Source organism: Neoarius graeffei, chromosome 9, assembly GCF_027579695.1.
Source record: "Neoarius graeffei isolate fNeoGra1 chromosome 9, fNeoGra1.pri, whole genome shotgun sequence".
NCBI classification, from domain to species: domain Eukaryota; kingdom Metazoa; phylum Chordata; class Actinopteri; order Siluriformes; family Ariidae; genus Neoarius; species Neoarius graeffei.
This window is the reverse complement of record NC_083577.1, coordinates 45,294,651-45,355,598: the sequence shown is the minus strand read 5'-3', so window position 1 is coordinate 45,355,598 and position 60,948 is coordinate 45,294,651. Positions and strand designations below refer to the sequence as shown.

The 60,948-nt window shown below is 41.1% G+C and overlaps 1 protein-coding gene across 1 annotated transcript; it reads left to right on the top strand.

Moving 5' to 3' along the window:
- The first annotated feature begins 1,641 nt into the window (after positions 1-1,641).
- On the top strand, positions 1,642-21,280 carry tbx15 (T-box transcription factor 15). The gene is made up of 8 exons (XM_060929587.1): positions 1,642-2,164; positions 6,965-7,151; positions 9,651-9,752; positions 13,043-13,214; positions 15,222-15,389; positions 15,595-15,659; positions 16,993-17,090; positions 18,821-21,280. Exons 1-8 carry the CDS (start codon positions 1,963-1,965, stop codon positions 19,654-19,656), a joined length of 1,830 nt encoding a protein of 609 aa, XP_060785570.1. The 5' UTR covers positions 1,642-1,962; the 3' UTR covers positions 19,657-21,280.
- The last annotated feature ends 39,668 nt before the right edge of the window (positions 21,281-60,948 follow it).

The following is a 60,948-nucleotide window of genomic DNA, read 5'->3' as shown; positions in this document are numbered from 1 at the left end:
TTGCTTTAAATCGATATTTCACTTTAAACTCGACAGAAGTGAGCTGTTTTCCAGGAGCAGTGATGCTAAAGCAGCGCGCTTTTCACCGCATCACACATTTTATTACATGGACTCGAGGCGCTTTGCTGAGAAATCAAATAAAACACGGTTTCAGGCTTTTGATTGGTTTGTTTCAGTAATTATAAAATTTCAGCATGACATCACTGTTTAAATGATATGTACGGCTGCTCGGATTAATCGACGGGATCTATATTAATCTATAGACTCTCTTAGCTGAGGTTTATAACGAACACAAAGACTCGTTTCTTATTACAAAAAGTTATTTGGACATCTAAAGGACATATTTAATAGGTAACACTTCACGCTGAATGTTTTATTTACACCATTGTTTTTCGTACAGTTAATTAGTCCTAAACTGGGAGATTTGTTCCCGCTGGTACGCATACAGTTCACTACAGTTCACTACAGTGCACAGGTTTTAGGCACATGCAAAGAAATGCTGTAGAGCACAGATGCCTTCAGAAATAATTAAATAACCCTTTGCTTTCAAAAATAGTACTCTCAGGTAGAATTAATGCAGTTTTATAAGGAAATGAGCTGTAGGTTTTACTGAGCATCTTACAGAACCAGCCACAGTTCTTCTGGACACTTTGCCACACTCGCTTCTTAATTTTGCAGCAAAACTCAGCAGCTGTCGTTATGTTTTCTTTGTCTGAAAAGTGATATCCTTTTTCTCCCCCCAACATTTAATTTTGTGCTGGAAAGCTTGGAAATCTAGAATGTTTTTGTACTGCCTCAGTGATGTAGAAGTCATAAAATAATAAAACTACAACAACGTTTATATGAACTGACAAAACAGGGTTCCTAATATTTTTGCACAGTACTGTATACTGGAGTTCAGTATTTAGATTGATTAGGTTTTTTTTAAAATCAATAAGACATTTATTATACCAACAGTTCATTCGATAAATCGGACTGAAGCACACATTTTACTGCGTAAATATTCGCTCAGATTAATGCCGTCGTTTACTTGTAAGAATTAGAAGGAAATGATCAGTGACCGTCGATCTGCACTGGTTTGGAGAAGTCAGTCTGCTGATATTAAACGAGTAAAATCACTCAGTACAAGCGTAGTGGATAAACCAATCCTAAATCAATATCTGCATAAATTATTAGTCAGATTGTACCCTTGAATATCCTATACATTAATACTCATTAATCGGTTTATACATTGCTAAAGCTGATTGTTTTCTCGCTCATAAGTATAAGCTGGGGAATAGAACCTGGTTATAGAGAAGAAATGCAGCGCAACATTCAAAATGTTCTGAGACCCATCCTGCAGAACAGTCGGCATTATTTTAATGCAACTTTACCTACTTTACGCACTCGACAATAGCGTTTTAAAAACAATTCCTTATTTTTCCAGGTTTTTGCACGATTAAACGTTTTGTTTTGAACGGCGGCCCACTGAAATCTACTACTCCAGGACGACGTGTTTTTGCCCTCTTTTCTTATTGGACACCGCGTTTTGGCTCGTGGCGCTTCGGTGTGTCTGATTGGCTGAGCAGAGTTTGACAGGGACTTAGAGGCTTGCCCTGGACACTTGGAAAAAAAAGTTCTCCAGAAGCGAGTATCAATCAGAGAGGAGAAAGAAAGACACAGAGACAGAGGGAATAGAAAGTGGAGCCCAACAAAACTAGAAGATATATGAGTAGAATACAGCACCGAGCGAGATGATAAGCACTTTAGGAATGGCCTCGCACGTGTCCAGGATCTTTAAACGTGCGAAATAATTGTTCATTTGGATTATTATTATTATTATTATTATTAGTCATTGGAGAACATTTTGAACTTGTACAGCCATTGTGTGTGTGTGTGTGCGCGCCCTAACCGTGCGCTTGGCGCTTGTGGAAGGCGGTGTTGAGGTTCACTCCACTCTCGGCTGGATTTGCCGTGGGAGAGATGAGCGAGAGGAGGCGATCGGCCGCCGCGCTGAGCTCCAGAGCGCACGCCTTCTCGGTGGAGGCCCTCATCGGGTCCAACAAAAAGCGGAAGCTCCGAGGCTGGGAGGAGAAAGCGCTCGAGCTCTCTATGGAAAACCTCGCAAGCAACGGACAGCTGGGAGACGGAGAAGACACCGGTCAGTGCCTGGATATCGACCCGGGTTAGTGCGCAATCACGCCTTCACCACAACCGCTTATCTGCTCATCCTGCGCTGCGCACAGCTTTCCTGTGTGACATCGCTGTCCATGGACACTTTGTCTACACAGTTTAGAAACAGTTCTTACAAAGCAGTTCAAAGATGAGTTATAATAACTTGTATTATTAGTCCTCATGATTAGCCTGAATATTTTTTTTCTTGATTATTAAATTAACTACATAAAAGTAATTAACGAAGTGAGAAAAATAAATCCACTATCATAAGTAGAAAAAAAAGTATAGTGGAATATAAAAATCTCTGCTGAATATTTATAGAATGGTTGCAGTATAACTACAGAATGTCTGATTTCTCATTACGAATGATCTGAGAGATCAAATGGAGATACTGTACCTGCAGGCCTACTTTGATTTTATAAATATAGTATATATGAGTATATATCTTTATCAACAATATAAGCTGAATATCTTCAAAATGAATGATTTTTTTTTTTTAATTAAAGCCCATGCCTTGCCACTTTTACTGACTCAGGATGAAAGTCGAGGTGTGATGTTTTTGAGGAAATTAGTTTCGGGCCTCAGTGAAGGCTAATGGGACTTTATTATTATTATTATTATTGTTGTTGTTTGGTTTGAAACTGGTGTGCACTTTGATTACATACTTCACTCGAAAGACCCGTGTTAAATGTTTAGCCCAGACCACATAGACTAAAAAAAGTTTGCATTTCCGCCCGACTTGCAGGGACAGCAAGAGGAGCCTCTGTGCTTAGTAGTAGTAGGTATATTCGAATCCGATCTAACAAAGTTAATCACCTTAGTTGTTTATCCGAGTGAGGAAGCTGTCTGTCTGGAGATCTGTTTTCGGACTAAATTGATAGGTTGATCAGCTGCAGTGCCAGTCATCACTTCATTAGCCTCGCCACTGAGGTGGACCAACACAGCACCTCGAACAAGAGCTTTTTCATTATAAAATGTCAGACTAAACCTGGATTTAAACCACAGTGAAGATTTCGGATTTTTCAGTGAGCGTTGTTTCAGTAGGATATTATGTGTAATAATTTCAAGCGTCAATTTTAAAACAGTGAATATAATAAGCCTTGAATGTACTTAGAAAAACAATAAAGGACAAAATCCCCTCTTGTGGTTAAGGGAAAGGTTTTTTTTTTAAATTCAGACAAGTATAAGCTATTTAAAATAATCTACATGCCGTAGGCTATATAACTGACACAAAGACGCTCCAGCAGTCTGTATTTATCAGATGCATTACATTTAATATCACTCATAAACGTAACCTGTAAATGAGGTCGAACAAAAATAATCAGACTTCGTTGTCTAATAATCAGACGGTCCATAACACTTCAGTTCACATTTGATCTTGACTGTAAATGGATGCGTTTTGATGGATTATGTGTAGTAAGATTTAATGTGTTGCATCTATTATTGCTTTTAAATGCTCTGTGATACTGAGTGTTTTGATGGAGCCTGGTTGCAGTGTTCCTGTGAACATTGAGAGATCATGAAGCTCCAGGAAACTCTGAAGAAAGCATTTTTTGCATTGATCGTACAGAAATGCTATAATATTTTTTGATAAATATTAAGCAGGTGATTTGGGGCTCGGTGTGTTTGTGTGGCGCTCTGGAGAAACATTTCTCCAGCCGGAGCGCGCGGAAGTGAGGAGCAGCAGCTCACACCAAAACCTTCAGAACCTTTCAGCTGCTCAGGTTCCACGGCAAAAGAAACACTGGTGGAAATCTTGTGTTCAGTGGTGTAATTCCCTTCACACTGTCCATACACTTCATATAGGCAGTCCTGCGGCATCGCTTTTGTATTGGTGAATGAAGTCAGCAGGTATTATGGTGTTTATATGTTGACAAATGTATGTGCCAAGTGTATGTTATGCTTTATTTCATCATTAGGATTATTCGGATTTTCTTGTAGTTGATGCCATTTTTTAATATTACCTCTCTCTCTCTCTCTCTCTCTCTCTCTCTCTTAAAGCAAACATGTATTTGATATCCAAACTATATATTAGTTCTCCAACTATTTAAATTCGATAGTATTGCACCGGCTTTAACAGCCCTTTACTGTCCTGATGTAAATTGTGTGCTGTTCTTTGAAATGTAAAATTCCGCTCGTTTTCCATGCATTTATTTACATTTAAAAATATTTACAAAATCCGCGTCGAGGCTGTTTTGTTATTTATAATGTATTATTTATATTTAACTTAATTAACATTATATATTATTTAATATTGGAAATCTTGATCGCATGAGTATGTGCCAAGAGCCTGAATAATAGATGAGCCAAAATTTACCTTTTTATTCTAATGTACATTGTTTTCAGCCCTTTTATTTCTGTTCCAAATGACCTACACTTGATCTCTCTAATATGAACAGAACTTAAATTAGTTTTCCTGTTTATTCCAGAAATTATACAATTAACGGTTCTTGGAAAAATAGACCTACGTGATGTTATTTCTTTCAGCTTCACGAGAAAAATGTTAATAAGTCAGTTTGAGAGAACATAATGTGTTGTTTGGAAAAAAAATGTTTGCGCTCCTTGGTGTGCGAGGTTTTATCCATAAATAATCCGATCTCTATTGCTCCTTTGAGTCTTATTGAGAGAAGCTTATAACGAAAGACGACAGATGTGTGTGCTTAAAAAAAGGAGTTTTAATCTTTAACTTTATTACCTCTCTTTCACGTGGGATTGAATTAAATTCAGCGGAAACAGGTGCCTCTGTTCCTGCTGCATTGGGTTACTCTAACATTTCATGCTTAGTGAGTGGCCTCGTACCCAAGTTAAAGTCCTTCTTCACTGCATTAAAGGTTCAGTTTCAGATCGATTTCATACCGAGAAATTATTCGTTGTTGAAAACACAACTTTTAAGTGAAATGTAGCCGACCTGCCATCCTCCTTTGAACTCTAACTTAACATTATGTCACGTAATTACTGTCCACGTGACTGTTCAAAACTTTTTATTCATGGGCCAGAACTGAGCTCTGTATGGATTAAAATATCCAATCAAGCTACAAGCACAGTTATCAATAAACTCTTCATTAAAGCACGTTTACAACGTTTTCAGTTGGTCGTATTGGTATAGTGATCTGTTGTACTGTTGTACTGTTTCTGGTCTGGAGTTTGAGCGATGATATTGAGACAGGCGAGCTGGTGTTGAGGAAACGAGGAGCTGATGACAGCAGCAGTATATGATTGGTTTGGCTGGAGGTGAGAGCTCTGGGACTCGTGGACATTCATGGACAGTCCTTTCTTGTGTGAAAGGGAGAGACATCAAGACGCTGATAAGGAAAATGGTTTCAGGAAGGCAATAAAAATGTTTCTCTCTAAGTCAAGGCCACGGTCATGGAGCTTTAGGAGTCTGTCCTGTGTATGCAGTGAGTTCTAAAGCCAGTGTAGTTGGCCAGTGTCCAGTCTTTCTGCAGCTCTGCGGCCGTGTTGCCTTATTTGCATTGCGGATGCTGCCAAAGCAATCTCACTCGTGTGAATAGTCTCTGTGCATGGTGTCTTTCGTAATAAAACACACCAAATAAACAAACAAGCTAATATAACCAATAGTGAAATTCTGCTCTTCCTGGTTTTAGGCACCTTATTGATAACATTTTAGCACAAACTTTGTTAGACTTTCATTTTATGACTTCTATCGAGTATATTTTAGATTTCCAAACATTAGTTTTCCAGCACAAAAATGAACGTGTTTGTCAAAATGTCAGTCAAGAAAGCAGAATATTATGACCCCTTTTCAGACAAAAACATAATGAAGGCTACTAGGTTTTGCTGCAAAATTAAGAAGCAAGTGTGACAAAGTGTCCAGAAGAACTGAGGCTGCTTCTGCAACATGCTCAGAAAAACCTACAGCTCATTTCCTTATAAAACTGCACACATTGTATCTGAGACTGCTAGATTTTAAGCAAAGGGTTAATACACCACATACTGACTTTGTTTCAGTCATTAATTACTGTGTGTTGCTCTTGAGGCGATATTATTTTAAACAATTATTATTTAGAAATATTGAATTTCACAATCTCTCTCATATATATATATATATATATATAACTGTGCAAACATTGACGTAGTTTTTGTGTGTGTAGGGAATTAAATATAGTGGTAAGTAAATAAAAATATAGTGTCTATATTTTCTATAGATATTTAGATAGATATAGATATTTTCTATAGTGTTTATACGGTAGCTCTAACACCTGTTAACTTTGAACACTGTATAATATGGTTGGCCTGTTGTGTTAACGCATATAATTATATTCTCGATGATTGTTCTGATTATTTATTATAAATCTAGTCCACCAGTTAGTACATTAATAGCTTAGGATGTTGGATGAAATGAAATAAGTGTCAGGATCTTTCCCTACACGATTTCTCATATAATTCCGTTCCTTTGATTACACATCACCTTAATTTTTTTTAATAGGATAATTTTAATCATAAATACATCGAGGGATGTGACATTGTCATTGATATTTTATCATCCTAAAACATTTAAATAGTCTATTTTATCCAGTGTTCCATTAATTATTTGTCTGCTTTCTTTGAGTTGTCTTTGATCCATTAAGCCACTAATTTATTTTATCTTTAAACGCACAACAGAAATTCGTTGCCTGTTTAGTGCACACATGTAGCTACAGTTTGAGTTCACCACATGACGTTTCATTTTCATTTCATTCTGCTTGGAGCAGGTGAGTGGGCATTGCACGGCGAGTGTTTTCCTCAAGCCGTGTTCTTTGTGTCTCTAGCTTTGATGAGCATGCTGATGTTGTTGTGTTATGGTGGGCAGATTGCGAGGCCAGTCCAGGCTCGGACGGAGAGGTGCTGGCGGAGAGATCTTCGTGCTCGCTCGGGAGCCCCGCGGATCTGAACCCCGCCGCCTCCATGGATGAGATCCAGGTGGAGCTGCAGTGCGCGGACCTGTGGAAGCGCTTCCACGACATCGGCACAGAAATGATCATCACCAAGGCGGGAAGGTACAGCAGCAGGTCAAAACCGCCCAGCATAGTTAATGCTACTTCAAAAAAAAAAAAAAAAAATGGGATTAGGTCTATTACAAGATTATTTATGCAAGGAAAAACGACTTAAAAGCTTTCCTCTTCCCAAAAAAAAAGTATTGTGGGAAGGTCATCGTTTATACTTTGTATTATTAAAGACATATTTCTTCACCACAGCAGGGTGGCATAAGTGCACGAAGATCAGTCACTCTCGCATACACACACACACACACACACACCATAATTTCGCAAGGGGACGAACTCGATGCCGTGATATTTTTCTTGGTGTTAATGTGTTGCACATGGGGGCCGAGGGCTCCGGACACGCGCGAGGAGAGCCGTCATCATCCTGCGCCTGTTACTCCACTGCAACGAGAACTGCTTTTAATTAATATCCCGCAAATATGTTTTTAGTTTTCTTGCTCTTTTGAGGCGTAGTTCCAGCTCAAACTGAGCATCAAACTTCGCCTGGTTTGTTCTGGTGAATGGTGTTGCTCTGGCCAGCTTTTCTGATCCATCTTGTGCAAAGGACTGTCTGAGTCCTGATCAGACAAAGTAGATGAAAACATGTCTGATGAATTACACAAATCCAGTGCGTTGTTAAGAGCTAACCATCTTTCTGTGCTTTATAATTGTATGGAAGTTGTATGGAACTGAGCCTCTGATCGCAGCAGGGGTGCTGCTGGGGGGGGGAGGATGATTCTAAGGGCCCAGCATTGACAGAGGGCCCTCAGAGGACAGTATTAATATTATTACCATGTGTAAGTTAATTTAATAAAACATGTTTTTAATAATTTTGTCTCTTAAAACGATCAAATACAACAACCTTCTGGTTTGGGTTTCCATTTTCTGCAAAATCATTAGAATAGGTGGTCTTTATATTTCACTTATTCATTACATGGTACAGTCTTGTATAGGCGGAACCAGAGCGTGACACCATGTTAGGCTTGTTGCTTTCCAATCCAGGTAGAAACAGAACTGACACCATTGTGAAGAAGTCGGGTGGGGGTTGAGGGGTAGGGGCCCAGAAATTTCAAGCAGCGTCCCTGGATCGCAGTTCATTCCAGTCGAAATGACTGTTGAACCGTCAGATAGGTTTTATTCATTTTACTGTGAAAAGGCACTTCTTATGATTTTATATAGTGCCTTTTCCTGACATGGTCCTGAAACCATAAAACACACATGGCTGCTAATGTAAACTGCCAAATAACAAAGCTGAAAAATATTTTTTTATTGCCTATTTTATGTTTGCTCCTCCACCCCCCACAAATAATTTTTTAATTATATGCCTCGATTCATTAACCCAGATTAACCATATTTTACAGAATTAGGTTAGCTTATATTTGCTAAGTGAATTAAGTTTAAATAACTTTAAACTGAAGTGTAATTTAATAGTCTAATTGGTCGTGTATTGCTGGCGGAAAATAAATGGAGAAAGTTATAACAGTGATCTGATTCAGTAAAGAGAGAGATAAATATCGATGCGCTCTTTCTTGCAGACTACGACAGTTTAAACACACACACACACACACACACACACACACACACACACACACACACACACACACACACACACACACACACACACACACACAGAGAAATAAAGCTCCCTGTACTGTTCCTTGTCACTGGGTCTGTACCATCATGTGTGTGCATGTTTCGTTCATTTAATATGTAAAGTGTGTAGGATATGGAGTGATAGCTTTTATCTAGGAAAGTGTTTTCCTGCTAAAGGAACAGAACTTAATGATATCACTCCAGCCACAAGGAAGAATACAGTTTGGTTGCTTTATTTCTGTCTCATTTTGGGTGTAATGTTCTTCATGCTTAGTTTATTTCTAATTTGTAGCCCAATGTATGCTGAAATGCATTCAAGCATCCTGTTTCAGTCTAAAGTGAGCTTTAACTCGCAGGAGGAGCTCTGTGTGTGTGTGTGTGTGTGTGTGTGTGTGTGTGTGTGTGTGTGTGTGTGTCCGTTCGCTACAGGGTGGAAAAGCAGTATTATATTTTTCTCATTATAACATCGAGATTTATGGCGTTTAAATGAAAAGAAAAGGCGCAGCTTTGAAGTGTAAAGTAAAGGGTTAGATCGCTTTCGGTTCTCTGCTCAACTTACTTTCCACTTTTGCAGCAATTTAACCCACATTTCTGACAATGACAGCTAATAGTGGCGATGGCTGCCAGTGTCAGAGCTGCTCTGTTTATTACTTTCACTTGTTCAGCTGAATCATATTTTGTAGTGTGTGTGTGTGTGTGTGTGTGTGTGTGTGTGTGTGTGTGTGTGTGTGTGTGTGTTACAACCCAACTGATTGTTATTATTATGATATGAGTGTCATTACGTCTGATGATGGACTGGCTTTATAGGCTATTTAAAAAAAATAATCATAAAAATTATTATTACATTTAAATATTTATCTTCCATAACTCTTTAAATAATTTTCAAAGCATTTCTTTGATACTTATTTTGGTGTGTTACAGGAGAATGTTTCCCGCCATGAGAGTTAAAATTGTGGGACTGGATCCACATCAGCAGTATTATATAGCCATGGACATAGTACCTGTGGACAACAAGAGATACAGGTGTGTTTATCAGAGTATGTACCTTTTATTATTTTAACCTCATATGGTTAAACATTTGGTTTACTTTACTGGCTGCTTGAGCAATAATTATATTACTTTTAATAATAATAATAATAATAATAATAATAATAATAATAATAATAATAATAATAATTCAAAGATATGAAGAAGTAGAGGCACAGGGCTGCTATTGCTAAGTGGCTGTATGAGCACTGACTGTGGTTTAGTGTTTCTCTGTGATTACAGCTGCACTGTGACAGCATTCCCTTACCCTCACAACACATTTCTTTCATTTGAACACAATCAGAATTAATCACAGTGTTGGTACACTTTTCTTAAACATATACATGGAATATATACAGTACCAGTCAAAAATTTGGATACACTTACTCATTCATAGGTTTTTCTGCATTTTGACTATTTACTACATTGTAGAACAATACTGAAAGTATCAAAACGATTAAATGACATATAGAACATATATGGAATTATGTAGTGAACAAAAAAAAGCATTAAGAAGACAAAACATGTTTGATATTTTAGATTCTTCAAAATGGCCAGCGTTCACCTTGATGACACTTTGTATACTATTGGCATTATCTTAACCAGCCTCATGAGGTAGTCACCTGGAATGCTTTTCAATTAACAGGTGCCTTGTCAAAAGGTAATTAATGCAATTTCTTGCCTTCTGAATGCGTTTGAGATGAAACAGTAAATAGTCAATAATAATAATACAGTAAACAGCCCTATTCCACAACTGTAGTAATCCATATTATGTCAATAACCGCTCAGCTAAGTAAAAAGAAATGGCATCCATCACTCCTTTAAAACATGAAGTGTCTTTTAATTAATAATAATTTTAAAAAAAGAAAGAAAAATCACTGAATTAGAAGGTGTGTCCAAACTTTTGGCTGGTGCTGTATATAAATGTAGGTTAATAAAGACATGTATAGCATGCCTTATGTGTAGCATAATTCATTTTGAGGGATTGGTGGTTTGGTTGATTTACATGGACTTCTAATTTAGTGGTCATAGAGAAAAATGAACATGACATGATCTTTGCATTTCTTTCTATGTTACTTTTTGACCAAGCTCGTCATAGTCCATGGGTATATTGTTGAAACAATTTCATGTGGATTAACATCTGGAAAATCTGAAACCACTGTGAATGTCTTGGGAGAAAAGCGAGAAGAATTAGACATTTATAACATTAAACTGAAGCTTTTTAGCCAAAAATGTTGAAATCTTGCCCTGTATTTCAAGGCTCTCAAACTGGTGTAAAATGTCTACATTTTTTTTAAATCCTCTTGTGCCAAATATAAATTAGAAGAAGTGGGATACCTTTATTGATGCTCCATTAATATTATATTATTTTAAGTTGTTTCAGCTTAATATAAAGTTCTAACAGAGACAGTAGAAAATATTTAATGTGCTGTGTTATTAAAACTGGTGTCACACATGTAATATTTGGTTTAGTAATAATGATGTGACAAGAATAAATGTGTGTGATACCATGCTACTAGAAGTGGTATTGTACCTTAAAACTAAAGGCATCCTGACATGTCATTAGAATCATGGAGTCTTTGATACTTGTCTTTATTCAAATTTCAATTATGTTTAAATTAATGTTGCATGTGTCCTCAAAATAGACCCGCAGTCATTCAAAGGCCGTGGAACAGCACATGAAGAGAATCATTTAGGGTCCTCAAATATCATGGAGTCAAAAGATCTTGTAAAATTAAATGGGATTTTCTTTCTGGCTGGGGAATTTACCACAAGGCTTTGCAAATAGAGCGCAAATCTGTCACTGGAATGCTTTATCCGTCTCGAGGTCTGGAGTCTGGAAACACAGTCTTTATTGGACTTTACACACTTTACTTAGGCACACTGCCTTTTCTAAGGAAGGTTGAGATTATACTATATTTGTTAAGTCTTCCTTTATATATTACTTGGTTTACTTTTTCTCTTTAATGTGGCAGACAGCTGAAAAAAAAATAGAAAATAACCTGTTACATGTGTGTATAGCTGTACATGTACATTTGGGCTCTCTGTCACTGTACAAAGAAAAAAGCGCTGTACATTTTTCCCCTTTCTTTCTCTATTTTGTAACTTGCCTCACTCTGTGTGTGTGTGTGTGTGTGTGTGTGTGTGTGTGTGTGTGTGTGTGTGTGTGTGTGTGTGTGTGTGTGTATTTTCACTTTATGATAATGCAGGAGAGCCGGCTATTTTATTTCCTTTTATTGTTGTTTATACACGACTCCATATGGACTTTCAGTTTAAATATGAATGTCCTCAAAAACTCTCCAAAGGGTGTCACATAAAGTCTGATCTTTATTGATTGTGTTGGTGCCAGATGGCAGATTTATGTGAGATGAAAGAAGACTAATCAAATTTCCAGTCCTGTTTGGGGCTAAGGTTTCTCCCTTCTTTAACACTTTCCCTGCTACATAGAGCATAACCCTAAACAGGACTCCAAACAGGAAATTACAGAAACGCCTGGTATTTTGTGTGTGTGTGTGTGTGTGTGTGTGTGTGTGTGTGTGTGTGTGTGTGTGTGTGTGTGTGTGTGTGTGTGTGTGTGCACGCGTGTGCATATGGGTTGTTCTTTTCTGTGTTTATGTCAGTATTCTTTAGTGTTGCATTCCCTTTATGTGTTCATGTATCCACATATCCATGCGTATCATTTCTCATGTGGTTGCATTCAATATGTGTGAAGTATGTCCGTGTCGGTGCACATACATGCGTGTGTGTGTGTGTGTGTGTGTGTGTGTGTGTGTGTGTGTGTGTGTGTGTGTGCTTGCTTGCTAAAGCCTGAAGGCTGAAATGAAAAGGATGCAAGGAGGCAACAGATGATGTTTAATGATGCCAAGCAAATAATACTTGGGTAAAATTGAGAGTTATATCCATGTTTTAGGGCTGACTGATAACTTTGGCAAAGGCGCTGCAGCTAAATACTTTCAGAAGTAAAAATCCAGAACTAAAGACAACCAGCTGTGCATTAGACAGCAGTGTGTAGAGTCTAAATTGTCAGCAGTGTCAAGAACAAACCAAGAACAACTAAATCGAGAGGGCTGGGATTTGACCCAAAGGTTGCACATCAGATCTGATAGTTTAACAGGATTAATCAAGTAAACTGATGGAAATATATCTTTATTTTGAAGCAGCAAAATTTTTGCTATTATGTTATTGGGTCATAAATTCAGACCTCAGTTATGAATATGTAAATCAATCCAATGGGTAACAGTGTTGCTTGGATTAGGGTGTTTCATATCACTTCACTGTATTTGCAGGTATGTTTATCACAGTTCAAAGTGGATGGTGGCTGGAAATGCAGACTCTCCTGTACCCCCACGTGTATATATCCATCCCGATTCACTGGCCTCTGGGGACACATGGATGAGACAGGTGGTCAGCTTTGACAAACTGAAACTCACCAACAATGAGCTGGATGACCAAGGACATGTGAGTTTAGCTTATTACCAGAGAATCGCCATCATTTGGAATGTTTACCAGGCACTGGGATTAGTGGTGTTAAAACACTTCACTATTATGACTGCTTTTGATGTGTGTATATATTACACGACTCTCCAACTGACCAACATTTAAACTAACCATACTTTATTAGGCTATACGATAACTCTTGATAAAGCTTACCTGGATAATATACACTCATATCTCACTAAGCGACTTCACATGTTTAAGGCTATTCATCTGTTCTTTCACACACTTCCATATAATAAAATTCATAACTGCAAGATGCTAACTGATGGATCACACACTTTATGGCCTCTCCTGTCATCTGTAGCCTCTCTCTATAATAAAATGTTTTCCAGCTTATTCCCAGGTCAAAACTCACTTGCTCCTTATATTTCACAACTGAACAGCGACTGGTTTTACAAATGGGATACATGAAGGCTATATTGTGCAGGAAGATATTCACATTTTTATCAGGTGTGATTGTTCCTGATGTAAAGTGTGGTCTAAGGATCTTGTTTCTGTGCTCTACAAATTTCTTGATATACTTCTTTGTTGTTCTCTGTGCACTCACTGCAAGGAAGGTGGTTTTATTAAAAGAGCTTTAAACGACTCTTGGTGACATTTAACATGTTCTGTCATGTCGTTATGGTTATGAGTAACACAGTAAGCAAAGTAGAATAAAGGGAGTGATGCATCAGCATCCTAATGTGCTAAATATTGTTTCATAAGATTTTTAGCATTTGTTTCTGAACAGTTTAACTAGTGCTAAATATGAACACCTTTGATACGCTATAGGAAAAAGATTTTTTTCTTTCTATTCTGAATCAAACGTCCCTTATGCAGATTTTAGATGTAAAGTCTGTGCGCTCAAAATGGGCATTTTATACCAAGTTTATGTCAAGTAGTGCTTTGCTGGCATCGTCTGTGCATTTGGAGATGTTTTTGTTTGAATCATGATGCTATCACTCTACCATTCTGACAAATGTAATAACATATGGGTGTTAAGAACTACAGTGTGCTGGTGTTTTTCTGGAAAATGGAGAAGGGCCCTTTTTTCTTTTACCACAGCCTTATAAAAAGAGACTTTTATTTTTTTTTTTGTTCGCCTGGAGCCAGAGTGGAAGTTAACAGTGGAACGTCCTGTGTAAGATGTCTTGCTATGATGGACAATTCAACCCTTTTATTACCTTCCGTTTTCTCTCTCATGCTCACATATCATTGAAAAATATATTTATATTATATATAACTTTTAAACGTGCAAAATTTAAACACGTGACCATACTTTCAAAGCAGGGTTAACACCCTGAATTCTGTGTAGTTAGTTTCAAAGCAACAATTTTTTTTTTTTTTGTAATTTATTGGTTATGACATTGGCTATACCGTAACATGACCGTCCCTGGAAATCATAATCAGTCAGTTTAGTTTTTATTTGTATATTGCTTTTAACAGTGGACAGATAATTGATGCACATAATCAGTGCACATTGTCACTTGCTGTCACTGTAATTTTCTTTGTTGAATCATGTTTTATACACAAATAGTTGAACTCTTAGCATAACTCTCAAAATGATTCAAGTAGGTGTTTTGGCTGCTGTGGGATTTGGGTCATGTTTGCTCTGGTTCTCTGATATTAGATCCTTGTGAGGTTAGCTGGTACAGTCTTTCCCTAAGCTCTCCTGGGCCATTCAGTTATATAAGGTCAAGAAGATAAGGCATAGGAATATTACATTTGCTGTCACAAAATTGTTTTGAAATTCTCTGTTCTCTCTATTTTGACCTTTCTGGCTCGGGGAGTCCGTCTGACCCCTGGATTAATGAATTAATGAAAGCCAAACCGAGGCTGGAAGAGAGGCTTTATCTATAGCTCTGATGCAGCACAGTGGTAGTGAATGTTCACCATGAGCTCACTCCTAGTTCTGTATTTTTGCCTTATATGACACAGGCATAAATACTTTTAATGAAATAGACAAATACCACAATGTTCCTCCTTCAGATCATCCTACACTCCATGCACAAGTATCAACCACGTGTTCATGTGATCCGGAAAGACTTCAGCAGTGAGCTCTCTCCTACTAAGCCAGTGCCCACTGGGGAGGGAGTGAAGACTTTCAGCTTCCCTGAAACTGTTTTCACCACAGTCACAGCGTATCAAAACCAACAGGTCTGTATTACAGTGCAGCACCTTTGAGCATGCAAAATTTTCCAGTGTGGCCAACATTGCAATAACTAGCAAAAACTAAAGCTTTCCAGAACAAGACTTTACAAGGAATCAAAGGCTTTTGTGACAGTATATGTTGTCTAATTATTATTTTGCACTAAATATTACTTCTCTGACTTATTTTGATTTCCTTTTTCTTGTCTTGCAGATCACCCGACTCAAGATTGACCGCAACCCGTTTGCTAAAGGTTTCCGGGACTCGGGGAGAAACAGGTACATTTTCATGAGAACTAATGTAACCAATCCTTTCACTGTACTCTCCATACTGCTTGACCAAACAAACATATTTCTCAAATGTTACTTTGAATATGAAAATAATCCTCTGGAGATGAATTTCTGCTATGTGCTGTCTCAAAAAAAAAAAAAATCACCTGCTGCTTCGCCTGCCAAGAAATCCTTGTTGATCTGTGATAAAGGTATCCAGGGTGAAGCAATGTCTTCCTTTCACTTTCATAATACCCATCTCTGTTTGTGCTATATCCTCATTCACTCTGTCTTCATTCTCTTAATTGTTCCATCTTCAACACAATACTTTTCACTTTGCTCTTCAGTGTACTCCATCACTATAAGATGTGAGTCTGAATTAACATACAACAAGAGAAAGGCTGGAACAGACCCTCGGCACATGAAAGCCTGCTGCCATCTGGAGTGCATTATCAGCACAGATATTTGAGACATCTTTTTTCATTTTTCAAACAATAGAAGGCCTGATTTATGAACTAGCATGTTCATTGCAGCAAAAATACAGATGAAAACATTATTCGAGAGTATGATATTTATAGACAGAAAATATAATTACTCACACATCTATCCTTATATAACTCAGATTATGGTTTTTAAAAAGATAACCCTTCTTGAGTAATAAAGCTGTATATTCACCACTAAGTAACCACAGTTCCATTTATCCATTGAAGATCATGAATACTGCAGAACAGCTTATAATATAGGCTCAAACCCCATGCATTTGTCTAACATCTGTTATGAAATCGATATATTTGCAGAAATTTACAGTCAGTACCATCATTGCGATACCAGGATGGCATTCCTAGCTGTGCATTTAGCCATTTAATTTATATTCATCCTGACACACTGGTTTTGAGGGATTACTCTGTGATGGAGTGCAGTTCTGGCCAAAGTCTGTATTATTAGCGTGTGTGCCTAATGAGCAAACGTAAGTGGAGACTTACAGCCCCTAAAGGAAGCTGTGTTGTGCAGGCTGAGCTGAGCCCAAGGCTGAGCTGCCTCTCCCAGTACAGGGGAGTAAATCACACAGGAAAGAGATTCGTGTATGGGGCTGAGATGAAACATCACCCAGATTTATGTGCACAGTAAAAAGCTGCTCCTTTTTACAGGCTTTGGTTTCCTCCAGCTCCCTCTCTTGACTTCTCTTTGCATCTCTTTGCCCTTTTTCATGCAAATGATCTGACACTGTTCTCATATCTCCTTCCTCTGTTCCGACATTTTTTATTTCTTTCCGTGCTTCCCTATTATCATCATTCCTGTGTCCTCAGTTCTGATCTCGACCCTTTTCCGTTTTCTTCTACAGGACAGGTCTGGAGGCGATCATGGAAACATATGCCTTTTGGAGACCACCTGTGAGGACTCTTACATTTGAGGATTTCACTAACATGCAGAAACAGCAAGGTGTGTGGACAGAACATCAAAATAGTATTAAAGGTGCATCAAAAAAAAAATTAAAATTAGCCTATCTTATATCACCACAATAAGGATACTACCCAAGTAAAAGACTAATGTCTTGAGCTTTGTGATGGACTAGAGAGCAGGCACTATAGACCTGTACATGTAACAAAAATAATGCCTGCGCAAAACAAATCAAAATGCAATTACCTATGTCCTGGATAGTCGTAACTGTCACCCTTTTTAAAAAATATATATATATAGCCATGGCTAATATCAATGGCCTGGAAAATCAACCATTACAGCAAAATCTCCTCTCTCAAACCGTAACTGTGAATTAAAGCCAATACTTATCATGAACAGACATCTGTTTAGCATCATGAACCCTAATAGATTAAATATTAATTAAAGTCCCACACCACTGATGAACTTTTGGTACTCTGTGCAGACGTTCTTCCTCTCCAGGATTTCATCTCTCCAGCGGTGCAGCCAGCTCTCTCTGAGTAATCAGTTTATTCCCTCAGCACCACTGTAGGCCCTCTCACCCCTGCCCGACAATAGGGGGAAAAACATGACATCACCCTAAGATCTCCTCTCGCTCAGCCAGCAGAGCAGTACCACGCAGAGTAGAGCTCAGCTGTATTATCGAAGGCATATGGAGCTGGCCCAAACTTCAGCCAAGACTCAGAGTCCTGAATTGTTTTGGACTGACTGCACGATATTTTCCTTCCTTACCATGTGCTCAGTCTAAATTTTCGAAACAATGAAATGACCACTAGCCAGATTCTCATTAATAAAGAAATATGTGATTATAGATATCCCACAGCCATCATTCAGTTCCAAGACTTTGATATATATGCTTTGCATGTGCCAAGTGTCTTTTTCTTCCTATGTTATGAATGATGATTTTTATATGATGGAAAGGAAGGCAAGATCTCTTGTGAAATATATATATATATATATATATATATATATATATATATATATATATATATATATATACACAGTATATACAATAGATATTGCCTTCCTTATATATATATATATATATATATATATATATATATATATATATATATATATATATATATATATATATATATATATATATATATATATATGCCACATTTCAAATGACGACATTTACCTCACATTATTTCTGGGATAATTTCAGCTTTTAGATACTAGCTGAACTTTAAAGAGAATTTGTCACTATTTATGAGTGTGGGGATTTTGCTGATTATTGCTCTAGAGAGATATTATCCATTATATGCCTCCAAGTGGCACTTGTTGCCAAACTTGAACAGGGCTCTCTTGTTCCATGAAGAGGTTTAGGATGCATTGCTTGTCCTTAGGAGCCTCTGTGACTGCACGTTGTTCCCGGACTGAAACGAGAGATCACTCTTGGTATGATTGTTGGCTAGTGATTCTGTTTTTAGAACTGGCCCTGTCTTACTATTTCACTGTTCTTGTGTATATATTCAAGTGCTCTTTATATAATGCATGTACAGTATGTCTTTGTATTTGGTGTTATTTTTGTCTCTGTATATGGACTTGTCTATGTAGATTTCCACTCATCCTGGTCATTTTGAATGCTGAGTAGCAATAGAATCTTAGTAGATGCTTTATCACTTTTAATTTACACATGTTCATGTTTGTCTGGTTTTATTACAGCGAGACAGTATGGGCTTTTTAAAAAAAAAAATCTCTTACTGTTTGTTAACTGTGCTTTGCAGGAGGGAGCACTGGCACATCTCCTACTACCTCGAGCACTGGTACACCATCTCCTTCAAGTGCGACTCACCTTCTCTCTCCCTCCTGCTCTCCACCCACCTTCCATCTTGCACCTAACACCTTCAATGTGGGCTGCAGGGAAAGCCAGCTGTGTAACCTGGGGCTGTCTGAGTATCCTGCTTGTGCCCGAAGCAATATGCCAACCTTGCAGGGTTATGGAGGATTGGCCGACGGATCCTACGGCCGTCTCCAGTCAGCAGGTGGCAGCATGGCCTCCGCCCAGCCTTCAGACTCTTTCCTGCCCCAGAGGACTTCCTCTTTAATTGCAGCAGGAATGCAGGGCAGCACTCACACCTCATTGCCCACCAGTAGTAATGGCGGTGGCAACAGCGGTGGCAAAATGGATGGTTATGGAAGTCAGCTGTCATCTTTCCCCACCTCCCAGCTCCAGTATGTGATGCAGGCAGGGGCAGGTACCGCGTCTGGCTCGTCCTCTTCTCCAGGGACCTCCCCTTCCTCGGCACACATGTTTACCGGGAGTCATCACCACATGCAGCAGGGCTCATATAATGCCTTTTCCTTGCACAATCCCTACAACCTCTATGGATACAACTTCCCAGCTTCCCCACGCTTGGCCACCAACTCTGAGAAATCTCAGGCCAGCCTGCTGTGTTCATCCTCTTCTGCTGGGGCCTTTGCTGAGCGTCAGTACCTATCCAGTGGCAGCATGGACAGCATGCACATGATAGGAAATCCCAGCAGTAGCCAGCAGGTGTCCACAGCCTGTGATGGTCGCCAGTATAGCTCCTCCTCTCAAATGTCTATGCACATGGTTTGAAAGAATGAAAAACAAGGTGAAACTGCCATCAGAGCAAGAAGTCATATCAAACTGTTTCTCAGTCTGTTTTCCTGCCATCATTGAATTTTAGCATTTTTTTTTTAAATCAGATCTTTGGTGTGTACTTCATATGTTGCTGATGGACAAAGGTACAGAGCAAATCTTGAATCCTTTTAAAAAGGAGCTAATCATCTCATGTACAGACTTTGAATCACTAATCAGACGTACATGGACAACATAAATGTGTTATTTATGTCATTTTTCTTGATGTTACATGCCAAAAATAGGCAAATACATATAAGATCATATGAACCTGCCTTCTTTACTTTCCAACCTCAGTCCAATGCAGTTTTGAAGCAAATGAAGGTGCTCTTGAAGGTTTCTAGTGAGATTTGGTGCAATAATGAACTCATTTAAATAATTTCTTGTCACATACATCCTTTATCTAAATAATGGACACTCAGAGCTGACCTAGGTGTTGTTTTTGTTAAACAATAAAAGCACATCACACATCAATCTGCTTCACAACAACGTCATTTCAGAGAAATGGAAACATTACGCAGTGGTCTTTTTTCTTTCTTTTTCTTTTTTTTTAGTGAAAACTGTTCACCTGAAAAAGTGAGAAAGGTTCACCTGAAGGACACTGATGGGCAGGAACTGGATTTGGAGAACTGTTACTTTTGGTAAATTTGTCCTTGCCGATTTTCTTAGAACTTTAATTTAGAATTTAACCAAATTTGGAGTGTATCACCTTTTTAGACACTAAGCTTTAATGTTGATGTGTGGAAAACATAGACTACCAGAGTAATAAATGTATGTTTTGGAGTGCTGTAGAAGTGTAAATTATTTAAGTGCTATATGACAAAAAACAAATGTGCAGTAAATATAGGTGCCAAGCACAAAACCTCAGCAATGCAATTCAGTTCCTACAATACAGTATACACTATTTGGCAGCCTGTGTAAGAATGAGTAAGATTTATTCTTTGAACTGATTGTGAAATAAGTGTATAAACATGGTAAAGCAAGTACAATCCTTTGCTTCCCAAATAGGTAGGAAATGTAAATAGTGGGTCACAAGCTTGTTACCAAAATCAATTTTTTGTCAACATTTTCTGAAATATAGAACATATTTGTCAGGACGCGAAAGACACAAACCAAAGCCCATGTCTTGACATTTTAAAAATGCTGTACAAGCTACTTTTACAACAACTGTTGAAAGATCAAACTTTTTTCAAGCATGAAAGTGAGAAGACAGGCCAGTACACTTCTCATACAGTATGACTGAGCGCTTGGTTTTCTGGACTGGACAGTGAATGTAAATCTGTGTCTCCTTTAAACACATGTCCCTGTTGTTGCCATGTGCACGAGACAGAGTAAGTTCATGAAGAGCTGAAAATGAATATTATAAATAAAGAAAGAATAAAGGATTAATGCTGCTGTTTGTTTGATAAAAATCTCATGTACATGATGCATTAACCCTTGCTGTTTGTGATGCATGTTGATATATACTACCACTCCAGGAGAAAGGCAGAGAGTGACTTACTGGTTTGGTTAGATGTGGATCTTTTTTTTTTTTACATTTCACAATTTATCATGTCTGTTTTTAATACAGTAATAATACATATTCTTGGTCACTGTTCTTTTCTTGGTTACCCTTCTCATTATCCAGGCACAGAATCCAGTGATTTAAAAGCACAATCAGCATCTATTACATGGAAGTCAGAAGTGTCTTTTTTTCCTTTCTCTCTCTCTCTCTCTCTCTCTCTCTCTCTCTCTCACTCACTCAAATTATCTCCCATCAGTGCTCAGGTTCACCCCTGAAATATCAGATCTGAATCATCTAGATCAGATCTGACCATGAAGACATCCCTATATATTAGAAACACCTGTTTCCTAAACTCTGCTCTAGTAATGATTGGATATTCCTTGAGTGCATGATTTCATAATTTGGAGTATTTCCATCAAATCTGGATATGATTTCCAATAATCATTCACATTTATTTGTATAGCATATAGATGGTAGCGTTGCCAATGGCCCCATTACTGTGGTGAAGAGGATGTGCCGGTACATACAAGCAGATGGTAATGTTACACACCAAACACTGGTGATGTGCTAAGGTGATATCATTCTGTATATGGACAGCATTATTCTGGATCAGAGAATGTCTGAAGTGAATCAGGACATGAAAAAGTTGGTAGATGGTTTAATGTGTTTAATGGCATACAACGCTTTTAGACAGATTCCTGGTAAAGTGTTGCCCTCTTGTGTTTATCTTATTGTCTGTTGTGGATTCATTATTGTGTGTGTGTGTGTGTGTGTGTGTGTGTGTGTGTGTGTGTGTGTGTGTGTGTAGAATAAACAATCATTACTCATCTCATTATCTCTTGCCGCTTTATCCTTCTACAGGGTCGCAGGCAAGCTGGAGCCTATCCCAGCTGACTACGGGCGAAAGGCGGGGTACACCCTGGACAAGTCGCCAGGTCATCACAGGGCTGACACATAGACACAGACAACCATTCACACCTACGGTCAATTTAGAGTCACCAGTTAACCTAACCTGCATGTCTTTGGACTGTGGGGGAAACCGGAGCACCCGGAGGAAACCCACGCGGACACGGGGAGAACATGCAAACTCCACACAGAAAGGCCCTCGCCGGCCACGGGGCTCGAACCCGGACCTTCTTGCTGTGAGGCGACAGCGCTAACCACTACACCACCGTGCCGCCCACAATAATTACTGTAGGTAGGTATATGAGTAAATGTATAATTTTTATGATGATAAACTTTGTTACAATGCCAGAAAGAAAGAAAGAAAGAAAGAAAGAAAGAAAGAAAGCATGGGGCAGTTGTAGAGCGGCACGGTGGTGTAGTGGTTAGCACTGTCGCCTCACATCAAGAAGGTCCGGGTTCGAGCCCTGTGGCTGGCGAGGGCCTTTCTGTGCGGAGTTTGCATGTTCTCCCCGTGTCCGCGTGGGTTTCCTCCGGGTGCTCCGGTTTCCCCCACAGTCCAAAGACATGCAGGTTAGGTTAACTGGTGACTCTAAATTGACCGTAGGTGTGAATGTGAGTGTGAATGGTTGTCTGTGTCTATGTGTCAGCCCTGTGATGACCTGGCGACTTGTCCAGGGTGTATCCCGCCTCTCGCCCGTAGTCAGCTGGGATAGGCTCCAGCTTGCCTGCGACCCTGTAGAACAGGATAAAGTGGCTAGAGATAATGAGATGAGCGATGAGATGGTGCAGTTGTGATATTCCATTAATAAGTTTCCAGTTAAATCAATAAAAACGTGTCTTCCACATACATTTATGAAGTTTTATTCCGAACTTTCGGACCTACAGTCCATCATCAGGGACAGAATGGAAAGTGTATTTGCAAACATCAACAAACTAGTGTAATTGAAAATAGTATATTTAATCGGGCCCAGAGAAGGTGGCAGTGTTTCTGGATATTGTTTATATTATCTGGATTTAACTTGCATTTGTGGATGCAGTAATGAACTGTTTTCACAGATGATGTTTTTTTGAAGTGTTCCCGAGCCCATACAGTGATTTCCACTACAGACACGTGTTTGCATATTTAATTGAAACTAGTTTGTTGATGTTTGTAAATACACTTTCCATTCTGCCCCTGATGGTGGATCGTAAGTCCGAAAGCTTGGAATAAAACTTCATAAATTTATGTGGAGGACACATTGTTATTGACTTAATATGATTCCCACATACTGTACATACAAACAAACTTTAAATATCCAGTTGTTGCATAGCGACAAAAGTCAGGCCTCTAAATACGGTGCTTTTATCATATTATCAGATTATATAGTTTGATCAAATTGGAATAAATTCAGCATGGATTCATTTCTACTTAATACTTTATAGTAGTTACATAATATACTTCTACAAGCATTTTTGTGGTCATGAGTAAACTGAAATCCCACCCACATTCAGTTTGGTGAGACAATATATTTCCTTCCATTCTTTTTTTCTCTGACTTGTTGCAGCTCTGTAACAACTTCTTCCATGCTTTTTATTTGTCTCTGGACTTTTTTTTTCTTTTTTGTCCACAGGGAAGCCATGAGGGAGAGAACGAACAGGACATGGAGAACAGAGGTTGAAGTAGGGTCTTCCACCAAATAAAAACATGTTCAAAGCATTAACAATTACATTTTGACTCGGTGAGAAATCTATTAGGCACAAACACATCTGCACTTATGTGTAATACAGCCTTAGCTACACTTCAAAAATACTGATCTTATCTTAAAAATTCTTGAAGGTATGGCGGAGACAAAAGTGTCAGAGAGGAAAAGAGATGTTTGCAATAGTCATGCCCTTAAGCAGAGTGGCTCTGATAAAGTGATAAAAACAGATGGAAAATGTTCAGCTCTGGCTTAGACCTCTGTCTCTTGTGGATCAGAACCTGCTGAGTATAGAGGAGTCCCGTGGAGACACTTCCTCCTATAATGAGAGAAGTCCGGCCTGGAGAGATTCTGTAGATCATGTGAGAGACCCTGCTGATGAACTGAACACTGGATCAGACCTTCCATTTCATACAGAGCCTGGGACACATCTGAAAATGAGAAGAGTGGAGTTGTAGTGTGGATTGTGGGTTCTGGTATGAGGGGGCTGAGGCCTGGCAGTGAGGTCTCAGATTGCTTCCTGACCTTATGAAGCCATGGCTGGGGAGAGCTGGTCTTCAGAGGGGTGTATGGAGTTGGGGGGTGAATGGTGAACAGATGTATAGTAGTCTGTTAGGTGGTATACGGTGTTTGCTGCACTCTAATAAAGGGAAGTAAATGTCTTTTACAGCCACTAGAACAAGAACAAGAACTTACTCCTTTGTTTTGGATAAAGTATATAACTGCCAAGCATTTGTTAAAATGTTCATTTGCAGGAGAAAATAGTCTGGTGGTATAAAATAAATTTGACATTTAAACCGGAATAGCTATTAATATGAAAAATAATACTCAAATAATTAGCAAATAAAATTTTTCTGAAATAAACCATAAGTACAACAAGCACATTTAGAATACATGCACCTATAAGTGAAGAGTTTGGTTCCAAAACGCGATAAATGGCAAATTTGAAAAATTTTAACTCCCGCCACCAAACCATCAGCAATTATCATATCTTACTTGTACCATATTCAGTTTTCGCCAAAACATGGTATGTGCCATTGATTTACACACTGCATTACAGCCTTTCATTCCAAATGCAACAAGCGCCATCACTGATTTTTCTCAAAACCAGACATATCCATTTGACCAATCAGAGACCACCATTGGCGTGAAGTCTTTTAAGATGGCTGTGCCCATGAAGTAGGAAATTGCTTTGTCACTTCTCACATTTATTGGACAATTTCACGCTGAATTATGAATTATTTCGATAAAATAATCTAAAAAAATAAAATGATCTATAAAATAAAATAAATGTGAGTGTGATCATCATCATCATCATCGTGTTTTCCCGTTTTGCTGCTTGGCAGCCTTAGGGCGCTCTTCCTTGAATCGTAGTTCGAGGAATTGCTTGAAGTCATTCTTCGTCATCATCATACGTCTAACTTGGGCCCTGTCAATGTCAAGGGCCCGCTCGACTTTGCTCCACAGGTGACCGTTTGGTTGTGCAAATAACACTTGCTTCTGCAGGGAGTCGTTGTTCATCCTGCATACATGAGCTAAGTATTGTAGATGTTGCTTGACACAAAAATTGCGGATGGGTAGTGTTCCTGTAATATCACGGAGTTGTTGGTTCGATATTTCAAAACTCCAGTCAGCTGGCTCAGATGGTGCTTGGCCGTCTGTTTTACGCAGATTTCTGTCTGGAGTATTCTTCCGTTGATATCCTCGTTTGACCATTTTCCATAGTAATCCATGCCATACAACTTCAACCTTTCTTATTTCCTCTTCAGATAGTTCCCAAGCTTGGATACTGTATAGTAATCGAGATCTTACACAAGCAGTCAGGAATTTGATTCTGGTTGCAAGTTGAATGCGTCTGTCAGTCAGGACGTGTTTCAGTTCTTCCCATTTCTGGAAGGCAGACCCTATTCAGTGACTGAGAGGTGTTATTAGTATTGCTTATCATGTATCCTAGATATTTGAACCTTCTGATGTTTTTCAGCTTCTTTGAACCAATAGTGACTAGGTTTTCCTTTTCCATCAACATTTCCTCTGTATTGAATACCATGGTCTCGGTCTTCTCATATGACATTTGTAGACCAAATCGACCAAACGTACTATCATAGATGGACATTGTTTGAAGCTCTTCCAGTGAGTTAGCAAATATCACTTGATCATCCGCATATAGAAGTTCAGTAACCTGATTGTAACCAGTTGCCGGGGCCTTCTTACGGTATTCCCTTGGAGACACTTCGTTGGGGATGGCATAGTTCACATTAAAGCCTGCTTTGGGGTTCTCCTTCAGAATCTTATCTCGTGCCACTCTAACCACAAAGTCCATGTACACATTAAAGATGGGTGGGGACTCCAAGGCACCTTGACGACACCCAACCAACATATCAAAGAAAGCCTTCGAACTTTTAATACAGGCCTTTGTGCCGGTGTACAACACCCGTAAGATTTTTATAAGGCGTGGGCATTTGAGTTGTATTTCCAAGCATCGAAATAATGTATCTCTAGGGATCCAGTCATATGCGGCCTTTAAGTCTATAAAGGCTACAAATAATGGTGTTTTGGACTTTCTTGATGACTGTAGAATGTGGCGTAGGATAAATATGGCATCACACGTGGATCTGTTTGCACGGAATCCAAATTGAGATGGTAGTAAAATCAGCTCATATGTATTTCTAATCCTTTCAACAATGATTCCTGATAGCACTTTAGAAATTGTTGCTATGATGCTTAGACCTCTGTAGTTTTCCGGAAGTGACTTCAAGCCTCTTTTGTACAGGCAGGTTATCGATGCTGCGAGCCATGTCACAGGGACCTGGGCATGAGACCATATTAATCCCATCAGCAGGAGAATATATTCTAGCAGTCTTACCGACGTGGAGTACTTCAGCTGTTCGGAGTATATCTTATCGGTGCCTTGACATTTCCCGTTTTTCAGTCTTTTGATGGTATTTTCAACCTCCTTACGACTGGGCGTGGATTCATCGATCACAGGGAGGTCTTCTGGTGGTAATAAATGCGGGAAATTCTGGGGATTCTCTAGTTCCGGTTGTGGTATATACGGGCGCTCAGCAAAATGGTTAGAAAAATGGGCCTCAAGTTTTTCTGGGTTAATCAATGGCCTGGTTTCCTTTGAGAGTGATGCATAGTTCTTCATCAGGCGGAATTCTTCTTCTATATTGCATTGTTCTCCGGCTATATTGAGCTGGTTTGCTTTGTTTAGGAAGAATTCATTCTTCAGTTTGGTGTGGCATTTTCTTACAGTTTTGCTTAGAGTTTTCTTTCTTGATGGATTTTTCTGAATGGTTGTTTGTCTCTGTGTCAGCCCTGTGATAACCTGGTGACTTGTCCAGGGTGTATCCCACCTCTCACCCATAGTCAGCTGGGATAGGCTCCAGCTTGCCTGCGACCCTGTAGAACAGGATAAGTGGCTACAGATGATGGATGGATGGATGGATGTAGCATTTTGGGGAAAAATGCTGTGGTGTGGATATGTAGCGACTTGACAAAAAAATAATTACTTGGTTCAGTTAAAAGCTGTTAATTAGTTCTGGATTTCATTTCTGAAGTTTATTATCATTAAGGAGTTATTCAATAAATTTTAAAACAGGATACAGTGGTTTTCCTTTTATCACTTCCTGTAATCAGAAAAAGTGATTTTCTCGAAGCAATGGAATTGGATATATAGCATTTTGGAACCAAACTCTTCAAGTATACAATGAATGTGTACCTTTGCTAGTTTTCTACTTAAATATACTTAAATAGTCTCATCCTAAATATGAATTCCTAAATATGAGTTCTTGACTTAGATTGTTCTTGGGTCAAAAGCATTCAACAAGAATCTATGTTTCTGATAATTTCAAACAAATGTCTCAAAATGTGGAATATGAAGCTACATTAGCTGCAGCTTACTATACTCATCTCATCTCATCTCATCTCATCTCATCTCATCTCATCTCATCTCATCTCATCTCATCTCATTTTCTTCCGCTTATCCGGGGCTGGGTCATGGAGGCAGCAGTCTGAGCATGGAAGCCCAAACTTCCCTCTCCCCAGACACCTCGGCCAGCTCCTCAGGAAGAACACCAAGGCATTCCCAGGCCAGCCAAGAGACATAGTCCCTCCAGCGTGTCCTGGGTCTTCCCCGGGGCCTCCTCCCGGGGGGACATGCCTGGAACACCTCCCCAGGGAGGCGTCCAGGAGGCATCCAAAAGAGATGCCCGAGCCACCTCAGCTGATTCCTCTTGATGTGGAGGAGCAGTGGCTCTACTCTGAGCTCCTCCCAAGTGACTGTGCTTCTCACCCTATCTCTAAGGGAGCGCCCAGCCATCCTGTGAAGGAAACTCATTTCGGCCGCTTGTATCCGCGATCTTGTTCTTTCAGTCATTACCCAAAGCTCATGACCATAGGTGAGAGTTGGAACGTAGATTGACTGGTAAATCAAGAGCTTCGCCTTTTGGCTCAGCTCCTTCTTCACCACGACGGACCAGTAAAGCGACCGCATCACTGTGGAGGCTGCACTGATCTGTCTGTCGATCTCACACTCCATCCTTCCCTCACTCGTGAACAAGATCCTGAGATACTTAAACTCCTCCACTTGAGGCAGGACTTCTCCACCAACCTGAAGAGGGCAAGCCACCCTTTTCCGGTCGAGAACCATGGCCTCGGACTTGGAGGTGCTGATTCTCATCCCAGCCACTTCACACTCAACTGCAAACTGCCCCAGTGCATGCTGAAGGTCCTGGTTTGAAGAAGCCAACAGGACAGCATCATCCGCAAAAAGCAGAGATGAAATCCTGTGGTTCCCAAACAGGATTCCCTCCGGCCCCTGGCGGCACCTAGGAATTCTGTCCATAAAAATTATGAACAGAACCGGTGACAAAAGGCAGCCCTGCCAGAGTCCAACATGCATTGGGAACAGGTCTGACTTACTGCCGGCAATGCGAACCAGACTCCTGCTCCATTTGTACAAGAACCAGACAGCCCTTAGCAAAGAGCCCCGAACCCCATACTCCTGAAGCACCCCCCACAGGATACCACGAGGGACACAGTCGAATGCCTTCTCCAGATCCACAAAGCACATGTGGACTCATTGGGCAAACTCCCATGAACCCTTGAGCACCCTATGAAGGGTACAGAGCTGGTCCAGTGTTCCATGACCAGGACGAAAACCGCATTGTTCCTCCTGGATCTGAGGTTCGACTATTGGCCGAATTCTCCTCTCCAGTACCCTGGAGTAAACCTTCCCGGGGAGGCTGAGAAGTGTGATTCCCCTATAATTGGAGCACACTCTCTGGTCCCCTTTATTAAAAAGAGGGACCACCACCCCAGTCTGCCACTCCAGAGGCACTGTCCCCAACCACCACGTGATGTTGCAGAGGAGTGTCAGCCAAGACAGCCCCACAACATCCAGAGACTTGAGATACTCAGGGTGGATTTCATCCACCCCCAGTGCCTTGCCACCAAGGAGCTTGCAAACCACCTCAGTGACTTCGGCTTGTCTAATGGACGAGTCCACCTCTGAGTCATCAGCCTCTGTTTCCTCAATGAAAGATGTGACGGTGGGATTGAGGAGATCCTCGAAGTATTCCTTCCACCGCCCGACAATATCCCCAGTTGAGGTCAACAGCTCCCCACCCGCTCTGTAAACAGTGTTGGCAGAGTACTGCTTCCCCCTCCTGAGGTGCCGGATGGTTTGCCAGAATTTCCTCGAGGCCGACCGATAGTCCTCCTCCATGGCCTCACTGAACTCCTCCCAGTTCTGAGTTTTTGCCTCCGCAACTGCCCGAGCTGTGGCACACCTGGCCTGCTGATACCCATCAGCTGCCTCAGGAGTCCTGGAGGCCAACATGGCCTGATAGGACTCCTTATTCAGCTTGACAGCATCCCTTACTTCCGGTGTCCACCACCGGATTTGGGGATTGCCGCCATGACAGGCACCGGAGACCTTGCAGCCACAGCTCCAAACAGCCACGTCGATAATGGAGGCAGAGAACATGGTCCACTCAGACTCAATGTCCCCTGCCTCCCTCGGAAGCTGGGAGAAGCTCTCCTGGAGGTGGGAGTTAAAGACCTCCCCAACAGAGTGCTCGGCCAGACATTCCCAGCAGACCCTCACCATACGTTTGGGCCTGCCAGGTCTGTCCGGCTTCCTCCTCCGCCACTGGATCCAACACACCACCTGGTGGTGATCAGTTGACAGCTCAGCCCTTCTCTTCACCCAAGTGTCCAAGACATAGGGCCGGAGATCAGATGAAACGACAACAAAGTCGATCATCGACCTCCAACCTAAGGTGTCCTGGTGCCACGTGCACTTATGGACACCCCTATGCTCGAACATGGTGTTTGTTATGGACAAACCATGACTAGCACAGAAGTCCAATAACAAAGCACCACTCGGGTTCAGATCGGGGAGGCTGTTCCTCCCAATCACGCCCCTCCAGGTGTCACTGTCATTGCCCATGTGAGCATTGAAGTCTCCCAGTAGAACAATGGAGTCCTCAGTCTGAGCACCTCTCAGTACCTCTCCCAGGGACTCCAAGAAGGCTGGATACTCTATACTGCTATTCAGCCCGTAGGCACAAACAACAGCAAGAGCCCTTTCCCCGACCCGAAGGTGCAGAGAGGCGACCCTCTCGTTCACTGGAGTAAACTCCAACACATGGCAGCTGAGCTGGGGAGCTATAAGTAAGCCCACACCAGCCCGCCGCCGCTCACCATGGGTGACTCCAGAGAAGTGGAGAGTCCAGCCCCTCTCGAGGAGCTGGGTTCCAGAGCCCAAGCTGTGCGTGGAGGTGAGCCAGACTATCTCTAGCCGGTACCTCTCAACCTCCCACACAAGCTCAGGCTCTTCCCCACCAGCGAAGTAACATTCCATGTCCCAACAGCTAGCCATTGTGTTCGGGGATCAGGTCGTCGAGGCCCCTGCCTTCAACTGCTGCCCAATCCACATTGCACCGGCCCCCTACGGCTACCTCTGTAGGTGGTGAACCCACAGGAGGTCTGGCCCACGTCACCGCTTCGGGCTGAGCCTGGCCAGGCCCCATGGGCAAAGGCCCGACCACTAGGCGCTCACATACGAGCCCCAACACCGGGCCTGGCTCCAGGGTGGGGCCCCGGCTGCGCCATACCAGGCGACGTCATGGTCCTTGATTTTTTTATTTCCATAAGGGGTTTTGCTGAACTGCTGTTGGCCTGGCCTGTCACCTAGGACCTGTCTGCCTTGGGAAACCCTAACAGGGGCGTAATGCCCCCGACAACATAGCTCCTAGGATCATTCAAGCACACAAACCCCTCCACCACAATAAGGTGGCAGTTCTAGGAGGGGGCTAAGTATACTGTGAATTACTAATTATCTGCTGTGTTATTGCATCAGTGAAAATGTTACAGTCTTGTATATTTTGATTGACCAGCTGGATCCCGGGTGTCATGTGTTGTGAAGCTGAAGTATTTACTGTCTACATTCATGTCCAGCAGGGCTAACTTTTCTACTAACAGAAATTGTCAACAGCACAGCAACAATAAAGCAGTTCCCTTAGCCATAAATAATGCAGGCCAGTAATAGCTGCCCATTGCCCAAGGCACGCTTTTCTCTTCACTGTGAAGAGAGTGGGCCTCCTCTGTCCTTGACTAAGCCTCAGCACTCACATTCTGCTACTCCATTCGTTACGCTCGTTATTTTCACAGGAAGTTTGTTTAACGCTCAATAGATGGACGATGAACAGCCATCATTCAAGTTGCCTTATAATGCAGAGCTAATCCAGAGCACCACATCCCCCCACCCTTTCAACTGTTAAACATTCTGGGAAATATTCTACCAACACACATGTGTATGATAAATCACTTTTATAATGCTTGTCACATAAAATGTTATTATGAATGCTGGCTTAAGACTGTGTCCGTTGAGTTGGAGCTAATGTGAAGGACTGTACCAGTGCCATGCCTTTTTTTTGTGTGTGTGTGTGTGTGTGTGTGTTAGGCTATGTATAGAGACTTGTAGATATGCAATGGGTACGTGTCTGAATGCAAGTTTGGAGAACAGGCGCTGCATTCCTTCATGGCCTTCACCTGGACCTGACCAATCAAAGCCAAACCTTCTCACTGCTTTTATGGAAATTTCATAGCAGCATTTCCAAAAAGCCCCGTGGTAAAATACTGTACTGAATGATTACTTGGGAAAAAATAGGCACAGAGCATTATCATTACAGCTCTAATCCATGATAACAGGCTTGCTGAAAGCTCCTGCACTTGATTCCCTTGCTGTTCAGAACAGCCTATTTTCAACTGACTTTTTTTTTAATCAGATAAATATCCTGTAGGTCTTTAAAATGTAAACAGGATTATATGCACTGTTAGAAATAAGGATAGACTAGGAGTCCCTTTCTGTACTCCATGGGGCAATCTACACTAAGGGCTTATTATTGGACCTCAAGGTAACTATGGGCCAAAAAGGTACATACAGTGGGGCAAAAAAGTATTTAGTCAGTCACCAATTGTGCAGGCGGCACGGTGGTGTAGTGGTTAGCACTGTCGCCTCACAGCAAGAAGGTCCGGGTTCGAGCCCCGTGGCCGGCGAGGGCCTTTCTGTGTGGAGTTTGCATGTTCTCCCCATGTCCGCGTGGGTTTCCTCCGGGTGCTCCGGTTTCCCCCACAGTCCAAAGACATGCAGGTTAGGTTAACTGGTGACTCTAAATTGACCGTAGGTGTGAATGTGAGTGTGAATGGTTGTCTGTGTCTATGTGTCAGCCCTGTGATGACCTGGCGACTTGTCCAGGGTGTACCCCACCTTTCGCCCGTAGTCAGCTGGGATAGGCTCCAGCTTGCCTGCGACCCTGTAGAAGGATAAAGCAGCTAGAGATAATGAGATGAGACCAATTGTGCAAGTTCTCCCACTTAAAAAGATAAGAGAGGCCTGTAATTTTCATCATATGTACACTTCAACTATGAGAGACAGAATGGGGGGGGGGAAGAATCCAGGAAATCATATTGTAGGATTTTTAATGAATTAATTGGTAAGTTCCTCAGTAAAATAAGTATTTGGTCACCTACAAACAAGCAAGATTTCTGGCTCTCACAGATCTGTAACTTCTTCTTTAAGAAGCTCCTCTGTCCTCCATGCATTACCTGTATTAATGGCACCAGTTTGAACTCGTTATCAGTATAAAAGACACCTGTCCACAACCTCAAACAGTCACACTCCAAACTCCACTATGGCCAAGACCAAAGAGCTGTCAAAGGACACCAGAAACAAAATTGTAGACCTGCACCAGGCTGGGAAGACTGAATCTGCAATAGGTAAGCAGCTTGGTGTGAAGAACTCAACTGTGGGAGCAATTATTAGAAAATGGAAGCCATACAAAACCACTGATAATCTCCCTTGATCTGGGGCTCCACGCAAGATCTCACCCCGTGGGGTCAAAATAATCACAGGAACGGTGAGCAAAAATCCCAGAACCACACGGGGGGACCTAGTGAATGACCTGCAGAGAGCAGGGACCAAAGTAACAAAGGCTACCATCAGTAACACACTACGCCGCCAGGGACTCAAATCCTGCAGTGCCAGACATGTCCCCCTGCTTAAGCCAGTACATGTCCAGGCCCGTCTGAAGTTTTCTAGAGAGTATTTGGATGATCCAGAAGGGGATTGGGAGAATGTCATATGGTCAGATGAAACCAAAATAGAACTTTTTGGTAAAAACTCAACTTGTCGTGTTTGGAGGAGAAAGAATGCTGAGTTGCATCCAAAGAACACCATACCTACTGTGAAGCATGGGAGTGGAAACATCATGCTTTGGGGCTGTTTTTCTGCAAAGGGACCAGGATGACTGATCCGTGTAAAGGAAAGAATGAATGGGGCCATGTATCGTGAGATTTTGAGTGAAAACCTCCTTCCATCAGCAAGGGCATTGAAGATAAAACGTGGCTGGGTCTTTCAGCATGACAATGATCCCAAACACACTGCCCGGGCAACGAAGGAGTGGCTTCGTAAGAAGCATTTCAAGGTCCTGGAGTGGCCTAGCCAGTCTCCAGATCTCAACCCCATAGAAAATCTTTGGATGGAGTTGAAAGTCCGTGTTGCCCAGTGACAGCCCCAAAACATCACTGCTCTAGAGGAGATCTGCATGGAGGAATGGGACAAAATACCAGCAACAGTGTGTGAAAACCTTGAGAAGACTTACAGAAAACGTTTGACCTCTGTCATTGCCAACAAAGGGTATATAACAAAGTATTGAGATGAACTTTTGTTATTGACCAAATACTTATTTTCCACCATAATTTGCAAATAAATTATTTAAAAATCAGACAATGTGATTTTCTGGATTTTTTTTCCGCATTTTGTCTCTCATAGTTGAGGTATACCTATGATGAAAATTACAGGCCTCTCTCATCTTTTTAAGTGGGAGAACTTGCACAATTGGTGACTGACTAAATACTTTTTTGCCCCACTGTATACGTTCCAAAACACTATATAAAGGGTACAAATAAATACCTTAGAGGGTACTGCCCCAATGACAAGCTATTGTACCCCTAAAAGTACAATAATATACTTTATTTTCTGAGTGTGTGTGATGTTTACACAATAACACACAACATATCAATTTTTACCTTGTTCATTACCATGCATGCATGTGTGTCCTGGTTGATATTAAGCAAAATGATCTATATGGTTTGTTACAATGGCAGAAGTTAAGTTAAGGCTTACATACAGTACAACCCCAATTCCAAAAAAGTTGGGACAAAGTACAAATTGTAAATAAAAACGGAATGCAATAATTTACAAATCTCAAAAACTGATATTGCATTCACAATAGAACATAGACAACATATCAAATGTCGAAAGTGAGACATTTTGAAATTTCATGCCAAATATTGGTTCATTTGAAATTTCATGACAGCAACACATCTCAAAAAAGTTGGGACAGGGGCAATAAGAGGCTGGAAAAGTTAAAGGTACAAAAAAGGAACAGCTGGAGGACCAAATTGCAACTCATTAGGTCAACTGGCAATAGGTCATTAACATGACTGGGTATAAAAAGAGCATCTTGGAGTGGCAGCGGCTCTCAGAAGTAAAGATGGGAAGAGGATCACCAATCCCCCTAATTCTGCGCCGACAAATAGTGGAGCAATATCAGAAAGGAGTTCGACAGTGTAAAATTGCAAAGAGTTTGAACATATCATCATCTACAGTGCATAATATCATCAAAAGATTCAGAGAATCTGGAAGAATCTCTGTGTGTAAGGGTCAAGGCCGGAAAACCATGCCGGGTGCCTGTGATCTTCGGGCCCTTAGACGGCACTGCATTACATACAGGCATGCTTCTGTATTGGAAATCACAAAATGGGCTCAGGAATATTTCCAGAGAACATTATCTGTGAACACAATTCACTGTGCCATCCGCCGTTGCCAGCTAAAACTCTATAGTTCAAAGAAGAAGCCGTATCAAAACATGATCCAGAAGCGCAGACGTCTTCTCTGGGCCAAGGCTCATTTAAAATGGACTGTGGCAAAATGGAAAACTGTTCTGTGGTCAGATGAATCAAAATTTGAAGTTCTTTATGGAAATCAGGGACGCCGTGTCATTCGGACTAAAGAGGAGAAGGACGACCCGAGTTGTTATCAGCGCTCAGTTCAGAAGCCTGCATCTCTGATGGCATGGGGTTGCATTAGTGTGTGTGGCATGGGCAGCTTACACATCTGGAAAGACACCATCAATGCTGAAAGGTATATCCAGGTTCTAGAGCAACATATGCTTCCATCCAGACGACATCTCTTTCAGGGAAGACCTTGCATTTTCCAACATGACAATGCCAAACCACATACTGCATCAATTACAGCATCATGGCTGCGTAGAAGAAGGGTCCGGGTACTGAACTGGCCAGCCTGCAGTCCAGATCTTTCACCCATAGAAAACATTTGGTGCATCATAAAACTGAAGATACGACAAAAAAGACCTAAGACAGTTGAGCAACTAGAATCCTACATTAGACAAGAATGGGTTAACATTCCTATCCCTAAACTTGAGCAACTTGTCTCCTCAGTCCCCAGACGTTTACAGACTGTTGTAAAGAGAAAAGGGGATGTTTCACAGTGGTAAACATGGCCTTGTCCCAACTTTTTTGAGATGTGTTGTTGTCATGAAATTTAAAATCACCTATATTTTCTCTTTAAATGATACATTTTCTCAGTTTAAACATTTGATATGTCTTCTATATTCTATTCTGTATAAAATATGGAATTTTGAAACTTCCACATCATTGCATTCTGTTTTTATTTACAATTTGTACTTTGTCCCAACTTTTTTGGAATCGGGGTTGTATTTTAGGATAATATTTAAGTATCTTGGGATCTTAATCATGATGTCAAATGGATCAGGCCAACAGCAGTAGTGTTATAGTCACTGCACTGGTCGATGGTGGTGAATCAGGAGCTCAGTTTTCAGACAAAGCTCTGTTTACTTGGTCAACCTGTATACCTATCCTTACTTATGGTCAGAAGCTGTGGGCAGTGACAGAAAGAATAATAATGTTGCAAGTACAGTCTGGGCTTACTCTCTGTGATAGGGTGAGGAGCCCAGCAATCCAGGAGAGCTTTGGAGTAGAATTGCAGCTCCAAACCGAGGAGTCAGATGAGGTGATTAAGATACCTTACAATGATGCTTCCAGTCAGCTCCTGCTAGAGTTGTATCAGGCATGTCCTGCTGGATGGAGACACCTGACCGGACCCTGGACCTGCTGGAGACATTATGTGTCACCTTTGTTAACAGCAATGGATACTGTTGGATGTTTTGACTTTTCTATTTTGCAGGTAAATCAGCTTTTAGTGGTAACAGTTAAGGTTACAGCCAGGTTAACATCGAACACACTTTCTGTTAGAACAATTGTTTTTAAAGGGACAGGACAAAGGCTGGCGTTGTGCTCAATGCACAAAACTACACTAGCATTTTCTCCTCATGTCCAGATGGGTTTCCCCTGTATTCTCTATCTTCTTCCCATGCCTGTTTGGTCACTCTAAATTGTCCCTAGATGTGAATGAGATGTGAATCCAGGACATATGTTGTAGTTAATTCATTCATTGCCAGGAATCAATTTATCATGGTCAGGGTCATGGTGGAGCCAGGGAACACTAAGTGCAAGGCAGGGGCACACCCTGGATGGAATGCCAGTCTATTACATAATGCCATGCACAGACTCATTCACACCTAGCCAATCCACCTACCATCAAGTTTTTGGAGGTTGGAGAAAACCAAAGAACCCAGAGGAACCCTATGCATACATAGATTAGATTAGATTAGATTAGATTAGATTAGATTAGATTAGATTAGATTAGATTAGATTAGATTAGATTAGATTAGATTAGATTAGATAAAACTTCATTGATCCCTTTGGGCGGGTTCCCTCAGGGAAATTAAGATTCCAGCAGCATCATTACAGATAAACAGAGAAAATAAATAGAGAAAACTTCTAGATAAATTAAAATAAATTATTATACAAAAATAAAAAGAATAAGATATGGGGAAGGGGAGAAGGAGGGGGAAAGAAGGGGGGCGGCGGCAGGAGAGATGTTGCACATTATATTGCACATTGTCCGGTATTGCTTATTGTTAGGCTAGGCTACTGCTCCTTCCCATCCTCTGTCCTCCTGTTACACCCCCCCCCCCCCCCCCCCCCCAGAGAGGAGTTGTACAGTCTGATGGCATGAGGGACAAAGGAGTTTTTAAGTCTGTTCGTCCTGCACTTGGGAAGGAGCATTCTGTCACTGAACAGGCTCCTCTGGTTGCTGATGACGGTGTGCAGAGGGTGACTGGCATCGTCCATGATGTTCAATAGTTTGTCCATAGATCTCTTCTCTGCCACCATTACCAGAGAGTCCAGCTTCATGCCAACCACAGAGCCGGCCCGCCTGATCAGTTTGTCCAGCCTGGATGTGTCCTTCTTGGATGTGCTGCCCCCCCAGCACACCACGGTGTAAAACAGGACACTGGCGACCACAGACTGATAGAACATCCACAGGAGTTTCCTGCAGATGTTAAAGGACCACAGCCTCCTAAGGAAGTATAGCCTGCTCTGTCCCTTCCTGTATAAGTGTTTGGTGTTGCAAGTCCAGTCCAGCTTGCTGTCCAGCCACAGCCCGAGGTACTTGTAGGAATCCACAGGCTCCACCTCGACTCCCTCGATCAGAACTGGTCGTGACCTTGGTCTGGACCTCCCAAAGTCAATGACCAGCTCCTTGATCTTTGAGGTGTTGAGCTGCAGATGGTTCCTGTTGCACCACACAGCAAAGTCCCTCACCGGGCTCCTATACTCCTCCTCTCTGTCGTCACTGACACACCCAACGATGGCTGTGTCATCAGCAAACTTCTGAATGTGACACAGCTCTGAGTTGTAGCAGAAGTCCGCGAGCTCCTATTGCTTCAGGACAAACTGAACAGGATGCGAGTGGACCCCTGCCTGGTCACCTGGATCTCCAGCTACCTCACTGACAGGCTGCAGTACGTCAGGCTGGAGGACATCATATCTGACACTGTGATTAGCAGCACCAGAGCACCCCAGGGCACAGTGCTGGCCCCTCTTCTCTTCACCCTGGATGGTGTTGAAAGCACTTGAGAAGTCCAAGAAGAGGATCCTCACTGTGCCATTTCCCTTATCCAGATGCGAGTGGGCTTGGTGTAGCAGGTAGAGGATGGCGTCTTCCACACCGACACCTGCCCGGTACGCAAACTGCAGACAGTCCTGGGCATGTTGTACTCCACAAAGACATTAACCTGAGCTCAGCACCACGCTGGGGACCCTGGAGCTGTGAGGCACTATGCCACCTGTTGTTGTATGTTTATACTAAAATATCTCTTGGTGGATCAATGATGGATACCATTCAAAGACTTATGCAGAATAGTCTGCCAGTGATGCGGCCTATGATTAGATTTTTTATTCCAATAACAGAGTAGAGGTCCACATTGGGCCTGAGATCCTTAATAAGGCAAAAAAGTTGAGAAACAGGACATTTTTACTCTCATGCATGCAGACGTGACCTGTGATATGACAGGGCAATGAGTCCACATTTCCAATAACATTCAGTAAAACTGTATTAAAAATATTACTTTAAACCAACAAAATATTACATTTTGCCTTATTATGGTAGGTATGTTTCAAAACGTATCATAATGGTGTCATTTCAGTTGTGGACTAATTCATGAGAAAGCATTATTTTTGTGCTAATGTTATGGAATCTGACAGGTAAAAATCCATGGTTTTCCTGATTTTGCAGAAATTTGGGTGAGCTCGCATATGTGTATTCTATTCAATAGGATTTGTCTAAAATGATCTGGTGATTGAGTGGTTAATGATTGGTTAAATTACTTTTTTTTTGCTTGGTTTGAAGTTATTGTTCCTAACAGTACAAAAGATGCTGGCTTTCTGAACAAATGTTGCAGAATGCTTCTCAAAATTATTAAACATGGAAGTGGAGCCCAAAAACAAAGAGCTTCTTCTAGTACCTTATCTCTTTCCTCAAACAATAACCTCGTTGGCAAGTGGAAAACTGTCACAACTCATTTGTTGCACCTACTAATTTTAGCATATTTGAATGCCACTATTTCCTTACAAATTCACTTAGCACTTGTTCACGAATAGTATAACAGCTTACAGCTATCATTCGTATGCTAATTAAATTAGGTAGTTTAGTTCAGTTGTGTTCTTGAAGCTAGATTTAAGCAATTTTAATCAAGCTTTGAAGTAGAACCACAACTTCTCTGAACTGAGGAATCAGTTGCGGTGATATGGATACCTTACAAGGATGCAACCAGTTAGCTCTCACTTGAGCTGTCAGGCGTGTCCTGCTGGATGGGAACACCTGGCCAGACCCAGGATGTACTAGAGACATTATGTGTCACAGCTGGCTTAGGAAAGTCTGTGGATCGCCCATAAGGTGCTGTAATTTGTGGCAGTGATTTGAGAAGTCCGGGCTGACCCTCTTGACCTGTTGCTACCATGATCCCCACCAGTGAAAGAAGAAGGAAAATGAATGAATAATTGAATAAATGAATTGCGGGTGTAGGGAATTAGGTCAGACTTTCTGCAGGCACGGTCAAGAGTAGGATTTAAAAAACAGTACACACTTTTAAAACCTAGATTTTTTCCCTGAATACAAGCCTGACTCTGACTATTTAGTCCATGCTCAGCTATGGCTTTGTAACTACAGTACAAGCCACAACATCAATGCCGTGCCTCTGCCCTAATCCACTGAAAAGTGATTACAAGGCTATTACTGTGATCACCATCCTGAAAATGAGTTTGGAAGCAGCCCACAGGAGAGAACAAGAACAATGGCTGCAATTTGTTTCAGCCCTGTCCTGTCCTCCTTTTGCCACTGCAGGAGAATTGGCCATGTGGCTGCAGTATCTTTCGCAGTGCTGGCAACAAGGGAAACATTTATTGTTATGGTGAGTGGACAAAGGTGTTAACTGACAAATTTTAAGTCTGGCATGTGAGTTTAGGGCTCAGTGTTTTGGGGCCATTTTCAGGTCAGGGGCATTGAGAAAATAGACCTCAATGAGTTTCTTTTCACCTGTCAAACTGTTGCACTGTAATCAGGTCATATCATTATAACTGCTTTATGTTCATATAAAATGTATGCTTAGATTAGTGAAATTCTGCACAACACTAAGGCAACAATTTTTTTTTTTGCTTTTTTTAATTGAAAAAAGATTTTAAATTAGGTTCAAGTATGACTTAGTTTTATGTAATATTTTCACTATGTTACTCATAGAAATGAGTTTTCAGAAGGTACAAAATATATCCAGCGACATTAATAATTTACAGTAAGTTACAGCCTTACGTTAAAATGGATTAAATATTTTCTTCATTAAATACTCAATAATAAAATAGCATAAACAGTTTTTTTGCACAGTTTTGAAAGTATATACTGTATATTACACATACATATTACATATAACAACAACTGTGGCATATTTCTCAATATCCTCACTCTTGAGGATATCGATGAATTGTTTTGATAAATTTGGGTACTTTTTGTTTGTGAATGTATCTACAGTATATCTCATCTCATCATCTGTAGCTGCTTTATCCTGTTCTACAGGGTCGCAGGCAAGCTGGAGCTTATCCCAGCTGACTACAGGTGAAAGGCGGGGTACACCCTGGACAAGTCGCCAGGTCATCACAGGGCTGACACATAGACACAGACAACCATTCACACTCACACCTACGGTCAATTTAGAGTTACCAGTTAACCTAACCTGCATGTCTTTGGACTGTGGGGGAAACCGGAGCACCCGGAGGAAACCCACGCGGACACGGGGAGAACATGCAAACTCCACACAGAAAGGCCCTCGCCGGCCACGGGGCTCGAACCCGGACCATCTTGCTGTGAGGCGACAGTGCTAACCACTACACCACCGTGCCGCCCTCTACAGTATATAATAAAAAGAAAATCACATGTTGGGGTGAAGATATGAAGTTTATCTTCCTGTGTTGAAAAGTTCGTATTTTTCATATGAAATACATTGCAAATCTGAATGGCATATTTAAATAATATTGGCTGGCTTTGAGTAAGATAAGATAAGATAAGATAAGATAAGATAAGATAAGATAAGATAAGATAAGATAAGATAAGATAAGATAAGATAGCCTTTTATTATCCCACAAGGGGAAATTTACATTGTTACAGCAGCAAAATACAGAAAGAGAAAAAGATAAGGCAGTGAAGAAGTAGTACAAAAGTACTAAGTATACAAAAAAAGGGTATATATAAAAATAAATAAACTATAAATTTAAAGGTAAAAATTTGTAGTGGTCTATCAGACCAAAATTTAAAGATAAATTTAAAGATAAAAAGATAAAGATAAAACAGATTTTAAATTTAAAAGATAAAAAAGATAAAGATAAATTTAAAGATAAAAATTTGTAGTGGTCTATCATCTGGTAGTGGTCTATCAGATATATTCCATTCAGCTAGCATGATATTGAACGAGTCAAAGACATGTTCAATATCATGCTAGCTGAATGGAATATATCTGAGAGACCATGAAAAAAAAGCCATTATTATTATTATTATTATTATTATACACTCTCTTTATAATCAGCATTCTTGAAGGCCAGTGCTAGCTTACCTGTGACTCGGTGCTGTTAGCATGGCAGTCCAGTTACCTTCCAGCCAGTGTAGCAGTAGCATTAGCGAAAGCCAACACTAGCTTACCCACTATTCAGTGCTGTTAGCACAGCAATCCAGTTAGCTTTCAGCTGGTATAGCAGTAGCATTTTATTTATATATACACAACCCTAAATCAGAAAAGGTGGGGACGGTATGTTGAAATTGAAATTAAAACCGAAAACAATAATTAGTACAACAGCACATTATTTGATATTTTACCTCATTAATTATATTGGTTTTTCTAAATAAACATATTTCAATTTTGAATCTTGCAACACATTTTTTAAAAAAAAGTTGGGATGGTAAAGCATTTACCACTTTGTAATGTTGCCATTCCTTCTCACAACGCTTAAAAATGTTTATGGATTGAAGATACTTGAAGGCAGCATGCTGCTCCAAAATCTCATTATCTCGTTTTCTGCATTAATGCTGCCATCACAGAACTATAAGTTACCTTTGCCAAGGGCACTGACACAAACCTATACCATGACAGACCCTGGCTTTTGGACTTGTTGCTGGTAACAGTCTGGATGGTCCTTTTTGTCTTTAGTCTGGACCACATGGCATCCATTTCTAACAAAAAAGACCTGTAATACTGATTAGTCTGACATGTTTACACTGTGTGATGGTCCATCCCAGATGCCTCTGAGCCCAGAGAAGTCGATGATATGTCTGGACACAGTTAACATAAGGCTTCCTTTTTGCACAGTCTCCACTAAGACCCTTCCTGGAGCTGACCACACTCCACCAATCTGACCTTTATGGTAAAGCAGCCGCACTCCTCAATAAAAGGCCGGTGACCGCTCACTCTGAGGTTGCCAAAAGGCAACTAAATCACAGGCTATGAAAAACAAGAAATCTTTGGCCTGAATGTCAGACATTACAACTGAAGGAAACCTGGAATTGCTCATCACTTAGCCAATTTCTTTCCTATGGCAATGCACAGTCACTGCAGCATTGTGATGTGGGGACAGAGAGGTTTATCAGGGCAAGAGGGCAAGAATAATGGATCAGACAATGAAAACAATTTGATCCATTTAAATTAAGGCTGTAATGTAAGAAAATCAAGTACATGTGAATCTGAAAGACTGTACTGTATGTACAGGGAATGTAATTGGATTTTATTGACCTCAAAGTTAGTTTTGCAGGTAAATATATCAAATAAAATGTTTTCATGTGTTGTTCAGTTTGTTGTCAACCCTAACAAACTGAAAGTAGGACTGCACTTTGTGTATGTGAGCACCGGTGTGTGTTTTTGTCTTGCATATGGTAGTCACACAACACTAGGCATTCACAGCATCACATAGCACACATTTATTTAATTAGGCAGGAAGCAGACCCTGCAACATTCTCCCACTTATTTATGATGTGTGACGCCCAATGACGAGGCCAAAGGGCTACCAAAAAGGAAGCGCCCTGTTTTGGAGTTTGGTACACATTTATTCCCAGTCATAATTCTTCATAACATTTATGTCTCACTATATGTTGTAGAAGGTTGCAATTAGTTGCAACTCTAAGCTACATCTGTTTGGTGGGATAACTGGAGCAGGGGGTGTTCCTTTGTGAAATTTTATGTCTGTGTATGGAAACAGTGTGGATGGATTAATTTCCATCATTCATCTTTTTTTTTTTTTTAGCTGACAGTGATTGTAATTATCTATGGCATTTCAACTGTATTAATGCAACATTATTATTTTTGTTTTTATACCAAATTTAATCACAAATTTAATCACAAGTTTTCAACCAGCTACATGCATTTGCAGCGTTAACTTCTGAGTTAACTTCAGATCACTTATCAGTGTTTATTAGTCATTGATCAAGTGCAGTTGACTAGGCGTATGAATTGCCAGAGTAATGTAGGTATGAGACCTCACACAGGTAGACCTATCTCATCATAACCTCAGTCTCTCTCTCTCTCTCTCTCTCTCTCTCTCTCTCTGTGTGTGTGTGTGTGTGTGTGTGTGTGTGTGTGTGTGTGTGTGTGTGTTTGGCACCGGGGGAGAATGTTTGTTGAGTGGAAAATGGACTCTAAAGCTTCTCTACTCACCTTTCGCAGTGGCAACATTTAGCACTCCTATCTATGCCTCTCTTGCCTCTGCCCAGAACCCTGCCCACACCCGTATTTCCATATTAAGTTTTCACAACCTGTTTTAGGAGTGATAGGAGTATAAAGTGATTTTACAGGAGTAATGCCCTTCAACAGATGGTCAGACACAGCTTGGACAGGGGGAGGTATGAAGTTTGAATGTGACAAAATGCAAAGTGGAATTTGCCAGTCCCTCCAATCCAGAATAGGCCCAGGGAAAAAGCTTGCAAGCATACGATGGCATGTCCTTCGCGAGCCTGGCGAGCTTGGTTGACAGCTGCGATGTTTATAGGCCGGCTTCGATGACAGTCAGGCGGGATGGCTTGGCTCTTTTCAGACAGGAATTAGGTTTGTCATCAGATTCTAAAATCCAGCTGATTTATAGCATTTCCACTCGTGTTTTCCCTCTAGACCCCCTTTCACCCTTCCTGTGAATGCAACTTTATCACCACCCAAGATTCACTCTTCATGATGGGTTGATGGCATTTGGAGAGCAGAGTTTGTTTACTTCTTAGTTTCACCAAAACAATCATTTTCCTTGTGTGTAATTTTGTTCTGTAAAAAAGCTGATGTTTAACACAGTGCACCTCATGACTTGTTGCACTTCCTGAGGCCCAACTTCCATCTTTCTTTCTATACTTGAGAGGAGTACTTCAAAGTTAGTCATGCAGTGGAATTTTTTTTTGTTATAAATACTCTAACCTCTAACAAGTGGCACTTTTATTTCAAGAACATAGAAAGATAAATGTTTCTCAGCTGAGTACGCTATATTGAGCACACATCTATGATGACAAAACTCTTAATGATGTATGCGTCAGAATAGGAGACTAATAACCATCAACCATCAAGTATTCAACTCAAACACCACAGACTGGAATATTTTTATAATGATTCCTTATGTATTATGCAAGACAACAATTTTTTAGATAGAGTACTCATACTGTCCTCCTGCCTATGATGTTGTTAATGAAGATTTGCTGCTACTGCAGCAGTTGATGATGATGATGATGATGATGATGATGATTATCCATCCATTATCTGTAGCCACTTATCCTGTCCTGCAGGGTCACAGGCAAGATGGAGCCTATCCCAGCTGCCTACGGGCGAGAGGCAGGGTACACCCTGGACAAGTCACCAGGTCATCACAGGGCTGACACACAGAGACAAACAACCATTCACACTCACATTCACACCTACGGTCAATTTAGAGCCACCAATTAACCTAACCTGCATGTCTTTGGATTGTGAGGGAAACCGGAGCACCCGGAGGAAACCCATGCGGACACGGGGAGAACATGCAAACTCCACACAGAAAGGCCCTCGCCAGCCGCTGGGCTCGAACCAAGGACCTTCTTGCTGTGAGGCGACAGTGCTAACCACTACACCACCATGCCTACTACTATTATTATTATTATTATTATTATTATTATTGTTGTTGTGAAAGCATGCAGTACTTGATATATTGTTAAATGTATACAAAGACATATTCAAATATCCAGGGATTCACTGTCACTTAGCAGACTCATCCATAAAGTTTTATGAAGCTCAGCAAACTTTCTGACTTTCACACTATTGCTGTATTTTAAAAAACAAACCACACTAAGTAGTGTTTCCTCTCAGCTTTAAAAATGAAACCCTGCTATTTGACTCATCCCCGCCTCCTTATGCACTGTAATTATAGTCCTCTCATAAAACCAGGATCATCAGACATCAATAAACACATAAACTCATTTAATATTTTTACTATCAAACAGGGCGGCACGGTGGTGTAGTGGTTAGCACTGTCGCCTCACAGCAAGAAGGTCCTGGGTTCGAGCCCCGGGGCCGGCGAGGGCCTTTCTGTGTGGAGTTTGCATGTTCTCCCCGTGTCCACGTGGGTTTCCTCCGGGTGCTCCGGTTTCCCCCACAGTCCAAAGACATGCAGGTTAGGTTAACTGGTGACTCTAAATTGAGCGTAGGTGTGAATGTGAGTGTGATTGGTTGTCTGTGTCTATGTGTCAGCCCTGTGATGACCTGGCGACTTGTCCAGGGTGTACCCCGCCTCTCACCCGTAGTCAGCTGGGATAGGCTCCAGCTTGCCTGCGACCCTGTAGAAGGATAAAGCGGCTACAGATAATGAGATGAGATGAGACTATCAAACAGTGGGGTCCAAAAACTTAGAGACCATACTGAAAATCTGGGATGTTTTTCCTTTTATTTAAAACTTGAAACAAACAAAGATTTAGAATTGCAAAAATTCTGAAACAAAAAAAATAAATGTGCAACATCGTTGCTATTTTGTGTTCAAGATGCACTTTTTTCTAAGCCACTATTTGTGATATTGAGCATGTTAACTCTTTTGTACAAAAGAGATTTTCCCTTATCCCTAAGACTTATCCCTTCCACTAAATCATATATTCATACGATACTCCAATGGATTTGATGTAACGTGGATCATCAGGTTTTCCACAAATGTGTTGAGTCTGTGTCAATTAGGGATGGAACAAATACTAAGAAACTCTGAAATTCATGTAAATATGTAATAGATTCTATGATATAATTTCTAATTAAATTTATTGTGTTGTATTGAATTAGAAAATTATGCAAAATAGAAGCACTTTCCCAAGTGGTCTCAGACTTTTGGACCTCACTGTATTTACTCTCACATTATACGCACATATCAACTAGCTGTAAAAAACTCTTCTGTGTCTCTCCTGGTCCCTCATTCCAGACCCTATTGTGCTGCTTACCCCCTGCTGTATCTTGTTCTGTGTTGTTAACTGAGAGGATTTCACAAGTTGTAAATTCTGTGCAGATATATAAATCACTGGACGGGGTGGGTAGGGTTGCATAAAGGGATCTGCAGATTTGCGCCCCATGGGTCACTACTGCTACTCCAAACTTGGTCAATTCGTGTTCAACACTCGGTCCTCCAGTGCAGCTGTTTTGAGAAAAAAGAAACTAGTGGTACTGTATGACAGAAATGAGCTCAGTATCTGTGCCTTTGTGATTATCGCTTCGGTATGACCGAATGTCTAGACCTTGCATTGTTTGAATATATGCTTGCGGGTTTGCTAGTTTTTATTTTTCATGTACATTGGTCAGTCTGTGTAAGTATTTTGATGTAGGGCTTTTGTCTTTACATTTCATTACATGATAAATAAGTATCCTCTGAAGACCCAATCAACAGGAATCACTGGTAGTGCACTGTGCATCCTCAGGCTGAAACATTCAGGCTTGAGTTACAGTGTTACCATGTAAATTCACACACATTCAATGAGAATGGCCATTGAGCCACCTCCTATGTCCTATGTGATGTCCAAGTGTCGTGTATAATCATGTGTCAGGTGTTTGGCGATCTCCTCTAATCATGCTGCATTCTAAAAGGATGTAGACAAGAAACAACTGGTGTATATGAAAACTTTGTGAGAAATTCAGCTGAAAAGAGTGTCAGCATGGGTCTATTCTAAGATTGAACTCGGAGCAGGTGTTTTTGAGTGCTGGCAACCAGCACAGATGACAAACTCATGGACTGCTGTTTGTCCAGGAGTGAACAAGGAAAACCAGGTGCATGGATGGTGAAATGTTGTCCCCAATTCCAGAGTGTTGCAATAAGACAGTCCTCACATCACCACCTCTATACTTCCTCTCCATGATCCATCATAGCTGACAGAGTGTGTCTGTGGCTGAATTTCTGCTCCGTAAATAGTCCTGCATGGCTTGCTTTTTTGGTCACGATTGCCTGCAATCCTAGTAATGCAGCCTGTGTGATGGACCAGGAACACACCTCTGCTTGTCAACCTGGGAGCAGCCCTGACTGACCTCAAGCCAGGGTTATTTTTAATATCACTCCCCCACTCCCTTACTCTTTCCATCCTGCTTTATCTGCTCCTGTCTCATGTCTCTTCTCCTCTCTCTCTTTCTCCCTTTTTTGTTTCCACTCCAATGTCCCCCTCTCATCAATCACTGCCTGTTGGAGGTGGAAAAGCCAAACCATACCCCCTGAGGACATGAGGGGCATTTTCCAAGTGGTGGCAACAACTTTGCAACTTTTCAAAAATATTCTGTGCCCAACAGGGGTTCGTCCCATGAATCTGCCACCCGCTAAAAGCTCACACTCAACAGAGACTCTCAATGACTTGGTCCTGTCTGGAGCAAAGACATTCACACTAGCAATTAGTACTTAATAAATCAACATGTTTTAACATGTTTAATCTGTGCACTATAGGGTGCTATGGGACCAGACTAAATGTCTCTTCATTAGTTGGACAGTGGCTGGAAATTCTGTGATAAGCCATGCTGCATTGTTGAGATGAAAGTTATCTAAGGCTGTATCTATACACAAATCAGATTATAGAGAACAAATGAAAATAGCAAAGTGAGAAAATGAAATAAATACAAATCCATGAATTAAATTGCCTTATCATGACTAATATATTCAGATGCTGGTGCTGTCATAGCATGTCATCTCTGTCAAAAGCAAAAATTACCATAAGCTCAGAATGAGTTCACAATGCATACGGTGTTTATCGTGTGTCTGTAGATCTGTGTGTTACAGTAATTACTTCCATTGTATTAGTCACATTAATGAAATAATCTTGTTATGTAATGGACAAGAAGTAATTTGCTGGAAAAAGTGTATTTTTAAGAATTAGTGAAAAAAATGTAATCAGAGTGACTTTAACCATGGAATTGTTTTTGGTCCTAGACAGAGGTGGAAAAACTGGATTGACAAAGTAAAAGTCCTGCTTAGGTTTTCCTTCTGCCTGTGCTCTCAACACAGGTGATTTCACCAATTAGCTCATCAACCTGGCTTAGGGGATGTGGTAATTAGGATCAGCTGGTTCATTGAATTGGCTGGAGCAAAAATGTGGCAGGGTTTTTACTTTCTGTACCCGGGTTTTTCCACCTCTGGTCCTAGATGGGCTGTTTTGAGTGTTTCAGAAACTGCTGATGTATTGGCATTTTCACACACAACAGTCTTCAGAGTTTACCCAGAATAGTGACTCGGGGGGACAACCCAATTTCCTGTGTGTAGAGGGTATGCAGGCTGAAAGATAAGGCTTGTTAATGAGATAGGTCAAAGGAGAATGACCAGACTAGTTTGAGCTGACAGAACATCTATAGACCCTTTTCAGTCACGTGACCTGTGTAAACGCGACCACCATTTTGGACATGTAGCGGACTTCGGCTCGAATTGGTTTGAATGCGAGGAAGGCGACAAACGGAGAACATACAAGAAAAAGGAGCGAGATGCAGAAAACACCTTCGCTATCCAGCGACGTAGGGCATTTACAGGGCGAGCAGAGGGAGAAATAACAACAGTAACGACACATTAGCAACGCCGTACAGAAATAACGGTTTATGGCACAGACCCTTTCGGTTCTCGCTCATCTAGCTGCTACAATGACTGCTTAGACTGCAACAATAATACCTAACACACATTTAAGTATCCGTCGTAAAGACGTGAAACTCATTGAGTGATGAGTGTGTTCATTGATAAGCTAACACAATCTAAAAGTAGACATACCATCACACTGCCCTGGCGCTGTGTACAGTTTACCTTCTATGGCTTGTGCACTCACTATTTGCCATTACTTTCTCCAACCGTTGTTACAGATTACAGGGAACGGCCTGGATTTAAGAGACAAATACATGTTCCTCTTGTTTTGAACACTTATTTGTAGGCAGTGCTTAATTTGTAAAGTGGGAGGTCCCGGAGCGCAAAGGATGAGCGGCTCCGGTGCGGAAAAAAAGAGGGGGGGAGGGGGCGCGGCGCTGCGCTTCTGGGCATGTTTTGTAATGACACTGCAAATTAAGTTCATCTGCAGATATTTTGTGGATGTCGTTTCATGAGAGAAATCACCAACAAGACAGATATCAAAATCAGACATTAACACTAAATAAACTCGCATTTTTTTATTTAATTATTTGTTTTGTTTTGTTTTGTTTTTTGTTACATAGTCAAAAGAGGTGTCGGATCACCGGATCCAGTGTAAATAGCTACCGGAGCCAACGCCCGAGGTTCCGGAGCGCGCTCCGGCTTGCTCCCCCTCAAATTAAGCGCTGTTTGTAGGACACTGCCTCTGATCTGTCCTACAGTCTACCAACAGCAAAGGAACACAACGCTAGCTAATAGCTACTACAGAAGAACAAAGAGGTTACAATGGGTTATTTTAGCCTATTTGGTTACACACTCGCCGCCACAGAATGTTAACAGCAATGTAATGCCTTTTCTGGCTAATTTTATTCGTCTTACCTCCAACAAAGTGGTCACTACACAAGCGTTGGTGTGCCGCTATCCATCTTCTCCGTTGGTCAGCATCTACCGGGATCCGATAAAATGATAACCCTTGCCTTGTTTGTTGATGGTTACTACATCCAGGTGCACAACAATATAGTGGCATGATGGAAGTCTTGCTAAAAATAAACACTTTCTTTGCTGCCGTTCCTCAATGCTGGCTGTGGTAAACTACTGGTAGTACACGTCCAAAATGGCGGCTGCGTTTGTCGTGACGTCACGTGAAAAGGGTCCATAGTAACTCAAATAAGCACTCTTTACAACCATGGTGATCAGAAAAGCATCTGTGAATATACAACACATCAAACCTTGAGATGGATGGGCTACAATAGCAGAAGACCACATCAGGCTCCACTCCTGTCAGCCAAGCACAAAAATCTGAGGCTATCATGGACACAAGTTCAGCTGAAGTAGTCTTCTGCTGTTGTAACCCATTTACCTCAAGCTGATTGACAGGAAGAGAGGGCGTCGCTGGGATTGCACTACCCATCGCCACCTTAATCACCCACCGTGCAGGTTTGTTTCCTTGCCACTTTTTCCACCATACTCCACCCCATGCAAGTCCTGCGGCGAGGGATAAGTGGCAACGGAGGCAGGGAGAGGATGCTCCTGGAAGCCTCTAGTCACGAGTCCACACGTATGGCAGCCCTGGTGTGATGGTTGCTCAGGGAATGACCTGGAGCAACACCCCTGTTCGTATCCTGCCAGGACGACAAGGCAGCCCTATTCAGGGACAGCACTGCCTTCTCCAATTTGGAGAGGGGGGTATAAAAGATCCCCTAAAAAAAGCTTGCTCCACTTCGACTTGGCCGTTGACCGCGACGGTCTGGTCATCCAATTCTGCGGTAGAAATAGTAAGGAAAAGATTCACTTAGCAGCATGGAACGTTCGTACGCTGCAGGATAATCCAAGTAATCTGGAATGCCATACAGCCATTGTGGCCCAAGAACTTCAACGCTATAGCATAGCTATTGCAGCCCTCAGTGAAACCTGACTTCCGGAAAGCTCTCAACTCACAGAAAGTGGCTCCGGGTACACTTTTTTCTGTTCTGGTCGACCTAAAGATGAACCCAGACAAGCTGGAGTTGGCTTTGCCATTAACAACCGGTATCTCAGCCTTTTAGACTCTGTCCCCCATGGGGTCAATGAACGCCTTATGTCGCTTCGTCTTCACCTAGAAGCTGGTTATATCACCTTAATCAGTGCGTATGCCACTACCATGACCCACACTGACGAGACTAAAGAGCAATTCTATGAAGAACTAGACAAACTCTTACAAGCTGTCCCTTGCTCAGACAAACTCGTGTTACTGGGCGACTTCAATGCCAGGGTGGGTCATGACTTCACCTCCTGGGACAAAGTCATTGGTCGACATGGCGTTGATCAGGTGAACTCAAATGGAATCCTCCTTCTTACAACATGTATGCAGTGCCAGTTAGTCATCAAGAACACCTTATTCCAACAATGTAGTGCAAGGAAAACCACTTGGATGCACCCTCGCTCTGGGCATTGGCATCAGATCAACTTTGCCATTATCTGTCAGAGGGATGTCAGTGATGTCCACCATACAAGCTCCATGTTGGGCTCTAACTGCTTCTCCGATCACCGTTTGCTCTGTATCACCACTGCATTCTCCTTCAAAACTCCAAAAAGGAGGGTTAGACTGGCAGTACCAGCTAAGAAGCTTAATGTCCGAAAACTGTCCTCCCCTGGAATGGCAACTCAGTTTCTTCAAAAGTCCAAAAATGCCTTGAATAGCATCAGAACAGAGGGAATGTCTCTTGAGGATCACTGGAGCACTCTCCGTGATGCACTCCATAGCTCTGCAGAGGAAACCATTGGGTTCGTGAAACGTAAACATCGTGATTGGTTCGATGAGAATGATCCCACAGTTCAGGATCTCCTGGTTCGCCTACACCATGCCCACATCAGATACGTGATGGATAAATCATCCCAGTCCAGGAAAGATTCTTACCTTTGTCTCAAGAGAGAAGCACAGGCCACCCTGAGAGACATGAAGAACCGTTGGTGGAAAGATTGTGCGGATGATCTGCAACTTGCTTATGACCGGAAAGACTCCAAAGCCTTCTTCGCTGGACTGAGGGCCGTTTACGGTCCCTCATCCCACGGCAGCATGCCATTGTATGCTGCGGACGGCCAGATGCTCATCAAAGATCAGACTCAACCGGTGGGCCGAACACTTTAATTCTGTATTGAACTGTGTGTCGGCCATCTCTGATGAAGCCATTGACCAACTTCCTCAAAGACCCATCCATGAAGAACTTGATGATGCTCCCACAGAAGCCGAGACCATCAAGACTGTTAAACAGCTCTCACTGGGAAAAGCGGCTGGCATCGATGGGATACCTGCCGAAATCTACAAGTGTGGCGGCGAGCCAGTTGCAGTCGAGCTCACTCGGCTGTTTAATGTTATCTGGAATAGGGAAGCTGTTCCACAGGACTTAAAAGATGCCCTGTTTGTGCACCTTTTCAAAAACAAAGGTAACAGACACATCTGTGACAATCACTGCGGCATTTCACTCCTGGCAATAGCGGGTAAAATTCTTGCAAAGATCATCATCAGTCGCCTCACTGCTGCTATTGTGGATGAGGTAATCCCAGAAAGCCAGTGTGGATTTCGTGCCTCGCGTGGCACCACCGATATGCTTTTCTCAGCAAGGCAAGTACAGGAAAAGTGTGTCGAGCAAAACATGGAGCTCTTCATGGTCTTCGTTGATCTTACAAAGGCCTTTGATTCAGTGGGTCATGAGGGTCTTTGGAAAATACTTGCCAAAGCTGGATGCCCTCTCCGTATAGTCAACATCATCCGCTCGTTTCATGATGGCATGGTTGGCCGCGTTGTAGACCAAGGCTCAATTTCTGCACCTTTTGCCGTCGGCAATGGAACTAAGCAAGGTTGTGTCATGGCTCCCCTGCTTTTCAGCATCGTGTTTTCAGCCATGCTCCACGATGCCTTCAAAGACTGCGATAAAGGTGCAATGATTCGCTTTAGAAGTGATGGCAGCATTTTCAATTTAAGGCGTCTTCAGGCCAAGACCAAAACATCATCTATGCTACGCCGGGATCTACTGTATGCAGATGATTGCGCTCTTATCGCCCATTCCTTTGATGACGCTCAGCTCATTGTTGACAACTTTTCAAGAGCTTGCTGCAGATATGGCCTTACCATCAGCATCAAAAAGACAGAGGTACTACACCAGCCGAGGCCTGGATCACCACCATGCTCTCAGTCCATCACTGTGTGCGGAGAAGCATTGAAATCGGTCAAGAAATTCTGCTATCTTGGAGGTATTCTTGCACAGAATGCTAAAATCGATGACGAAATCACAGCATGCATCAGTAAGGCTGGTTCTTCCTATGGCCGGCTGCAACACCACCTCTGGTCTGACCATGGCATACAGCTAAGCACAAAAGTCCAGGTGTACAGGACTGTGGTACTGAGCACTCTCCTCTATGGCTGTGAAACATGGACCCATTACCGTCGTCACGTCAAAGCGTTGGAGCAGTTCCATCAACGCTGCCTTCGCAAGATCTGCAACTTGACCTGGAAGGACAAAGTTCCTAACACTACAGTTTTAGATCGCTGTAAAATCCCAAGTGTAGAATCGCTTGTTACACGTGCACAGCTACGCTGGGCCGGGCATGTAGTGCGCATGGGTCCTGAAAGGATTCCAAAAGCCCTCATGTTCGGCGAGTTGTCAACTGGAAAAAGATCACAGGGCGGACAGTGTAAGCGCTACAAAGATGTCCTTAAAGCTTCTCTGAAGGGCTACGGGATCGACCCTGGGTCATTCGAGAAGACCGCCAAAGATCGGACTCAGTGGCGCAGGACCTGCAACAAGGGATGCCAGCTGTTTGAGGAAGCAAGGACTGCCAGGCTGAATGAACAGCGTCGTCGTTGCCATGCTACTATTACTGCCCCGCAAGCGTCACAAGATTCGCAGTTTGTCTGCGTTGACTGTCAGCGAGTTTGCGCTTCGCGCATCGGGCTGATCAGCCATCTCAGGCATAGACACTAAGTGGCCAGGGATGGAGAGTCATCTTATCGATGACTCAATCCATCATCACCTCAAGGTTTGGCGTTTTGTGCATGCTGAGATGCTTTTCTGCTCACCATGGTTGTGAAAAAGTGATTGAGTTATTTACTGAATACTCGAACCAGCCCATTTGGGACCAACATCCATGCCATGATGTGACAAAGTTATAGAAATTACACAGACCCTGTGTCCGAAATCACTCACTACTCACTATATAGCAGACTATATAGTGAGTTCGCCATTTTGTAGTGCTGTCCAAATATATAATGAGAATTATTACACCCTATATAGTGGACTCATAGTATCCCTTAATGCATTGTGAAAAGTAGTGTACAACCAATGGTCACTAATCAAGCAATATATACCATCACGCACTGAAGTCGCACTGAAAGAAAACCTGTAAAAGCTGTTTCATAAGGGCTGTTAAGTATTTTAGATTGAGTATAGGAGTAGTTTGTTTTTCCTTATGGCAACGGGCACGAGACAAATTTATAAGTTGTGGCGTGAAAATGACAATAATCTTGCGGTGTTTTGGGGTGAATGGATGGAGGCAGAAACACATTATAAACAGATATTCAAGTACAATTAAAAATACTAAGAAAATAGAAAATAAGCTAAAATAGAATAAGACAGATAAAATACAAGAATAAAAGTTTGAGTGCAGTGCAAGGAATTAATCAAAAGCCTCAAATTTGATTTAATAAAAGGCAGCGGCAAAGAAGAAAGTATTCAGCCTTGATTTAAAAGAACTGAAAGATGCAGCAGACGCAAAGTACTTTGTATTTATTAATGTGGGAAATACGCTCAGGAGGAGCAGAGGAGTAGTGTCCGAAAGTTTTTTTTTTCATTGAGCTCACTATATAGTCCTCTATATAGAATTCCCTAGATAGTGAGTAGGGAGTAGTGAATGAGTGAGTGATTTCAGACACAGCAAGAGATTTTTTATTCATTCTGGCATTTGATGTGAACAGTAACTGAAGCTCTTGAACTGTATCTGTATGATTTGTTTTATTTATTTATTTATTTATTTGTTTGTTTGTTTGTTTGTTTGTTTGTTTGTTTGTTTTTGCACTGTGCTGCTGCCACATGATTGGCTGATTAGATAACTACATGAATGTGTAGGTGTACACATGTTCCTATTAAAGTGGACAGTGAGTGCAAATACTCTTCCGGTTGTAGCTTCAAATGGTCTAGATGGTTAAGTGGAACACCTCAGCTTGGAATTGCTTGAATCACTGTGGTCACGTGGATCTTTTTTTAATCACTTTAGCAATAGCTAAACCATAGATAATATTACAGAAGGACATGGTCTCCATGTTCCCTCATAAAATGTACAGGAATTTGCCCAGATCCAATGACTGCACGACCCCCTCTCCATCATAGGTCAGTGCATTGTCACTGTATGTCCAAGTACAAGTGTATGTCCACTGCTTCACTTTAGAACCTGCTAATGTAACCTAATATCAGTTAATATCTTTCCCTCTGTCCTGCTGCCACGTATCTGATAGTTTACACCACTCATGTGTCACCAGGTCGTTACGTTTATTTCAGATGGCAGGCAACTGATGACACTGTTTAATTAATGCATTTTGCGGTTCTGAATATCAAACAAATGCAGGAAATGTTTTCTACTGACTGATCATATTTTGGGGAATGGGGATAAGACTCAAAAAATTAACCTCTTTAGTCTCTTCAATAATGAACATTTAAGTGTTACAACAAAAATCAAATGAAACCATCAGATTAATAAATCAGACATGTTTCCTGGTGTCTAGTTTTGAATCTGATTTCTGTTCTTCGAACCGTTGGCATTTTCACAGCCCTACATTCACATATCCAGTAAAACATACAGTATCTCTGATTTAACCCTTGCTGCTCCCACACGGGTCTCTGTGAGTCACTGCTCAGTGGTGATGAGTGCTAGGGTGAGTGTTGAGCTGTGGTCATCATAAGCCAGTCATAAAGTTTGGAGGGGGGAATGGGTGGTGGGTGGGGGGGGAATGGCAGGTGTAAGTAGCCAGTTTGAACAGGAAGCATATCAGATGTAAATTTTTCTCTGGTTTGTTGACAGCATGGATACTGGTTTACAATGATGTACCACAATGAGGATGTCACAAGCATCCTTTAACAACTTACTTATCATATTAAAATAAGATGCACTTTGGATGCTGTTACCTAGCCTATATTTTTATTGACACTGAAAAGGCCATGCTTAATTCATGGAGAGTAAATGTACAAATTGTGTTTTGTTGTATACAAGGTACACTGTTGATTGCATGTTTTCTCAGTGACCTTTTAGTGACCTGATCTTCATCAAACACTTGATTGAGCACTTAATGTATTTTTTTTTTATTGTGACGTGCCTGTCAGCATGTCCTGCCTTTATGTTATGCCTTTATCTTCACTGTCAGTTGTGACATCAAGGGACAATGAAAATCCATGTTCATTTACATGGAGCTTATTGGAAGAGGGCTGTGCTTCTTTAACAAGTTTATTCATTCATTTTCAGTAACTTATTTATCCTGGGGTTTTTTTTTGGTTGTTTGTTTCTGCTGGAGTGGGTATGATTGGTCAGAATCAATTGGTGTAATAAAAAAAAAACATTCAATCTGCATTTAATGCCTTTACAATTTCAACAAACATATTTCAGTGGCAGAGTCTTTGCATATGAAAATCTGGGTGCATGACCTCTCTGAACATTCCGGTCAGCAGTCATTTAGTGATATCACATCACATGAAGATTCCACACTATACACATCAGTTGCTCTCATGGGTGATTTACGATGGGTGATGCGTGCTGGCTATAAGGGCAAAGCTGCAGTGTGAGCAGGCTTTGCTGGCTGCACTGATGTTAAAAGTGCTACACTTAATTATATACTGTCAAATCAACTTAAGTACTGAAAAGCTGTGATTGCCAAAGAATACTTTTTTAAGTTTTTAGATTGTTAATAGCCATTTCAAAGTGTAATATTTTGCTGCAGTTCATTCACTCTTTCAGGCATTCATTCATTCTTTCATCTTCCTTAGCCACTTTGTTTATAGTCATGGCCGTTATGAATCTGGAGCCTGTCCTGGGAACCCTGGGAACAAGGCAGGAATACACCATGGAGCACTGGGCACCATACACACACATTCACACAGTCATTGTCAGCTAAGGGGCAATTATCATTGGTAATCCATTTGCCAGCATGTTTTTTTGGGGAGGAAACTGGAGAACCCTAAAGAAACCCATATGGAAACTGGGAACATGCAAACGTCCATACAGACCGTAACCCAAGCTCAGGATTGAATAGAGATCCCTGGAGCTGTGAGGCAGCAACTACCCATGACAACATCCCAATGACTGTGAAAAATATGTTTATATTTACATTTACAGCATTTAGCAGAGGCCCTTATCCAGAACAATATCTGTTCAAGTAAATACATGAATTTAGTGTGTTTATTAGGCTGTTTACTGAAGTGTTTCAACATTTGAGATGATTACCACAGTGGGTCTTTCTGAATTTCAAGCACTGACTAAAGAAAAAATGGTACTTAATTTTGTGTGAAAGGTGTTGGAACCTTTTGTTCAGGCCATAGTATGTCTGTGTTTTTTTCATTGTGTTCTTGTGGAAACTGAAAATGAAATATCATACTATATACAGTACCAGACAAAATAATGGACATACCTTCTAATTCAGTGTTTTTTTCTTTATTTTTATTATTTTCTATGTTGTAGACTGATGCTGAAGGCATCAGAACTATGAAATAACGCATATGGAATTATGTAGTAAGCAAAAAAAGTGTAAACAAAGCAAATGTTTTCTCATTTAGATTCTTCAAAGTAGCCACTGTTTACCTTGATGATGCTTTGTACACTATTAGCATTATCTTAACCAGCTTCATGAGGTAGTCACCTGGAATGCTTTTCAGTTAACAGGTGTGTCTCATTAAAAGTTTATTACTGCAATTTCTTGCCTTTTTAATATGTTTAAAACTATAACCTGGCGACTTGTCCAGGGTGTACCCCACCTCTTGCCTATAGTCAGCTGGGATAGGCTCCAGCTTGCCTGCGACCCTGTAGAACAGGATAAAGTGACTACAGATAATGAGATGAGATGAGTATATATATATATATATATATATATATATATATATATATATATATATATATATATATATATATATATATATACACAGTGGTGCTTGAAAGTTTGTGAACCCTTTAGAATTTTCTGTATTTCTGCATAAATATGACCTAAAACATCATCAGATTTTCACACAAGTCCTAAAAGTAGATAAAGAGAACCCAGTTAAACAAATGAGACAAAAAATATTATACTTGGTCATTTATTTATTGAGGAAAATGATCCAATATTACAGATCTGTGAGTGGCAAAAGTATGTGAACCTTTGCTTTCAGTATCTGGTGTGACCCCCTTGTGCAGCAATAACTGCAACTAAACGTTTCCTGTAACTGTTGATCAGTCCTGCACACCGGCTTGGAGGAATTTTAGCCCATTCATCCCTACAGAACAGTTTCAACTTTGGGATGTTGGTAGGTTTCCTCACATGAACTGCTTGCTTCAAGTCCTTCCGCAACATTTCGGTTAGATTAAGGTCAGGACTTTGACTTGGCCATTCCAAAACATTAACTTTAGTCTTCTTTAACCATTCTTTGGTAGAACGACTTGTGTGCTTAGGGTCGTTGTCTTGCTGCATGACCCACCTTCTCTTGAGATTCAGTTCATGGACAGATGTCCTGACATTTTCCTTTAGAATTTGCTGGTATAATTCAGAATTCATTGCTCCATCAATGATGGCAAGCCGTCCTGGCCCAGATGCAGCAAAACAGGCCCAAACCATGATACTACCACCACTATGTTTCACAGATGGGATAAGGTTCTTATGCTGGAATGCAGTGTTTTCCTTTCTCCAAACATAACACTTCTCATTTAAACTAAAAAGTTCTATTTTGGTCTCATCCATCCACAAAACATTTTTCCAATAGCCTTCTGGCTTGTCCATGTGATCTTTAGCAAACTGCAGACGAGCAGCAATGTTCTTTTTGGAGAGCAGTGGCTTTCTCCTTGCAACCCTGCCATGCACACCACTGTTGTTCAGTGTTCTCCTGATGGTGGACTCATGAACATTAACATTAGCCAATGTGAGAGAGGCCTTCAGTTGCTTAGAAGTTACCCTGGGGCCCTTTGTGACCTCGCAGACTATTACACACCTTGGTCTTGGAGTGACCTTTGTTGGTAGACTACTCCTAGGGAGGGTAACAATGGTCTTGAATTTCCTCCATTTGTATACAATCTGTCTGATTGTGGATTGGTGGAGTCCAAACTCTTTAGAGATGGTTTTGTAACCTTTTCCAGCCTGATAAGCATCAACAACACTTTTTCTGAGGCCGTCAGAAATCTCCTTTGTCCGTGCCATGATACACTTCCACAAACATGTGTTGGGAAGATCAGACTTTGATAGATCCCTGTTCTTTAAATAAAACAGGGTGCCCACTCACACCTGATTGTCATCCCATTGATTGAAAACACTGGACTCTAATTTCACCTTCAAATTAACTGATAATCCTAGAGGCTCACATACTTTTGCCACTCACAGATATGTAATATTGGATCATTTTCCTCAATAAATAAATGACCAAGTATAATATTTTTTTTATCTCATTTGTTTAACTGGGTTCTCTTTATCTCCTTTTAGGACTTGTGTGAAAATCTGATGATGTTTTAGGTCATATTTATAGAGAAAAATAGAAAATTCTAAAGGGTTCACAAACTTTCAAGCACCCCGTATGTGTGTGTGTGTGTATATATATATATATATATATATATATATATATATATATATATATAGCGGCGGCTACAATTATCGACAGTCCATAATTATCGACACCTTTTCAGCTTTACCAATAAAAAACAATTTTACAAAGGTGAGTTTCAGTTACAACAGTTATTACTGATTAATTAATCAACCAGAAGACCCCCCCCCACCCTTTGATCTTGTCATCTGATGACACAGCTCGTTACCTGAGAGGGAATTTTTTTTAGTACAATCAGCAATTTGAGGAAAACCCGGACGTTATCATCACAGGTAAGCATGATGGAAAGATCATGGGCATGTTTTTACTTATCAAATTCACCGATATTTCATGATCTCCTTGTCGAAACCTACTTTGTTTCTTACTCTTTCATTTGACAGTCGCCATTTTGTATCTAAACACATGTTTGAGAAGTCACGTGAGGTGTCCATAATAGTGATCACTTTCACCGATGTCCACCATTATTGACACCCTGTGGAATTAAGTGACATTTACAACGGTTATGGATCGATCTTTGTGTAACATTGTTGAAGTAGATGAAGTACTTTAAAAAAATAAAAGTGCTGTGATTTATGATAATTTTTTTTCTGATTCATAACAGAATGGAGCTTATAGAGTATTTGGAATCCTATTGTCATAAATAGAATTAGACCAGAATTAAATTATGAGCATATAAAAAATTACATGCTTGAAATATTCAGATTCCATTCAGAAAATATTTTTTGCAGTTTGTTGTAAATATCTACCACATATTACTATATCAGTA

Coding starts and splice junctions, on each gene's coding strand:
- tbx15 (XM_060929587.1), top strand. CDS start 1,963: ATGAGCGAGAGGAGGCGATCGGCCGCCGCGCTGAGCTCCAGAGCGCAC. Junction 2,165..6,964: donor GTGCCTGGATATCGACCCGG/GTTAGTGCGCAA, acceptor TATGGTGGGCAG/ATTGCGAGGCCAGTCCAGGC. Junction 15,660..16,992: donor CGGGACTCGGGGAGAAACAG/GTACATTTTCAT, acceptor TTTCTTCTACAG/GACAGGTCTGGAGGCGATCA.